Genomic DNA, 72,089 nt, shown 5'->3' with positions numbered 1-72,089 from the left:
TATTGTGAATAGTTGAACAAATATTTGTTGTTGTTGTTATCTTTAAAAAATATATATTTCACATAATAATTTTTAAATAGGAATAGCCATACCAACTCAAAAGAACTACTATTTAAGATTCTGTGAACTTGAAGTACATTATATAAATATTATCCATTGTATTGAGTGTTTAATAAATCATAGAATCATAACTTATATCATAAATACCACAGATCTGCGGTCTTACTGAACTGATGTTGTATCTTCAGTAGTTTAGGTTTTAATTTTTTAAGTGCCAATTAAATTACTTTAAGTTGCATAAAAAGATGAGTTCAAAAATAATTTAAAAAAATGACTTGGAATGCAACCATTGCTGTGCAGTACAAGCTAATAGAGTATCAATAGCAGATCTGAAACAAAGCTTAAATCAGGTTGAAGGCTCTAAGGACTAAGAATTCTGGTGCATTTTCTAAGGGAATGAAGTTTCAGTATCCAATAACAGTGGGCAAATCCCACAGAAGAACTGTATTTACATATGTATTTATAGTGTATCAATACATGTATTCATACACTTAATATGAATTTAAATGCATAGGGCAAAGTAATCCTACCTTCATCTATAAAGCAGTGGGGTATAAGCTTGAATGTGAGATTTGGGGATTTCCAAAATATTACCTCAATACTTTGCAGAAGAAGAAAAGGAACAGACAACAAAACAAAACAAACACCCAAAACCAACAAAACCTCTGACTATGAAGTTGAGAAAAGAATAGAGTATATAAAAAAAAATCATTATGCCACTGTATAAATATATGATTGTGAAAATCTTGACCAGTATGTAATTCTTCTCATTAAATATATATATATATATATAAAATAAAACTTGGAAAAAAAAATATAATGAAGAGAATGAAACTGATAAAAGCTCTACTGTAGTTTTCACACAAAAAATGATTGAATAAGCAGAGTCTTTGTCCTGTAAAGGAGACAACTTAAGGTGTTTACTTTGTGAGGAAAAAATAGGAATGGCTGTTCTTTATTTCATTCAAGTCAGGAATGGAGCCATCAAATCAAATTTAGTGTGAACAAAATCAAAACAAAAGGAAATGATTCTTCATGCAAAATAAAGAAAATCTCTGAAATATCTCCCTAAAGATGATAAGGGTGTATATATATATATATAAAAAAAATGTATTCAAAATAAAGCTTCAGAAGTTTTTAGAAGAAAGATCAGTAAAGATTATACTGTAGACAAACTACTCAGAAATGTCAACAGAGATGATCTGTTTTCCCAGAAAAATGAAAATATTTTTTACCTTAGTAAAGTAAACCTAAGAAATATATTTAGGTTTTCAGACAAATATTAACATCTTTTTGTCTTAAAATAATTTGGAGGTGTAGGCAGAGTATTTCAGATGCACAGTCACAAAGCTTTGAGAAAATTCATGATCCAGTGTTGTCTGACTCATCTGGGATATAAGCTTTTTGGCTGACCTGTCTCTTATGATCCATCACAGTACTTCTTTACGAACACGGTAATATGAGAACATAAAGACTTTCTACAAACTAGTTTTCCAGAAGGGACTGCCAAAACAAGGGACATTGATATGTATTTCTTTTTCTATAAAATATTTTATTTATGTTAATGTCAGTTTTCTGATTTTTGTGTGAAAAATTGTGATTTATGTTGTTTAAATCCTTGAAGGGAGCTAAAGAGAAACATGATCATGGCTGCCTCCTCCAGCCCCAGACCACTCTTGTCCATCTTCTGGGACCCAGCACAATGCCTGGGGTCACTGTCAAGCTGGGTCCCTGTCAGTCTGAGTCCCCTTCTACAATTGCAATTATGTCTCCAGGTATCATTATTGTAGTTGGAACCTAATTAGACTGTCTTTTTGGATATTCATTTTTCCAGTGTCCCTTCTACTTACAATAGATGTGCTGTTTTTTTTGTCAGGGAGATCCTAACATCTGATCTCTTTCCTATTCCTCAACCTCTTCCTTGTTCTGCCATCTCCCTCAAGCCTTGATCCCTAAATGGTGCTTGAGCCCTTACATAAGCAGCTGCTAATATTGTTGCATTTTGTTTCCTTGTTCTTAGTTTCTTCTGTTCATTCTCTTTCTTTACGATCTCCTCCCTGTAGTTGTATACTTTATATAAATCTCAATCAATTGAGATTGATTGTCAGGTAATCCCTGACATCCCATCTACCTTCTGGAACTTTCTTCTAATATCAGGTGCTGATTACCCCACAAATAAAGTGATAGAGGTCATGCTATTAGCCTCATCCTTTGGGTTCAGATCTGTCCATTTCGAGCCACCTAGCACGATCTTTCATAAAAAGCAGACAGATCCTCAGTTTTACCTTGCACCTCTTGGTATAACTTGGCAAGGTTCTTTGGTCGAGATATTCCATACTTAATTACATGCAAGATTAGCTGCTGATATTGCTTAATCATTAATCTCCCTGCATTTGTATTTGGGTTCCAGTTGGGTTCCTATGTTGGCATAAATTGCCCCTGACCATCTCTAGCATTCTGCTTCTTAGTCTCTTTTCCTGCTTTTTCCTTAACAGAATCACAGAATTGTCTAGGTTGGAAGAGACCTCCAAGATCACCTAGTCCAACCTCTGACCTAACACTAGCCAGTCATCCACTAAACCATATCACTAAGCTTTACATCTAAACATCTTTTAAGACCTCCAGGGATGGGAACTCAACCACTTCCATGGGCAGCCCATTCCAATGCCTAGCAATCCTTTCGGTAAAGAAGTTTTTCCTAATATCCAACCTAAATCCCCCCTGGCGCAACTTTAGCTCATTCCCCCTTGTCCTGTCAAGAAACCTGAGAAACCTTTCTCTTTTCTTCTGGAGTGAATAAATTAGCAAACAATACTTGAATATCCTGCCAATCTGGGTTATGATTTTCAATAATCATCCTAAAGGATCAATAGGATCATTTTATAAAACGAACCTAAAGGATCATTTTATCAGGATTATCTCAATAGGACCCTCCAGATTGCCTCCGGTTCATTAGGTCTGATGTTGTAAATGGTACTTTTACATATAATAGTGATCCATCTGGCCCTACTGCCAGACGAAAAGGGGCTGAGATTACAGGATGCTGTTGTGCTTGAGTCTTTCCTGACACTAGGCTAAAGGTTGCATTACCCTCGTCTAAGCCACTCGTAACACTCTCTCCATCGGGAGCCACCAGCATCCAAACATCCTTTTCTTCATCCTGTAGCTTCACACATCTTTTCCTATGCCGCATGTGGAACAACATTGTGAAGGCTTCTTTATATCATCCATCATTATCATTACATTAGAATCTGAAGTCAATAATATACATTTCTTTTGAGTCTCATGATCATTACTCAAAGTAAAGAATTCATCCACATAAGGTACCTCATCCCATTTACCTAACCTTCGACTAAATAAATAAATAAATAAATCAGCTGTATATAAATCAAAGTCTTGTTTTCAGGCTACTTTTCTTCTTTGTCCAGTTTGTACATCAGCCACCAAAGATTACAATATTCAATTATTTTTCTTTTTGTCAGGGGATCCCCTCAAAACTCATTCCAATGTTTTAAAACACAACCCAAAGGGGACTGACGGGATATTATAGATCCTTGGAAACCCCTATCTTTATTCAAAAAGAATATTTTCAACCAAAATTTCATATCATCAGAATACCTATTCCCAAAATTTACCTGTGCACGCATATATACACGTACCATATACTCCAGTTGTCACAGTCAAGTACTTATGATTACCAATTAACCAAGATAAGCAACATCTCCTACAAGCATTGCACCATTGTGTCGCTTACCCACTGTGGCTCAGAGAGAATACTCAGAGTCCCCGATCAAAAGGTCAGTGCGCACTGGAGTCTGGAGAGCAGAGTCTCCCTTCCAGCAGGTGGTAAGTTGATCCTGGTAAGGCTTTACGGCTGTCCCATCCAGGTCACCAAAATCTTATATGAAAAAGTGGATCCTTTTACCTAATGTGCAATTATCCAAAAATCCAATTCATACACTCCAGAGAGATATTGCTTTTATTGAAGCCTGGGTGCTCTGTGGATTCTCCTCAAATTGTGCTCTGTGTGTTTGGCAAATAGTACGTCTGTGCATAAATAATGTTCAGTGGACTTGGATGCACCCTATTGGACATGCTTGAGCTCCTGGTCTTGGTACAGAGAAGATCAAATAAGCACAATGGGGATCACAGTATGGTGATCCTGCCATAGTTCACAGTATGGTGAAACTGCTCCTGCATGAACCCTTGATAAAAACAGGCAAAACCAGCAGGCCTGTGATCTCCTAGAATGGATGCTCTTTAGTGGTTCCTGCATCCCTACTTTTGTGCCTCCACTTGGGTGCTGCTTTGGGCATCCCCCAGTTTATAATGAGAATGAACCTACTCTTTGCATTTTATACATTAGTCTGTGGTTGTTCCTGCCACCTACCTGTACTGACTCACACAAATACTTACCTCTAAGGAGGATCATTCCAACCTTAGAACAGATGACAGACATTTTGCAGTGTATTCCAAAGCCATATGATAATTTTCCATTAGCAATCTTTAAAGATATTAACTCATTACACCTTGACCAGATACCCTTAATGGACAGGATGCTCTCCTTCTGTGTACCTGTAGAAAATCTTTCTTAGAAAACAAGTCCTTCTCCAATAAGTTCTGTCTTATATCTTGGCAACATGTAGAAGTTAGACTAAACAAGACCTTAGAAAATCCATGTGAAATTAAAATGTTTAATTATTTAGTTATGGGAATAGTTATATTCTGTTGTAAACTGAACTGATATGACTTTTAAAGCTTTATTTTCAAACGGAAGTGAAAGTATTCAGTGATGATATTTTTCTGTTGCTGCCTTTTGTGTTTCGATGGATTTCTCTGTTGTCATTGGATGCATCCATCATTAACACACAGAAACAGAGCAAGTAAAAATTGATTTCACACTTGATATGCAACTACAAATCATCAAACTAGATTTAAATACAAGTTCCCTAATAATGTTTAAATAAGTCAAACTGAAAATTCAGTCAACAAGTATAGCCATACATTTAAGGGGAAAGAAGATTCTTTTTTTTTTTTTTTTTTTAAAAAAAAAAAAAAAAAAAGATGTGTTTCAAATCATGAACAATTAACCTTCATATAAAAAAATAAATGGTAAGCAAAAATATCCCTCACAATGCATAACTAACCCTTACTTAAGACTTGCATACAACAGCATTTCACAAATTGTAAGTCAAGCAAATGGAAGAAAACTATTGTCAAGTAAACTAGCAACGAGATGAGATGTAATATGATTTTCTGTTGACTTCAATAAATCAACAGATTTAGGTGAATTTTTACATAGACAATATTTGGAGGTAAAGGTCAGAACTTTTATATGAAATTGCTTGTCACAGAAGTGTAACAATAAATAAATAAATACAGGAGGAAAATCCATGGTGGTGTGTTTTTTTATTATTATTATTAAAAATACACTCCTTTTACTTTTTACCTCCTCTCATAGCTGTGTTCCCCACTGCCAGAAGCAGAATGGCTGACATAGCTATAATTAATAGGATTTTCTTCTGTGCTCTTGTTCTTTAGAACAAAGGAACCACAAGGAAGAAAATAGAGAAAGTAAAATAATTGACTGACCAATCTGTTGTGCCAGAAGAACCCACAGTTGAGCTCTATTACTATAAGTACATTCACTGAATACTTTTACAGTCTCTAACTGAAAATGCATAAACATGTAAATAGTGAAATGTGGCATTTGTATGATTCGTCTGAAAGATATGACATGGAAATTCATCAATAGATTAAACAAAATAGATGTAGAAGCTAATAAATAGAAATTAGCGAATGGAAGATAATTTATATCTGCCCATCACCTGAAAATGCATCATCAGCTATGTATAACTTTAATTGATTAAACCTCCACAGCTGTGATGTGATTCACCAAATAAATACCTACAGTGAAGGAAGACTCAGTGGGCATGGGAAAGGGGGATGTGAACATGAATAATCACATCACAATAACTCAGGGAGTAACTGACCACAGCTGTTGCAATGAAGCTGACTTTACCAATACAAAGGGGAGCAGAGGGGAACCTTTGTTTCAGGTGAACAGCTATGAACAATTGAAGGGATCAGCTACAGGTGTAAATGTTTCTCCTTGAGGTGGTTAGGAGAATATGAATGTCTCCCTGAGTATAGGGGCAGTAAATATGTGGCTCAGCCCAACAAACAGTATAAAAACTAAATGAAAAAAAAAGCATTCTGTGTAGGGGAGTGTAACAGCAGGCTTCAGTCCAGGGATGTATTGTTGATGATTGGAATGACTGGCATCATGATGGTGAGTATATAGAGACCAGTAACAGGAATCATATTTGTGCTAGGGTATAACTATGTATTTTGATTGCTGTATTGTGTTTGTATAGTGATTGCAGTATATTACTTTGCCACTCTCCCAAATAGGAAAAAAAATTCTTCTAAAGGGTAAACTTGGTATCACTGATTACGTTCTCTGTGAATGATATATCTGAGAGAACCTGGTTAGAGGAGATTAGACACTGACAGTTACTAGCATTTTACAATGTTCTCTGGGTTGAAAGGCTATCACTTATGGATTGAGAGATTATCGTCTATATGCTCAAAAACTATTTTAAAGACATACATGAATTCAAATAAGATAATGTTATTATGAAAAATGACTGGTATCACAGGTTATATCATCAGTTAATAGTACTTAGTTCTGGGAAATACTGAAAGTTGTATTTAAAAAGCATGTAATCAAGAATCTGATTCTGTAGTCACTGATCCTGTGTGTTAGGGTGATGCAAAACACACCATAGAACCAGACAAAGCTTTTTCTAGACTGCAATAAGGTGTTTAAGTTCTATTTGTCCTAACTGAAATCAGTGCCCCATGAGAGGGAGAGCCTATACCGTATTACACTTCTGTGCTTCCCTGGTTTAAAAACACTCTCATTGTGGATACCTTTTCTCTTAGAAAGGCAGATAGTGGAGCATGAAACACCACCTTGGACAAAGATGCCGTCCTGCACTGTGGCATTAAGTGCATAGGCTTAATGAGATGAAAGATGTTGAAGAATGGCCTCAGGAAGGGAATCTTGCTGAAGCTGCCCATGAACTTCAGTGGACACTGGCTCAGATGCTGACACATAATGTTGTGCTGCATACTCTCTCAACCAACTAAAACAGGCTACATTTTCTAATGGATCTCTTTGTCAATAGACAAAAATATTGTTTGAAAAAAATAAGGGCCTACCCTGCTTGAAAAGGATCCAGTACAGAAATAAACAGTTGTAATTACTTTCTTGGATCTTATAACTGTGGTCTGATCACACTCACTAGGCTTATTCTTTCTTCTTCCAGGAGGCTGTCAAGTATTTTATACCAGGTTCATGTGAGGGAGCACTGACTGATTAAGAACATTACATGCTCTTCTCTGTAAGTTTTGTTTGTGTTTTCCAGGGGTGAGAGGAGCCTGACCATTCATGTTTTATCATACAGCTGTGTTTTTATTGATATCCCAATATGTTTTTTATGCTTCTCTTCAAATAGGAAATTGCTTACATAAATCATTATACCTTTAGAAGGCTACTAACTGGTACCTACTCATTTGTGCACGTTGCAGCCTATTGTGTTAGTGTTTGATCTGACAAGAGAAGCTTTGAGTCTCTGAAGTAGCTGCTTGTTAGGAACAACCATAGCAATGTTATAAATGAAGTCTCAACTCAATCTGAATTTAGTAATATTTATTAAAGGTATAAAAGGCAAATAAACAGCGCTGGGTATGCGGGGAGTCTATGCTCCACCAACACGCACAAACGAACATCAAATATTCTAAATATATAGAACATTGCTTTTACATACTAAATCCAAGTATGCCTATACAATCAGAAAAGGTAACAAACAATCCTTTAAGTTCCATGACTTAACAAGTCTCCATTTTCCATTCCTTTTGAACAATATGTCTTGCTTTAAGTTGTCAAGCAACTCGGCCTTCAGGCCTTATGTATCCTGTTCTTCCTTGATCGAAGAAAAGCATATCCATCTCCTTTTCAAGGCTAATAGGGCCTGGGTCAAAAGGTACATCCAGGTCACTAGGTGGCAGCTTTACCCCCTGCCCCATGATCCCCTGCTCCTGCATGGGCTCCTCTCCATGGGCTGCAGCTCAGGCCCGGGGGCTCTCCACGGGCCGCAGCATCTTCCAGGCCATATGCACCTGCTCCACTGGGGGCTCCTCCACGGGCTGCAGCGTGGAGATCTGCTCCACGTGGGACCCATGGGCTGCAGGGGGACAGCCTGCTCCACCAGGAGCCTCTCCACAGGCCCCAGAGGAACTTCAGCTCTGTGTCTGGAGCACCTCCTGCCCTTCCTTTGCTTACCTTGGGGTCTGCAGGGCTGTTTTGAACTCCTCACTCACCCGGTTTCTGCTGAACAGCATTTTTTTCCTTTTCTTAGATATGCTCTTAGAGGTGCAAACAACATCACTTACTGGCTTGGCTCTAGGCAGCAGTGTGTCTCTTTGGAGCTGGTTAAAATTGGCCCTTATTTAACAGGGGTCAGCTTCTGAATTCTTCTCACAGAAGCCACTCCTGCAGTCCCCACACTACCAAAACTTTGCCACGTAAACCCACTACAAGCTCCCAGAAAGATGATGCCTTAAATCCTGGGGTTTAATGGAGGGGAAGTAGAGTTACTCTGGCCCCTCAGGTACTCCTGTTGGCCTGTGCACAGGGAACAGACAGAGTGAGCTCTGTAAGATTCAAGCTACCTTTTCTCTCTCCTGTCAGCTAAGGGACACTTAAAAGTGGTCCCCAAACCTGCGGCTACTTCCCAGACACCAAGTAGAGAGCAGAGCTCACTGAAGAGCTCCTGCCTGAAACATGCTCAGGCTGCTTCCCTGCATATCTCCCTGACAGGAAGAGGAGAAAAGGAGGCTTTCCCTTCCCATTCCCCAGAAAAAATGAGCCCATGGTGAGGGCTGGACTGGGCAAAGTGTTCACTGGGACCAGTGCAACCAAGCAGTGTCAGCAGCAGTGTCAACCACAGTGGGGCACTGCTCCCCACCACAGGAGCTGTTGTCTTTGTGCCCTTAGTGATCAGTGTGGCTCTTTGCTTTGTAGGGTGTTTCCTTTCATAGTTTGACCTCTGTCCTTTGAACAATTTCCTGTCTATCTTACATTTTCCTGTTGGTAGTCTACACGCAGTATGAGTATACAAAGAATTATGATATAAAATGTCATTTGGATATATAGCTTAATAATGCTAATGATCCAATTCATTTCTGTTTGTTAATAATCATCCACTGTTCATTCTAACGTGATGTGGTGTTTCTTTTATCCAGTTTTCATTAGGCTCTGACAGACTTTCTGAAGACGTGCACGTATTATCAGTCATATGTCACAAGTGCTGGTGTACTTCTGCACAGATGTGAGAGCTACAAGGAATACTTTGAGTTATAGAAAATAACATAACTGATCGGGACACACCACACCATCCTATTTTGAGTCACAGATGTAATAGCTGGAGACATTGTCCTTGACAGTTCAGGATAATTTTATACGATTTAAAAGAAGCATTCTAGTTGGAGGGATAAAATTTAGCCAACAACATTTCCTTCCTACCTTCAAATACACATAGAGGTATTTTCTGCCAATAAGTATTTGCAGTATTACATTACTACTTTTTTAGCTTCTTCACTGGAAATCAGAAATAGCTATGCTTCAATGATGGTAGATGACATGATGTTTGAGTTTTATAAGTTGCCTTGGGGTCCCGTGAATGAGAACTTTATAAAATGTCAAAAAAAAAAAAATCTCCTAGCTATTTGGGCATTTAAGAGTAATAGGACTCTATTAACATTTGTAGAATATTATTCAGTATTTTTTTAATCTTTGTTTATTCTTCAAATCAGTGGTTGTTTTTTTTGTTTGTTTTGTTTTTTAGGGTTTCTGCTATCTTTCTTCAGCCCAAAGGGCTATTAAAATTATCCATTAGTGAAACAGCAATATCCTCTGTGATCTACTACATATCAGAAGAAATGGGTGGCTGTGATTATAGTAGAAACATTACATGAAAAAATTGCCAAAAATATGTTAATGTGCTAATTCTGAATTATATTCCAGAATTCTATGAAGATAAATGTATATTTTGTGTGTGTGTGTAAGACTTTTGTCTAGACTAGAAAGAGAGGCATTAAAAAGTTGTAAGTATATTTTAATTGAGAGCTGTTTTTAAAAGTGTTAGCATCTAAATACTGAAACCTTCAAAAGCAATTTCAGTGCCTACCAAAACAGATTCTAATGTTTATATTGATTGTATTGGGATGAGAGGGGATGCTTGCAAAAGGAGATTTAATAGATCTAAGAACAATAAAGTGAAGTTTCAACATGAACAGGCAAACTAAAAGCAATGCTATTTCAACCAGTTTTTCAACAAGTGTAAATATATTTACAAACATTCAACCCTTTTGCTGTTCTATCACATTTTCTTTATTTAAAATTGTTTATAGAATTACACCATATGAATAGTTTTTATCTGCTGATTTTGGATTAATCATTTACTGAGACCATTGGAAAGCAGAGTTTGTCAATACTAACAGTGGTATTTTTATTCTCCTGAATAGATAATTGTGAATTTTAAAATCATGCTTTAAATACTTATTCCTCAGTATTTTTTCCAGTCTGGATGAAGCAGGTAGGGATAGACGTAATATAGAGATGAACAAATAATGATCATTGTGTTGTACCAAAGTAGCACTGTCACTGTGGAGTAATTTTAAGGAGTTATTTACCTTAAACAGTCATGTAAAGGAGGAAATGAGGAGATAAATCACTTAATTAAGTTTTGTGAACTATTGTGAATACAGTAGAGTTTAGACTTCATGCATGAAGATATATTCACGCATGAAATATATCCACATAGTGTTGTTATAAACACAAAGTAAAATATATTATGGTTCCTCAGGTTTAAATAAAGGCTACATTGGCATGAAGCAAATAGAATAGAATCTTATAGCAAACGTATTTTTATTATTATTTATTTATTTATTTTTGAATAAGTGAGATTTAGTGGCTGTAAAATATTATTTGTATTTGAAAGGATGCATAGGTGTGTTTCCTTATACTAAAGATGAGCTGGACTATGTGCTTTTCTTGAATTTATGGAATAAACTACAATTTTGCTGTAGTCCTCAGCTGGCTTATATTAAAATAAATATTAATAGAATAAACCTTCTGTGCACATCTGCAAAAGGCAAAGAAAAATTACTTTATTTAATATATGAGAATGATGTGATATGCCTAAAATCATAGCTTGTTGTGAATGCATAATTACCCTAAGTAAAGTACAGATGATCTATAAATTATATGTTCATGCCACAGAACAGCTTGTGGTTTTGCTGTTTAAGATGGGCGTGTGACTGTGAAAAGGGGACTGGCAGCTGTAAAACTGAACATTATTTCCCACTAAATCCATGAAGCTGGTGAGGTTCCAGTAATCTGAGAGCAAACCCAACCCACATTATTTTGTCCCTGCAAAAAGGCCTTTCTTCACAGCTGACAGCAGAACTGACACCTGTCAGATCTGCTGTGGGATCTGTGGTCTGCACCAGGTGAAGTTGCTCCTGGTACTTTATCCTCCTGTTCTTACTGACTGATGCAGATGCTTTGGCAGTTAGCCCAAGAGATGAATGCTGCAGGCCTGAAAGGGCATAAAACTTAAGAGAAGTACTGCCAACTTGCTCCTGCCTCCGTTTGTATCTTAGATTGGAGCAAAGTCTGTGCAGTCCATCTTGGTTCACTTTTCTGTGGAACCTCAAGGGTTATTACTTAGCCCCAGGGGTTGTTCTACCTAATGTTTCTTTTATTTCTAGTCTTTGCTTCTCCTCTGTTAACTACTATACTACAATCTTATTTTCCATGAACATCATAAAGCATTTGGGAGGGCAGATGATATAAAGTGCAATGAAAAAATTGTGATACAGCAGCTCCATCTGCATAGCACAGTGAAGAATAGGAACAGATGTGTAGCACAAGCACATTAATGCTGAGGACCCAGTGTCCATGCTGTGTGTGTGTCAGGGGAATTTATACTGAACTATGTCTATTCTGATCCCATGGACTGTATGTTCGTTTGTCTCACTCATCAAGGTGAGTAGAAGAAATAGGATGATGAAAAAGAAGATTCAATGGAAGAACAAAGAGCTTTCACAAGAAACAGATTATGTTGATGACATGTAGCTAAGCAAGCTAAAGATCCACGCCTCAGCTTCTGAACTCCTGCTTCCAGGCATTCACCAATCACATTTATAGTCGGGTGTCCTGTAATAGATTACTCATTTTGAAGAGTTTAATTTTTCCTTATAGTTTAATCTTCATTTCAAATATAATTTTTCTGACTACTATGTTGGTCCAGTTGCCTGAGGGGGCACTTTAATATTAATTTCCAGGAAAGTAAACTAAAGAGTCTTTCCTATTTTGGCAAAATAGTTTTACTGAATGTCTCATGTGGCGGGAGTCATCTTTAATTGCTCAACATCTCTCTTTTTCTATTGTAGTTATGTTCAAGCTTGTCCATACCTGAGTTATTGTAGAGAGAAATTTCGCAATTGTTGTTCTTTGAGAATCCTTATTGTCATAGCAATTTTGATGAGAACAAATTAAATCATGTTGGTAAAACATGTTTGGACAGTGAGAGGAAACTGCCTTGTAGCCGCAGAACAATATTCAGTAATAGTGATGATAGTAATTCCAGTGAAGTAGGAAACCTCATGAGCAGTTTTATGAAGCTCAGCTTCCTTTTTAAAACAGGTTGCATTACCAAAATAGAGACTGAAAATCAAGTCAATGTAAATCAGATATTTGTACTTCTTCTGATGGGTGTATAGGTAGAAGCAATACTTTTAAATGTATTTCTCTTCTCTTCCCTTTTTTTCAGAAATTTTCTTCAGCTAGAAATTTTAGCATTTTGAAGAAGTTGTTGAAATATGTGTTTTCTCTACTCATTCTCTCTCATAGCTTTTTTCTTTCCTGTGTTTGCCTGGAAAGGAAATGGGAGTGTCATTAAAATCTAAAAGAAAAACTAATTAGAAATACTGCTTTGAGAAATTGAGTTTTTATTTCAGAACATGAACAAGATTAAGTTCCTTCCATAAATGTGAATAATTGTAAGGATTATATATATATGTAAAGTGATATATATATGTGTGTATATATATATAAACTCAAAGATGTGGTCAGTATAATATTACTTTAAAAAAAAAAAAATTGGCTTGAAAATTGTTTACAACAACTCATATTCACATGACCATCACCTACATTTAAGCTAACCACTTTTGATAAGTGCCTTCTGCCTTGATTTAAACTGCTTTTAATATTCTCTTCATTCTTCATATGATGCTATCAGTTACTCCAGATTCTGCACCTACAATGTCATCAAAAGTTTTCTGTGCTTCCCTAGTAAGTTGTTTACCAGTTCCTGCACAGCTATAGACTGACAAGTTGATCCAGAAAAACAAACCCTGTTTTCCATGTGCATTTGAGTTTCACAGCCTGGGGTAGATATGACCTTGACTTAAATGATATCAACAATTTGTCACTTGTTTATTTTATAGTATTAAACCCATCTCCATTCTGCTTTACTGCAATGAACCTGTCTTTCTATGCAGAAGCCACAGATAAATATGGTAGCTGTTGCTGGAGGCAACTAGAAAAATATTAAATCACCATGTAGCCACTCTAAATTTAATGAAATGTGGCAAGAATCCCTTGAAGAACCAGTCTCCAGGTGGAGACCAGTGATGAGTGGCATCTGTCATCTTTGTCAGCGACATGGACTTTGAGTGCACCCTCAGCAAGTTTGCTGACAACAACAAGGTGGGTAGTGTGGTCGATGCTGCAGGGAGGGGATGCCATACAGAGGGACCTGGACAGGCTTGGGCCCCTGTGAACATCATGAAGTTCAACAAGGCCAAGTGCAAGGTCTTGCACCTCAGTAAGTGCTATTCCAAACAGAAACAGGATGAGAATGGATTGAGAGCAGCCCTGAGGAGAAGTGGGTACGATGGTTGAAAAATTGGACGTGAACTGGCGATGTACATTTGCAGCTCAGGAAGTCAATTGTATCCTAGTTAGCATCAGAAGAAGTGTGACCAGCAGGCCATGGGAGGTGATTCTCTCCCCCTACTCTGCTTTTGTGAGGCCCCATATAAAGTACTGTATTCAACTCTGGGACCCCCACCACAAGAAGGACATGAATCTTTCCATGAGTTCAGAGGAGGATCAAAGGGATGATCAGAGGGCTGGAGCACCTCTCCTATGAAGTTGGATTTGTTCAGCCTGGAGAAGAGAAGGCCCTGAGGAGACCTTAAAGCAGCCTTCTAGTACCCAATGGGGGCCTACAGGAAAGCTGAGGAGGGACTCTTTTTTAGGGAGTGTAGGGATAGGACAAGGGGAAATGGCTTTTTAAACTAGAAGAGGTTAGATTTAAATTAGATATAAGGAAGAAATTCCTTTCTATGAGGGTAGTGAAGCACTGGAACCGGTTGCTCAGAAAAGTTGTGGATGCCCCATTCCTGGAAGTGTTCAAGATCAGGTTGGATGGGGTCCTGAGCAACTTGGTCTAGTGGTAGGTGACCATGCCCATGATAGGGGGGTTGGAACTAGATGATCTTTTAGGTCCCTTCCAACCCAAAGTATTCTATGGTTCTATGATTCTGTGCAATATTCATGTAGAGATAATTTCTTGCTGTGTCAGGCAGAAGAAAATGGTTTATAGTAGATACCAGATCTTTCATTCCTTAGACAAGTTGCTGGGTCATAGAGTTCCTACATTGGGCAACAGTGGCACAGTCATAGGAGCATTATCTACGTCGACATTTTGCTCTGGAGCATTTTGAAGTGAATGTCCCAGTCATCCCCACTTACTGCATACTGATGCAGTTCTCAGACCAGTTTTGGTACCAACAGACTGGATTTGTTTAGGAGGAAACTCAATCCAAAGCCCTGCTCTCTGTGTTCATCAAACGTGCTCATCGCCCTTAATGGCGATAGGAAGCTTCAACTAGAGAGGAGCCCTTTGAATAGCAACTAATCACAGGAAAGGGTACATTCAGGTCAAGCAACCAGGCTAAATCTTTACTGAGGTCACCTGAAACCACCCTGACCATCTTCAATGTATAAGCAGAAGCCTCAGTACCAAGTGCTTTAACCTGCTGAATCAGTATTAGTGTGCGATGTTATTTGATAACATAGATGTAGCCTGAGATTCCTACAGACCCTTCTGGATTAGTCTTCTGGGCTCTGGTCTCCTTGTTGTGGAGCGAACAAGGAGATACTTGAAAATGCACCTTATGCTAGCAATTTCCAGTGCTGTCTTGCAATGGCCTAGCTGCTGGATTATAAATGAGATTTACAAAAGGGAGGGATTGTTTGTAACCAAACAGATTTATGCAGAAGAAAAATAATTTCCATACTCTACTTCTACATCACTTCAGCTTTGTCCTGCAATAATTAACTTGTTCCACATTTTACTTGTGCAAAAAGTTTTTTCTTTTTTCTCGTTATGATGCTTATTTATCAGTGTTCTCTCTGACTCATTCTCTTTAAATCAAATTGTATGGAAATGCTTGTTAAGGCATAAATGTAGAATGATTTGCCTATTTATGTTGCAATGTTCATCACAGTACAGGGCACAGACAGAAAATAAATATTCTATATTTTCCAAGATGGATGTGTTGACAATCAGTTGTTATTCCAGTACTGAAAAGAGTCAATTAATATGTTTATCTTTTATCTAAATTTCAGTGCAGCATAACACATTGATACACTGTGATTTGATCAATGTCTAAGCAATGTTGTTTCTTTTCTTTAAGACTGGCTTTTACAGTGTTTCTATTCTAATCATGTTCCTACCATTAATGAAACCAGCTGGCAGTTGTAGCTGTGGTCCTTGTAAACAATAGCAGTGCTTCACTAATGGTTTCATGCACAAATCGCAGGGCGGAGAGTTTTCAGTCAATCAAGTCTCTGTACCCACAGATCTTTATGTACATAAATGCGTGTGAAACTGATAGTCACTGCCTGACACCTTGTTACGAGGCTACAGTGGGAAACAACCACTGCTTCCAGGATCAGCTGTTTAGACAGATTATGTCTTTAAATCAAATTGTGCTTTTCCACCACAATAACAACTGCTCAAATTGTAGTTTATTTTGTTACAATGCCTACCCTGCTTTCTTTCTAACACAAGCAAATGCCTCAGAACTACTCAGCTTGACAAATATTTGCAGGGAGGTACATCCTCCCTGCTAAACTCACATCAAGCAGGTTTCATCCTGTCTATCTATTTTCTTCCTCTTTTGCATAGGTATTAAGATGTGTGTGTATATATATCTCTCCCCCCTTCCCCCCCCCCCCCCCCCCCCCCCCCCCCCAAAAAAAAAATAGGAAGGCATAGAAAACACATTCCAAAATTTGTGTTTGTCAGAAGAATAGAATTGTGGTTTACTCCAACAAACTGTCAAAGGAGACTTTAGTGTCAAATGACATTCAGAAGTGAGTTCCAGCCTTGCTGTAACTTTACCGAATTTCAGAAAATATAGTGCTGCATTTCTGGCAGGTATGCAATGCATTGCTGGCTGGCCATGCTCTTCCTTGGGCAGCATTGCTTTTCTCTGAAAACCTATTTCCAGAAACACAATGCAGGCCTGGCATGTTCTCCTGGACTTTGCACCTCCTGCTGTAGCTCAGCAACCAGGGATAGCTTGCCAGGACACCGAGCTGAGAATGGTGTGGAGATGCACACCCTTGCTGCAGGGAAGGATGCCAGAAATGAGCCAGATATTGCTGCTAGAAACTCTCATTCCTGCCAACAGGTCATACTTGAATGAGAGTTTCAATTGGCCTGTTCTCTCACACACTTCCTATCTGAATAAATGAGTACTATCAAAGGAGTAGTTAGGAGCACTTTTGTAAGCGTTTGATTGGATACTTAGAAAGAAATGCATGTTTCTCCAAAAGTGATGGCTCAGAGATCTTTCGTGTTGTTTTTATACTTTATTCTGATACAGGAAAATAAAATAACAAACAAAGGGCATCAATCCAAGCAGAAATCAAAATAAACTTTGGCAAAATGATATAATTTCAAGGAGAATGGTTAGGCAACTCTCAGTGTTTACACCTGACCATTCAATTATGGGCAAGACTTATAAATGAACAAATACACATCTATTTGTAACATCATCTGGTCACCATTTTTTCTGGTAAGAAAACCAGTCTTTCTTTTTTCCTGATAATCACCTTACAGACTGGTGTGATCCATGCTATACAGTCATCAGTACACAAAAAAAATAAGATTGAATATAGCTGTCTTAAGAAACAATATCATTAGGTAGAAGAACATAATTAGATAGAAAAATAGTTGTCTTTTTTGTACTGAATCTATACTGCACACAAAGCTTCATCTTTATCAATATGTATCTTTCTCCCATATAATTTCTTTAGGATAGATAAAAACAATAATACTAACACTGCAGAGTGAATAGCTGTCTCATTATGTTACCTCACATAATGTTATGATCTTCAAATTTTCATTTTGATATTTCTATTTCCTTCATCATTTTTAAAGTGTAAAAGATTGTGTTGTATAAATGCTTCCTGGCTTTTTGAAGCACTGTGACTCTGTAGTTGTCGCTGTCATCAGGTTATTTCAAGTTGTGAAGAAACAACTAAAAAATTACTTTCAGTGACATATACAGCCACTGATCATCAGCAAAGGCCCTTTTGTGTTACTAGAGAATTTAATAGTGGCATGGGAAAATTGTGTATCCTTTGTTTATCATCTAAAGGCTTTCTGTGTTTGCTGCATGTTAGTGTTGTATGTTTTTTTCCCCTTTTTTGTTGCTGATGTAGTGACGGATTGAGCTGTGCACAAAACAAAACCGAAGTTATATCACAAAAACCATGTGTTAGGGTGGCAAGGAAAAGTTGCCAGCTGCTTTTGTGTTCCAGCGCAGAGGTGGAGCATAAAACTTCATCACATACTCCTTGATTTAGTAAAATTATAGCCTCTTTAAAGTGGGAAGAAAGACTTTGGTCTTTATGGATCTATTTGATCTGTTAAAACATTTATGTGATAAGTTTGTAGTGGCTTGGGTGTAGTTATTTGAAATGGCTTAATTACAGGGTTATCCAGCAAAGCTACCTGTACTTAAAGAATTGCACAATGCTTCCTTGTTTGCCCAAGAATGCTTTCAGCCACTGAAGCAGATGAAGATTGTGTGCCTTGAAAATGTAAATTGTTGGGTTCAGATGGAAGTTTTTTTTGTTGTTGTTGTTGTTTGTTTGTTTGTTTTTCCGTAAGAGCCTAATTACTTTTAGTTCAAAAATATAATGCTTTCTTAGAAAGTGATAATTAAAAATAAATAAATAAATAAAAACTGTTTCCTCACACACACACAGTCAACCTGCTCAAAAGTTCTGATATCTGTAGTTTTTTAAATAAAATCTTGCTTATCTACTAGGGATTAATTTGCTAAGAGTTGTGTGTTTGGATATTGGATAAAACATGGTCATATCTGTCATATTTGATCAAATAGTGTCTGATTTCCATTCTGCAGATAACTTGTTCATTTTCTGATGGGTAGTATGTAAGGGATGATTTGTGAAGCATATGTCATGTAATAGTCCTGGAGGTTGACCAGGGCTTTTTCCTTTCAATTGTCACTGTAACCATGGGCCTTATAACTGAAGTTAGATACACAGGTGAGATTCATCCAACCAATGAGAAGCCTTTGTCTCTAGTTTAAATGAATCAAGGCCAAAACTCTCTTAGTAGTCTAAATCTCTGCTAACTATACATTCACTGCAGGATAATTACTTCATTTGCTTATGCTAAATTACTTGTTGTTTGCTTGAAGTCCCTGCACTGCCTTTCCTGGTGTGCAGGTAGCCCACACAAATGCAGATAGCACAGGATCTGAACTGGAATACAAGTAGAAGAAGAGAGGGTAAACTGCAACAGAAATGTTTAGCATATGAAAAGGACAAGCCTTTTGGGAGATAAGAGATTATACTAATATATACAGAGAGGCATGTCCCCAGGTGAGAGCTGAGAACAAAGAAAGCAAGGGGGAAGAGAGAAATAGGGTAAGAAGGGAATCTAGAGGCTAAAGCTAAAGAGGAGAAGTCCTAAATTAGCATGAGGAGTCTGTGTTCAGAGAACAGAACAAATTATTCAGGGAGTTGTTTGAAGCTAGTACTTTGGGATTGCAGACTTCTTTAAGGCACTTGCTGATGGAAAGCCATTGTGTACAGAGTTTTCAGTGTATTCCGGCTAATAGAAGACCAGCAGATGTTTGAAAACTGTACAAAACAACATATTGCTTCTGTACATCTCCTTGCTTAGTTTTGCTCACCATCAATATTATATGGGCAGATTTTAATCTGGAAAATCTGATTTATACATATAAACTTTGTGTGTGTGTGTCTGTGTTTGGTATTTAATGCCACAAATTTGTCTGAAGACATTACAGATTTCAGAGGTTTAAGTGAATATTCATGTTGTTCCACTTGAAGTGCCGCATGATTTATAGTCCAATAGATATACTGAAGGATAATAGTTAATGAATATTTGGGTGGAAATCAACAATACTTCATGGGAAATCACAAACTCTCCTCTAAGAAAGAATATCTATTAGTATTGTAAAAGAAAGCAAAACCCATGACACAAGATGGATTTCATGGTAGCCTTTTTTCAGTGTAAGTCTTAAGTGCATTAGACAGGTTGGTCCCCTTCTCATATCAGGTACTTCACTGTTCTAGTACCACAGTGTTTTGAATAAAAATAAAAATAAAAAGTAAAGAACCAACCCTTGCCTTGCATGCATTCAAAGGACACTGAATAGGATTAAAAGAGCAAGAACAACACCTTCTTTAATAGCCTTCTGATAAAATAAATATTTGCCCCTTCCCCTCCAAGGAAAATCATTAAATAAAGGGGAGAAAAAAAAAAAAAAAAAAAAAAAAAAGATGCAGCTATCTGTAGGATACACCATTTACATTGTGGTGCTTAGGTGTAGCATCAATTTAAATAACCCAGATCAGTTTCAGGCCTTTCTTCTCTCATCTTCCTCCAGTTTTTCCCCAGCTTAATTGTACTAGCAGTCAACACCATGGATGTACCAACTGTCCATCACACAGATGTGGCCAGCATACAAATGCTGAGCTCAGTGCTCTGACCACTGCTGCTCAGTGATGTATCACGGAGTGCCAGCACGTAAAGACCCACTGCAGACTGTCTGTGTACCCACACTCCCCGTCCCCTTACAGGTATTGCCTGCAGTGACCATGAGATGGTGGACTTTAGCAGCCTAACAGTAGGGTAGAAGGCAAGAACATAACCCTGCACTTCAAGAGAGTAGACTTTGGCTTGTTCAACAATCTACTTGGTAGAGTCCCATGAATGGGATAAGGCCCTGGAGGGAAGAGGGGTTCAGGAAAGCTGGATTCATATTCAAAGATTACCCATCCAAGTCCATTCCGGTGAGTAGGAAGGCAGGCAAAGACAACCGGAGGCCTGTATGGATAAACAAGGAGCTTCTAGGAAAAAAAAAAAAAAAAAAAAAAAGAAAAAAAAATACAAAAAGGAAGCATACAGAGAGTGGAAGCAAGGACAGTTAACCTGGGATGAATACAAAGACACTGACTGAGCATGCAGACATGTAGTTAGGAAAGTCAAAGCCCTAATGGAATTGAATCTGGCAGGTGACATCAAAGACAACAAAAAAGGTCTTCTTTAAGTCCAGAAATGACAAAAGGAAAAATAGGGAAAATGTGGACCATTTGCTGAATGAGTCAGAGGCCCTGGTGACACAGGACATGCAAAAGGCTGAGGTACAGTATCCCTCCTTTGCCTCAGTCTTTACTAGCAAGGCTGGTGTTCAGGAATCCCAGGTCCCAGAGGGAAATCTGGAGTGAGAAAGATGTACCCTTTATGACAGAGGATGACATTAGGAAACACTTCAGCAAGCACAAGACACACAAGTCCTGGGACCCTGACAATATGCGTTCAGGAGTGCTGAGGGAGCTGACATGTCATTGAAAGGCTATTCTCAGTATCCATTGACTGATTGTGATGACTAGAAGTGCCTGAGCACTGGAAGAAAGCAAATGTAACTCCTATCTTAAGAAAAGAGCAAGAACAACCCAGGGAACTACCAGTCGATCAGCCTCACCTTGAACCTTGTGAAGGTGATGGAGCACCTAATCCTGGAAACCATCTCTAGGCACACAAAAAACAAGTTACCAGAAGCAGTCAGTATAGATTCACCAAGGGGAACTCATGCTTGACCAATTTGATGAACTTCTACTATTAAATGATTGGCTTGATAGAGGAGGGGGCAGCAGCAGATATTGTCTGTGTTGTCTTTGGTAAGACTTTTGATACTGTCTCCCTTAAGACCCTCAAGGAGAATCTGATGATGCTCATGAAGTATGGACTGGATGAGCAGATATTGAGGTGGATTGAAAACTGGCTGGACTACTGGGTCCAGAGGACAGTGATCAGTGGTTCAAAGTCTAGTTGAAGTCCAGTAACTAGCAGCATACCCCAGGGATCAATACTGGTTCCAGTCCTGTTCAGCATCTTCATTAAAGATCTGAATGATGGGACAGAGCATACCCTTAGCAAGTTTGCTAATGACACAAAACTGCAAGGAGTGAGTGGTGCATGAGAAAGTTGTGCTGCCATTAAGAGGGGCCTGGAGAGACTGGAGAAATGGGTTGAGAGGAACCTTATAAAATTTATTAAGGAGAAGTACAGAATCCTGCAACAGGGGAGAAACAGTGCCAGGCACCACCACACACTGGGGCCCAACCAGCTAGAAATCAACTTTGCAGAAAAATAGCTGGGTGTTCTGGTGGACACCCAGTTTGAACATGAGACAGCAATGTGCCCTTTCCACAAAGAAGGTTCATAGTATGCTGGGCAGCATTAAAAGAGTATTGCTAACAGGTCGAGGGAGGTGATCATTCCCTTCTACTCAGCACTGGTGAGGCCCCACCTGTGGTGCCAGGTCCCGTTCCAGGCTCCCCATTACAGCATATACATGGACATCTTGGAGAGTCCAACATAGGGTCATAGAGATGATGAAGGGACTGGAGTACCTTTCCTGTGAGGAAAGGCTGAGAGAGATGGGACTATTTAGCCTAAAAAGAAAAGTATTGGGGGGATCTTACCAATAGACATAAATACCTGAAGGGAGTGTGCAAAGAAGTCAAGCTCTTTTCAGTGGTGTTCAGTAACAAAGACAGGAGGCAATGGCCCAAACTGAAATACCAGAGGCTCCCTCTGAACATCAGCAGACACTCTTGTGATCGAGCACTAGCCCAGGTTACTCAGGGATTTTGTGGAGTCTCCATCACTGCAGATACTCAGAAGCCATCTGGACATGGTCCTGGGCAAGCAGCTCTATGTGGTGCTGTTTGAGCAGGAAGAATTGGACCAGGTGACCTCCAGAGTCCCCTTCTAACCTATACCATGCTGGGAATCCTTTCCCCTGAATCCAGGTAACAAAAGCTGACTGACCACTGGTCTGACAAAACCTACAATATTAATACCCTATACCTTTAGAACGGCTGAATCTTAAAGTATGGGTTATCTGCTGCCATTAGATTATCTGAAGAGGTTTTGAAAACAGGCACTATGTATTTTTGCAATTCATCAGTGAGATGACAACACTAACACTTCATGATCTTGAATTCACCCTGTGTTCCGTGATTTTATAAGCATTAAGAAAGCCCCCCAAAACAACTGGACAGCTGAAATTCACTACTACTCATGCTGCAAGGACAAATACTCCTAGTGTTACAGTAGTATAACATCATAAAAACACATGAAAATTTAAAAATCCAATCTACTGCAGAAAGCTGCATGTTTATCTTCATAGACTAATTCACGTACAAGAAATGAACAGTTTTTGTAGAAGTTCCTTTTATTTTGAAAAAATTATTAATCACTGTTGTACAAAATATTCCTAGAACATGATGTTAAGATATTGTTTACACAACTAGATGATTTGGATGTGATCTAGTTGAAGAGAACAAATTTTCACAATTTTTAAGGTGATTCAAGACAACAAACAGTGAATCATACAAGTGAAATATTTCAAAATGTAAGTTTTATACAAATCTTATTTGGTACTTAGGATTTATAAACTGTAATGCTTTATGCCAAGTTCCCATTCACATGATTAGAAGATAACACAGAAAACAGTATTTTTACAGCTCACTTTTTAAAGCATCTCAATTACCTTTCTACTCTTAGTTTTACAAAAATAGGTAATTAATTTTTAAGACAGACAAGTGGGTTATTCCAACTTTGTGCTTTGTTTAAAAATAGACAAAAAATTAATATAACTAATTATGATTGTTGAAATGTAAAAGAAAAAAAAAGAAAATATATCTAATGTAAATTTGAGTAGAAAACATTATTTTGCTTTCAATAAATTACTGCAACTCCAGAGCTGGACAGCTGGCAATCATCTACTTAAAATAGCCCATTAAAGCTCAAATCAATGTAGTCTATTCCTTTCAAATAGCACTACTAGTATAAGGAAAGAAACCATATTTCTAGAGGTTTCTCTATACCACCCTCAAGTAATTTTCAAAAGGAGTGCATTTCTGTTATTTATCTTAGGTCCTTCTGAATTACACGATGTTTATAACTAAAAAAATAATAATAATAAAAAGGGAGGAAAAAGGATATTAACATTACCTTAAAAAGTGTATAGCCAATAACTGAAGATATAAGACAAGAAAGAATTAAGGAAATCAGTAGGGGACAGATCTTCACCCAGAATGAATCAGCACAGCTCCACTGACATCAGCAAGGCCATCCTGACTTGCACCAGCCACAGGTCTGCCTAAACATACAGCAAAACTCATTTATGTTAGTGATAAAGAAGAACAGTGTCCATGGAAATAGTGTTAACATGTTTTTTTCAGAATATAAGCTAGAACACCTTGTTTCTCATCTATAATTTTGCTCTTGGTGACCATCACTCTTACCACTCGCTGGCAGTGAAAGTAGTTCATTTCCAGTTTCAAAAAATAAAATACATTTAATGTTAATAACCACGATTTATCTTACCATAAATAGTCTGAAGCCCATTTACAGTGTAAGGAAGAAGGTTTTAATATAACTAATTTTTTATACTGTTACGGGTTTTCACTGACCATAATCTGGAATGAACTTGAATCACTGGAAGTCAGCAACAGCTGTGCACTGAACTTGAGGGTAGCGAGACTCTTTGTTGTTACAAAATAATTCGTCTTACACAGAATAAGCTACAGTAAATTTTTAAGAGCATCTCCCAAAGGCTTACGTTTACAAAGCAAATCCTAAAAGCAGAAATACAGATACAGAAATAAGTGATTGCACAAGTTTGTCTTTCTCATAGGCAGGAAGACGTTCTTTTAAGGCACAAGAGAATTCCCAGAGTGCAGAGGATGGAGTACTTAACCAGGAGTGCAAATATTAAAAACATACAAAACTTGGGAAGCAGAGGCTGAATTCCAGAAATAGCTTATGACAATAATCAGCTCACACTACTGTCATATGCAATACATATTACAGAGTTTTGTATATATATATAGTGTATATGTATGCTTGATCTAGTAAAACAACAAATGGGATTCAGATGATTTCTGCCAGAGATCTGTGAAAATGCATACCTCTACAACCACCACATAATATGCTTTAAAGAGACGTTTTATCCTGGTGTTATTTATGTGTCTCAAATAGAGCTATCTTTGAAACATGTTATTATGCAGTACATGCTCAATGCATTTGGGCTCTATCTTCTGTCAGTTCTACTTATGGAAAGAAAGTCTCATGACATCCGCAGCTAAAGAAGTAAAAAAGGTAGTGGTAGCTATGCTGGACAAAACTCTTGGCAATGTTCATTTCTGTAATGATACCATGTTAAAACTCACAAGAAACTGAGGTACAAACTTATGTCAAGTAAACATGAGACTTGTCTTGTATTCATGTAAAGTACAATAGTTACCCCCGTTTCTTGATTTTTTTCATCTCTCATTTCCTTATAAGAAAAATATATACTCGCATACAATGCTGATATCCTATGTGTTGATGCCATAAATCCCTTAGGATAGCAAGTTTGATGGGTAGCAACCCATTAGGAGAAAAATATATTTTTGAATAATATTTTACATATATACAATATATATATATATTTAATTTTCAATCAAAATATAAAATTTTATAATGTAATCATTGGTTATTTTTTGTGTGAAAAATGAGAAATATCTCATATATATTTCATTCATCTATGTTGAAAATTAACAAGGTATTTGATATCCACCAGTAATATTTTTGGTTTTATTTCTACAGAATTAAAAGAAAACAAAGAAACAGTGAGTGAAAAAAGCTTTCCTTCTCCAAAGCTAAATACAATAAAATTTTGAGGCTGAATCAATCATAAACAGCACTAAGTTCTGCATTTTAAGCAATCACAAAGAATAGGAAATGTAATCTAAAAAGAAACTAGCATTACTATATGAACATAGTCTAAAGAAAAAATGGTTTGAATCCCTTACTTTTGATGGAATGTGTCTAGTAGAGACTAAAAAAATCTACTATACATTTAACGTAAGAGTTACTTACACTCTCACCACTCTAAATTAGTTTTGATAAACCTCTCCCCCAGAAAACAAGCAGTGGAAGAATCTGTTGCATTCAATTCCAAAATACCCAGTATCACAAAAGTAGGACTTATTTACAGGTTTTTTTTTCATCACTGTGAAAGGCACATTTATCTTTTAACACATGTTTCTGCCAATGTCCTAAACTTAGGTTCCAGCTGATCTAAGAAGTCAAGTGCCTCTTCTTCATGCTGATCACTGCAGCAGCCTACAGAACCAGCCAAGGATCCTTTTCCTTCATAGTTATATGTAAGGAGATAATCTTCAGAATGCTTCTGTTCTTCATCCTGTCTGCATAGGTGCACCTTCTGCATAGGAAGAGAACACAGCTTATTATTTTCTTAAATTGTTATCCTAAACATATTGCATAAAAATAATTTCTTTTGATTTACCTTTCATTGATTAATTTTTAATCAGAGTGTGTCCTCTAATGGATTCCTATATATAAAAAATGCACATGATTGGTCTATATCATTAAGACTATAGAATATAAATATTTAATAAAGAAATCATTTCTACTAATCACATATGTAACAACAATAGAGGAAGAACCTGTTTAAATAGCCTGTCAAACAACTAAAATCCACTCAAAATTGAATGACTGGCTTACATTAACTAGTTAGGCAAGTAGAGTTTCTGATCTCCAAATCATGGGGTAACTACATTTCTAATGCTGTACATACATTCCTACATCACTAAGATAAATATAAGGTCTTAAATTAGTACAGAGCAAGGAGTTAGAATAAAAGCAAACTAAACTCACAAAAACTTGAGTAAGGCTAATATTATTAATGAAAGTAAATACTCTAGTGTAATACTCTAGTGTAAATACTCTAGTGTAATAGCACACTGCTTATAGTTTAAGCCAAGAGAAAGTCGTTTATGCTTAAGTCTCAAAATATTTAAAGGATGACTTTTTGAAAGTCATATTCCAAAATGAGAGGTAGAGAATAAAAAGAAAAGAACAGCAAACAACACACACACACAAAAAAAAAACCCTTTCTAGCCCAAAAACATGTCTTCCTTGAGAAGTCTGCATACACTGATCATAACCTACACTCCAAAAAACTTAGAGAGTCAGAATACTTACTTCACCTAAACGAGGGTGTGTGAAATTATGCCATTCTGAGTAAGAGTATCTACATGTGTCCATCACAGGCTGTCCTCCTCCTCCTTCTTTGACTGATCCCAGAGTCTGATGTCCACCTCCCCTGACTGATTCCAGGGTATGACCTCTTCCTTTTACCATTTCAAATGTTTGTTGATCTCCTGTTTTTATTCCACATCCTACTTGATCAGCTGTATTTTGTAGAGGAATTATATTGTGATCCTAAAAAAAAAATAAAGTAAAATAAAATAAAAAGAGTGATAGTGGAGAAACCTTTCATTTGTTTTTATTTCTATTGCATTTGTAAAATTCAGCAATTGGGAACTGTCAATACTGAAAACTCAAGTTTTTAGTTTTGCACAGTGACATTTTGAACAAAAAGCCATCCTTACCACTTTATACATAAAAATCAATGGGTAGTCTTTGGAGAGGGACATTAGGACAAGTAGAAAACAATAATCTGCAATTAGATATGATACGAGATCCAACAACTGAATCTTTATCCTGACAAAAGACGCACTATAATCCATATATGTTAGTTTCTCAAAATATCACAAAATAACACTTGGTTTCTAAAGTCAACAACCTGTGACCCATTAAACCAGATATATAGTCATATTCATAAATTTCATTCTATTTTATTCTACATTAAGTCTGCATACCAGATGAAAAATTGAAAAACTAGTATGGGATCATATAAATTAAAGATTATGCATCAATTTATAACAGCACTACATTTTATGCTTCATAGGCAATAATAAATTTGACATTTGTCATAATTACGATAGTTTGTCTTGGTTTCTAATGTAAGCTAACTCAATGTTTCTTAAAGTAACCTTTTTCTGAGGAAGCAAAAGCCAAGGAGTGAGGGACAGAGAAGGGAAAAATTATGAAGAGGTAAGTCCTTGTATATGAATGCAGACCTGGGCTGGACTATGTTCATGACAGACTGAATCTTGAAACAGTTTAGTCACCAAAAGCAAGAACATATTTTGTGGATGTGGACTGTTCAATACTTTTGCCACTGACTCAAAAATCAACTATACTTGGGTTCATTTTTGGGGGGAAAAGTAGAAATTGTACTTGTGAGACCTAAAGTAATTATTGGCTAAATTAAAAATTTCTTCTCCAAGGAACAGCAACAATGTTTTGTTATGAGCACATATTCAACATGGGCCAAAGAGTAAACTTCCATCTCATTGTTGAAAACTACAAGACCAATTAAAATATCCACCTGAAACTTCCAACCAATCGGTTAAAGTTCAGAAGAATTATTAACAGCTGAGGGTCCTGGAATAACAACCACAGGATATCTTTAAATATATATATGGTACAAACGATTGCCTAAAGTAAGAGCTTTCAGAGTCTGGTAAAATAGCAAAGCACATCAATGATTCTTGTGTTCATTCCATATTTCCTTTACTAAATCATATATTTGCAAACCAAGAATCTTCATTATATCTTTCTACATCGAAAGAAACAGACAACTTACCATCACCTCTTCTCCTGGAGCTTCTGTATTTGAAATGATTAAGTTGTGATTGGCACAATCGTCAGTCACATGCCTGCGCATTACCCCAGAGCCACAACAACCACAGATTGTAATCAGGATTACTGGAGAGGAAATAAGGGAGGAAGATACTCTGAACTTTACCTCAAAATGGTATCTAATTTTGTTTGAAAACTAATTTTGTTATATTAATCTTTTTAAATGCTTAAGCATGAAGTATCTTTAAAAAAGACAATCTATAATACTTCACTCAAGAGGGTGGTGAGGCACTGAACTGGCTCTCCAGAGAAGCTGTGGATGTGATCCCTGGAGGTGTTCAGAGCCAGGTTGGATGGGGCCCTGGTCAGCCCACCACCCAATGCCACCCAGTGGGTGGCATCCCTGCCCATGGCAGAGGGTTAGAACTAGGTGATCGTTAAGGTTCTTTCTAACCTAAGCCATTCTATGATTATATGAATCAAGTTTGAGTTGGGCATCCTCAGGTAATTGTAAAAATGAAGTGTTTTGCACTCAACATTAAAATAAGAAGTATACTTACACAGCAAGAGTAATGATCCTAAGATCATAGCAAGGATGGCCCATACACCAAGAGTAACACTGCTGGAGCGAAAAGGCATCCTTTCACATTCACTTGGAACAACACAGTTACAGTAGTTAACTCTTATTTGGGTGACTCCTTGCTTTCCTGATCTATCAGACACAGTTACAGGAATAGTGTATATTCCAAATGGAATATCACCTCTTGGTGAAAGATACACAGACTTTTCTGTAAAAAAGACAAAAATAATTATACTGTTAACAATGCCTGACACTCCAATTACATTTACTAAAAAAGACTGTCAACGCCATTTATTAGAAGCACTTCCAGTAGTGTGATTGGAACAATGCATATCCCCTTCCATTCTTTATCTCTGTTGCTATATCCAATGGGAATAACTATATTCAGTGGGAAGTGAAATCCATTTAGTGTGCTGCTCTTCTTAGTAAAATACCTGGTCACTAGTCATTGTTAAAGGGGAAAATATAATTTGTAAAAATACATACATCAATTATTATGTACAATGATCTTGTACATAATGGTTATTTTATGATGAGTTACATGAAATTGTACATCCCTTTTAATTTCTCTCTTTTTTTTTTTTTTTTTTTTTTTTTTAATTTGCCTAGTATAAACCTTGAAACTTTCAGATGTCTTCAGTCTCAGACTTCGCTGTCTTTTGCCTTTCACTAGTGCATGTTTGTCTAGACACTTCAGAATTGGATCCTTTTCAGGCTAATTATCTACATATGACAACATGGTAGCAAATATATATGCTGCTCTTGATGCTCATCTAGCACCCACCAGGAAACCACTACCAGCTATAACTGTTTGTATCAGTGAATTTTAGGGAACAGTTAATTCTTTTCTAGCAAATCCTTCATCTATTTCTATGAAAATACTTAAAATTAATATAAGCATATTAAGAGAGATAGTAATGTTTGGGGGTTGTTGTTGTGTTGTATTTTTGTTGTTTGTTTGTTTTTTAATCCATCTCTGTTTCACCTAAAACGTGCTGGCTGTCAGCAGTAGTGAGGAAAAAAAATGGCTCTAATCAATTTGAGGTAAAGTTTCCATTTCCCAGTCCTTCACTGTAACAGCAGCCTCAAAAAAGCTGTACTTTTATTTGGAGTATTGGCTATTTCATTGTTAAATTCTGTACAAGTTATGAAAGTATGAATGTATACTTTCTATTCCAGAGGTGTTTATCTAATTTAATACACTGATTTTTGTTCTCACACACAATCTTTTTACATCACAATGTCAGACAGCAGCTGATTTCTGACCCAGGTAAGCTGAGGGGGATCTCACAGTCCACCCAAGGCAGATGTCCCACAGCTGCCTCTGGCAACCTACAGCTAACTAAGGAGGAAGTCTCATACCGTTGTGTCGTGTTATCTTCCACGAGGAAGCCAAGTTACGGTCAGTCACGCGGTATACAAAAGGCATGCTGTAAGAAGCAATATCACCATCCTCTGCAGTGAGGCAGATAGGTTTTCTGTCTCTGCACATTATATAATCAGTTTTAATTATTCGTGGAAAATTCCTGTTGCAAGGCTGGATGACAACTTGCAGAGTTCCCGTGCCTGTTTTGCCATCTATAAAATAAACGAATTAAATGGTAAAAATAGTCAAACATTCATTCTTTTATTTATTTCTAGTCCCAATTTTCATGACTATCATCAACTGTAATATCCAGGTTAAGAACTAAGGTGGAAAGAAACTACTGATTTAGCCAAAAGCAGATAGGAACTTCTCATAGCTTTCTTTTGGCTGCTTCTGCAGAGTTCTTGTATTTGTTTAGGAAGGAACTCATCTTTTCAGGTGACAGGGAAGAAAGTGCTGCAGCCTGTTTCCTCCTATTCATGTGTTGTCCTCAAGTAAAACTCTGCAACAATGAGTAAAGGAAGGAAAAGAAACAGAAAAGACAAAGCAGCTAAAAGAAAGTCTGCAGCTGCACGTTCATGAAGTGTGCACTTTTATGCAGTTCAGGATCCCAAACTGAAACTCCTTGACTAGCTTTGAAAATCATTTACTTTCAGCAGTGTAATATGGTCACAGTTAAATGCACCAATGTGTATTGGTACAAAGAGAAAGAGCTATACAGAAGGAAAAGGTTCCAAAGCTCCACATCTTGTGTACGTGGACAGAACATACTTTATTGTTCTTACATATCTATGTGGGCACGCATACTGTCTAAAAGGAGTCTCATCCTCCTTTAGGACAAGGACCCTAAAAATACAGGGTCAAGGAGGCTAAGCCAAACTGAGAGTCAACAGCTTATAATGAGAGTAATTTGTAAGAGCTCTGCACCTCAGCAATATATAATGTGAACAGTGTTACAGAACATAGACCTACTGAGGAAAAGAGCACAGTACCACATAGCAGCGAATACAACTTTTCTTAGTTTCTTTTAATTTAAGGTTTCCAGAAAGAAGACACCAAGAAGAGGAGAAAACAGAGTTTCAAGGACAACTTATTTTTGAAAAATTCTCTCTACTTTCTCTGTTGTCAACTTTATGGCTATCACATGCCATCAGTTAAAACAAAAATTTAGTCACGAAACGAAAGGAATACAATCGTGTTACTAAAACCCCTCTTTAAGTAGGAGCAGATAACTCGAAAATACTGAGAATTTGCCCTGTTTTCTTATATGTATGACCTGCTGTATAATATTCTCTAAGCATTTGATAGTCATCCCAAAGGCAAGACAATGCACTGGATGCACCTCTCACCTGAACCAGTATAGTTGCCCCTAAGTTAAAATTGCACATAAACATCTTTTACAGGCTAAATATAACAGTGACAACATTTAGTACTCACTTCTGTCTATTGCGAGGACTGTGATATTGCATTGACCTCGTTTCATTTCTCCTAGATCTCGGTCCAAGGCTTTAATGGTTCTGACTTCACCTGATTTTTCATCTATGTTGATCCAATTACACTGTCCAGGTGCTATCTTGTAGCTGTTAAGAGTATTTTTTTGTGTGTTTAGGTAAGAATCTCAAATACTTACACATGCATATATTTATACCTATATACACATACATACATAGATACAGGTATTTATGTTCACACACACATGGCATCAACATTCCCACTTCTTGTATCCCTCCATGCTTTACTCCAAATAAACTAGAGATAACATTGTTTCATACCAGATGCCTTCACTATTTCCAGTTTCTGGATCTTCTGCTAGGTATTTCCCAATACTTGTCCCAACCTCATCACATTCGCTAGCGTCCATGCGGAAGAAACAGGGTTTAAACACGGGCCCCTCATCCACATCTAAGACATTCACTACAACAGTGCTGGTGCTCTGGACAACTTGTTGTGAATGTGGTGCCAGCATGTAGGGTGCCTCATTGTTGACCGCAATCACAAGGATCCTTTGCTTGGCGCCTTCATAGTCCAGACCCTGAAACACAGGTTTTTTGTGTGTGTTTTTCCTTCTTTCAAGCTAATACTAAGATGGGCAGTGTTTCCACAGAACAGTTATTAAATAGGTAAAACTGTATGACATTCATTTACAAAAGACAACAGCTTCTGGAACATCCAGCTTGAGACACAGTAAAGAGATAAGATTTAAACAAGCAAAGAAACCCCAAAGTTCTAAATTAGTCAAAGAAAAGGACCTGAGGAACTATCCGTAATAAGGTAAGCAGCATCACTATATATTTTTCAGATGAATACTCTGCTAGTGAATCACAAATAGAATTTACATAAAAATTAAGTGTGGCCTGAGACTTTTTCCTCCCATACCTAACTGACCATTATTTTAGGCTATGAATATCTTCTTTCCAGCACAAGTCACCACTTTTCTTGTTAGTACCTACATTTATTTCCTAATAAGAGTTCACCCACTTGAAATGTGTCTTAACTTGTGGGGCTCATCAGTCGGTATCTACATATGTAATTCTCCAGACACTACCTCCAAGGACATCTTATGCCAGTAAACCTATTTATAGCCTGAAGTTACAATACTCTCTGGTCTACTACAGAGTTACACTAAATACATGAAATTTCAACTGGATTATTATATTAGTCGTAGTAATAGTAGCAGTAGTATATTAGCAGTAATAATAGTAGTATATTAGTAGCTTAGCCTTCTGACTTACATGTTCAAATGTTAATATTAATTTTCTCTGCTCCTTAGAAGATACCTGCTATTGCACAGTTTTAACAGGTAATGAAAAAGAGGCACTAAAAGACAAAAAGTATGTGCTGGATTCCAGGTAGAGTGGTCCTTCTATCTTACATCTGCAAAGTACCAGGTATAAGAGTAACTTCTTACACGTACATGGACTCCTTTGCAACCCAGAAAAGCAAACCTAAACTCACTACCTAAACTCATGCAAAATAAAGCATGGATAGTTTTAAGCCAAGGTAATAAGTTTAATCAACTCCCAGAAAGAACAAGGCTGGAGGAGGTGCTCCTCACTCCCCTCTTCAGCCATGCTCCCTCTTCTGTTAAAATCTCACCTGTGAAAAATTTTTCAGTTACATCCCTAAGTCTCAACAATTCAAACTGCAGAATCAGGAAAAAGCACCAAGCTCAGCTGGATGATAAAGCAAAGGGAGACTTTTGATTTCTGAACACAAAGAGGAATAGTCTGGAAGATGAGCTATGCAAATTCTGTCAGTTATGTATTACACATGAGCCTCATTTGCAGTGTGTTCGTCTGCTTAGAATAGAGTTCAGAATAGGAGTAAAGCATGATATGCCTGATAGAGATATTTTTTGAATAAAAATTAGTTCTAGGTTATTGGTTTTAAAAAGTAACACCTGAAGACACAAATTTTGCTCTAGCAGTCCCATTTTCACTTACCTTAACAACACAGAGTATTCCTTCATTTGTGTTTCTGTCTGTTGTAATTTCAAAGGAACGATCATCATTTCCTCTTATAATTTCATATACAGCTGTGGAGCCAGGTGCACCAAGTTCATCAAGATCAAGAACAGAAACTCTCAGTATTTCTACATTCACTTTGTTTTCCTCCACTTGTGTTTCATACTTGGAAGTATCAAAAGAACGAAAAATCAACTTAAATCAGAAAATGCCATTCTACAATTCAAGAGTGAAGACAACTGTATTTAAACCTTTAGACCACAATCCTGCAGTTAAACCTAAGGAGCCAATTTACCAAGCTAGCATGTTGACTTTGTACATTTCAATGTATTACTGTATTTCCCCCATACTTCCCTTATACCCTGACTGAAACAGGAACTCTATCCAGGCAACATAGCTCTCTTTTACTTCCCAGCTATCAATGACATAATGAAGCCTGGAATTCTCCTTCCAGGAATGGTAAATTAGCACAGCTCACTTGTTTAAAATCAGCTGCAGATGCTAATTTGCGTACAACGTCATCAAGGCACAGCATTAAGAAGAGGCCATGGGTTATGGTTCATACCAGCGTCCCACAGCACTTTAGCTGTGTATATGCTTATTGAGATATAATCTGTCCTAAAAAGGGAAATTAACCTAGCAATTAGGCCCTTAACCTAGGCCCTTGTTTCCTCGGGGACAGAAAAAATAAAAAATAAAAAAAGAGCTAGCAATTTTTAAGTTAAAATGTGAACGAAGGGAAGATAATTTAGATGGCTGCAGTAAGCAAAGACACAAGGCTGATTTATAGCTATTGTTGAAAAAGAAGTGGTTCAAATACTATTCATGTATAGAAAAAGAGTTAGAATAACAAAGAAATTCTCAGTGAAATCCTTGCATCTACTTCACTGACACTAACAACACACAATTAGCCAAAAGCTGGTCAAAGATAACTGGCTCATGGAATGCTTCAGAGTGAATCTGTCCCCTTCCCAGAATGGTTAAGTTACAGGATTTCTAAGATAACATATTGCAGAAGCAAATTAATTAATAATGTTTGTTTTCTCCCAATAAGGCCGTTGACTCACAACAACTAATATAGCAATAGGTCTAACTACCAAATAACACAACAACCATGTTCACAAAGTTCTGTGTTGGCATGAACTGTCTAGGGGCACTAGGCATCATACTTGAGGGAGTGCCCATGGGGATATTAGAAAGGTGGTATGTTTTTATATATTTTACTCTTTACATGCACTTAATTTATGAAAACTTACTTGTATCTGTTTAAAAGTTGGTGCATTGTCATTTGTATCTTCAATTTTAATGACAACTGTTCCTGTAGTGCACAAACCAAAAGGTTGACCTCCCATATCTCTCACTTCAACAAATAAAGTGTATGTGGACACCAGCTGAAAAGAATAAAAGCATAGAGAAGTTTGACACGTTTTTTTTTTAAATCAGTTGCACACAGCAATAAATGTTTTATTCCTGTTCCCCAACTCTGCTCCAAACTCATCACTGTCCCCTACAAAATATGAGTTTGCTTTGGAGCTATTTTCCTATACTTCCAAAAGGAAAAAAAGTAAAATATTTTTCAGTGGCTAAGCAGCACTGAGTTCGGCACCTGTCACTAACTTGTAAGCTATACCCAGTATCAAAGCTCCCCACAATGGCCACAGACACCTTTGTTTTCCAGTATCTGATGTTTTGGAAGACACAGATGATGTGCTTTCATCCCCTAATCCATCCTCCCAATCCCTCTTCTCTCACCCTCCCCATTGGTATGGCAGTTTTCTCTTGGATTTCCAACTTATAAAGTGCTTCAGTCCATGACTGCTTTTCATTAAGCTTCGTCACCCTGTTATTTCAATGAACATTCCTGCAACCAGCCCGTTTGGGATATATTATGTAGAGGGAGGGTGCCCTCAGCAGTTCCTACAGGACCACTAATAAGCAGCCCACTCAAATCAGTGACTAGAATGGCAACAGCAGAATGATTTTCCTTAGCCTTACAAATACCTGAACAACCTAGGGAAGCTGGAGCTGGACACAAAAGAGGGAGTTTGAAAGTCAAGAGAGTAAATCCAGTTCTGAATAACTGGAAGTAGCATTAGGTTTCCTGGGTGGAGAAAAGAAAGCTCCTGTTCCACTTCATAAGTTTATCTTTAAAAGACAGGTAGTGGACTCATTTTTGAAGTTTTCTTTCCCTCAGTAGTCTCTGTGACCCTAGCAGTCATGGTGATATTCATTCATGGCATTTTTCTCTTGCTGAAGAAGCTTAGTGATGTACCCCTGAGCATACAATTTTGCAACTCACCATTAAGGCGAATTTTCGGCCATGAAATGACTAAGCGTTCCAGAATACAATTATTTTTATCCTAAAAAAATATATGCCTGCACCCATTTTCTACTATGTCTTATCCAAGAAATATTGTTTTGAATTACATGTGCCTGTCAGTTTTTCTAATGTAAACACTCACATGACCTTTTATCCACAAAACATTGAACATGATAAAAACTAAAATCTCCTCTATCTTCTTACTTGAAAGTTATCTGATAACAATAAATGGTTTGTGCATATGTTTTGAGAAACACTGTATTATTGTTCAGGTTTTATACATCAGAGATATTTCTATTGAGTGCAGAATGACAGACTACTTCCAGAAAAGATGGATCATCTACCCTGTAAATAACCAAGGAACACCTCAAGTGGATATTGACTGGGAGGAAACATCAGCCATGGGATTCATGAACAGAGAAAGAGCAGGAATCCAGAGACAGATGCTTGGTGTCAAACAGGATTAGCAGACAGTCCCCTTGCCAAGTTTAGCTAGAAAACAGTAGAAATGCAGAAAGATTTTGGACCAGCTCTGTTGTAAGCTTTGGAAGCTCCTCAGAGAGAGAAACACAAACGGTAACAGAAATGTTTTATCTGATGATTCCCATGACAGGAATTCAGTTTGAAGTTATCTGTGTGCACTAGTGTTCACAGCTAAATAAGCTTCAAGAAAAATCACCTCCCGATCCAGCTGTGGTGATAGTACAGTAATGACACCTGTTTCACCATGTAATGAAAATGCTGGGATTATTGGTGGGTTTTGTGACACAATGCGGTATCTCAACAGAGTATGCAGAGTTGAAGGCTCATCTCTGTCTTCTGCAGTCACCGTTCCAACAATTACACCTGTGAATACAACATAGCAATTTTAAATTCCAGAAAAATCTATAAATAGGCAAAAATTATTTGAACAGATAATTATGTCTAAATAGTATCGCATCTGTCAAATGAACAGAAAGAATAATCAAGAGAAATATTAGAAGCCTTGATTTCAGCTAGAGTTTCTGTCAATGACTTCTAACTGAACATCCCAAATACGGATGAAGAGGAGCTGCCAGGGAAGGTGACGAGGAAGTTCAGTGATCTCTGACACAGTCCAAACTGCAGCACCGCCCCTTGGGGCTTGCTGCTCTCCTGCATCCCCAGCCCGAGTGGTTCTAGACTTCATTTTGAAACCGTAACTCACTCAATCAAAAGTGGAGGAGCTCAGAGAAAGAAAAGCAACTGGTGCTTTGGGCGTGAATGTGAAGGCAGTTTGCCTCCTCTGTAAAGCAAGTTAGACCCCTCTTCACTCTGCACCCCTAGTCTAAGAGATGGTGAGGAATGGTAAAACACTGTTTTTCCATTACTTGTTCTCTATACCTCACCTGTCTCACCAACTTTTCTCCTCTGTTAAACTGACATGTGAAGTCAGCAACAGGCAAATCCCTACCTGTCCATGGGTACGGGCAGAAACAAGCCTTTCATGTGTTATCTTTCCCTCCCTAACCAGGAAACATCCTACCTTAATTCAACACATTGGATACACACTGTAGGCTTATTCAAAAGTGTTTTAGACCTTAGAATACTGCCAACATAGTTTTTAACAGATAAGTTTCCTGAAAACTGTTTTGTTCTTTGTGATCTAAACATTTAATGCAGAGCAGCAATTCTGGATAAAATGAAATGTTTTGAATTTCTTAACCTGCTTTAAGAATACCGAATCATCTCCGTTTTAAAGCATTTGTTTTACACATTATTTTTCACTATTATTGAGATGACATTCTGAAATCTCTAATAGTTAAGAAATCGTGGGCTGCCCTTTGAAAATTCAGCCTCCACTGTAAAGAAACACTACTCAGGAAATCCCACTGAAAAATGTCAGTATCACATTGGTACTTAACTGAGCTGAGTAACAGTGAATGTGTTCACCGGTTTGAAACAATTCTTACCAGGCTTGGAGTTCTCAGGGACACAAAACTCAAAGACGTCCTGTGTAAAATATGGAGCATTATCATTGTCATCCTCTATCCTGATTGTATGCACAAGTGGTACCTCTGGTGAATAACCATCTGGAGTGCTTGCAAAGCAAATGATCTGTAAAACAGAAATTCAGTAGTTCACTTCATACTTGAACACCATTTGGTATTATTATACTTTCAGTTTGGTGGAGGAGTCAACAAAATGACACAGTGTCATGCACACAATTCTCAAGACGAGACTCTTCAGCCACATGGAAGGGGAAGTGACCAGTATGTAATGATGACAGCTGCACAAAAACTATAACTGCTTCCCAATCTTTCACCTTACTAGAAGTATTTGAATCACTTTCCCTTTCCCCCCCCAACTTTGTCAAACATCTTTTCCAAGTCTCCTGAACACAATTTTTTGAGGTGTCTATGAAACAACATCAGCGTTACCAAAAATTTAGATGCAATTACTACTATTTTGAATAAAATCAAGAATAGTAATAAATCGCCATACTCTGATGAAATGCAATAACAGGTATTGCAAGTTACCTCACTATTGAGAAGCTGTTTATTTTTACTAACTGCCTTCTTACACTTCTCAGCCAGTAGAGAGAGCAGTGTACCTTGTTAATAAAATACAAAGACAGCAGCTTGAGAAAAACAGGCTCGAAAAATATAGCTGGCTGGAGTTTGTGATCTGCTTCTTATGCAGACCTTTTCTGCCCTCCCTGAAAAACTCTGGGATAACTTCAAATTCTTCCCAGAAGTGATGTAAATGCAGTAGCTCACTGTCATTACTGTTGTAATTAGAGTTTAAGCAGTGAAAAACAGAACTCCTCTCAAGATCTACATAACCAGATATTTGTCACTGGTTTCCTCTCTCAAAGACCAGAGATACTACTCTAAACAGACAGCTAACTATAGATCTAGTCTGGTTTCTTTCTCCTCCATATTCCAACTTTCAAACATGTGCATGACAGGAAAAAAAAATTATACTTAACACAATTTAAGCCTATACCTGGAAGCTTGGATACTGTTCGCGGTCTACTGCACGAGTAGCAAAGATATTTCCAGTTTCTCTTTCTATGTAAAACAAACCCTTTGGATCTTGATCAATTCCCGGTCCACTTGCAGAATAATAAATGGTGTAGTTCTGAGCAGTGTCTGACTGGACCTACGAAGGATGAATTTTTAAGTGGAAAGGAAAATGTCAGCATCATTCTCATACATTATTCCGCCTTTTCATGATCACACATAGCAGAAGCATGAACTTTTCAAAAACAAAAAATAAAACTTAATTTACTTCTACTTCTTTATCATCTTAAGCTTCACAGAATAGAACAGCTCGCCTTGTGACTGCATTCCTTTATAATGCGGGTGCATGAGAAGGGATAATTAATTCAAATTTAGAAATTGTTCAGCATTATTGAACAATTAAAGAAACAAGAGTGTGCACAGAAAAATCTAATTTTAAAATCTACTTTCTCTAGAATGCTGCATGTACAAGGCACATTCAGATACAGACAGCTTCTTATTTTGTCTCTGTTCAAAAGATGTTGGTTTCAGTGCACTCACTGAGAATATGGCTTATAATTACTGAAGAAAAACTAAGGAAGAAATAAAGAAAAGGAAAACAACCTATAGCACGGTCCAGGGACATGCCAATTCAGATAACCTCTTTGCATCTCGTTACAGGCACTGAGGAGGTAACATCAGCAGTTATCTACTTGTAAACAACCCCCTCCCCAAATACTTTCCTTACCTACCAAATGCCAGAAGTTAGGAAGATAAGATTAGTAGAATGATTGCTCTGTACAGACTCTGTTATTACACTTGTCTCTACACATCTGCTACCAGCCACTCTGTAATCTAGTGAAGGCTAGATGCATCCATGATAACTGTAGTTCTTGCATTTCTCTTTCACGCCTACTTGTTTTCTTACTGTAAGAATTTTTCCTATATAGCATAGGCCATACTAAGTCTTAAATTCTACAGGTATACATTACAAATGCCAAAAAAGGATATAGACAAGTAGGTAAAATTTTACCCCCCATGTCTATGCAATCTTTTTCTAAGCACTGTTTTGGGATTTTTTTTCTTTAAATTACACACTTCATTGACCTCCATGCATAATAGCTCTCTTCTCATAGTATGCCTCCTCCTTGTTACAACTTTTACACATTTCCAGTTCATCCCAACTACTACGATCACAAGTTATTTAATGTATGAGATCAGAAGATATATAATGGACAGAACAAGATGGGTGTAATAGCAAGAATGGCATCAGTGGAGAATAGAAGAGAGCTCACTTCATTCTTCATATATCATAACAGTCACATAGAAAAGTAGCTTGTGCCATAGAAGTAGGATCCATCTAAAATATACCTGTTGAATTTGTAGTGGGAAAGGTCCAAGTGAGTTCTCCATCATAACAGATGGAATAGGGCCCCACCTTCTTTTGGTTCGCTTTAGAACTGTATCTCTAGCCTGCCTGGTCTTCTGTGCCTGGTTCTAGAAGATAAAGATATATGAATATACTCAACTGTGTACATTTTTGCCCAACTCTTGTCCTTGCTTTTTCCATCTCCCCACCATTTTTCCCCACTGACCATTTGTTTTTCCAAGATCTTCATTCCTCCTGTAGCATTCTAAGAGGATTTTCATTCATTGTAATAATTTGCACAAATAAAATCTGCTTGGATGCCTCAAATATGGCTTTTAAAATTCTTGGCATTCCAGATTAAGCTCCTTGATAGCATCTCCCATTTCAGAATGGAAGTCTGTTGATTTAACCCACACTGTAATCACAACTGCTACAAAAAAAAATTTAAAAAAAAAAAAAAAAAAAAAAAAACACAGAAGAGTACTCTGCCTGAATTCTAAAAATTCATCTACAGCTACCCAACGTCAAATTGTACTCTGTAAAACTGCACCCAAATAAAGAAGGGACCTTGGAATTAGAAGCCCACCTTTTTTTCATCCGTCACCAAATTGACATGTATTTTCTTTTCTATGTGTTTTTGAATATCTTCAAGTAATATAGTAAAAGTCCTTTTCTCATCAGAGAAAGAAACAGCAGATGTGGTATATACAGAGCCATCTTCCAGAACTTTGAAGTTCCCATCACTGGAACTGATACGTTCTGCAGACTGAAGGCACTCGTTCAAATTAACTGTAAGAAAAGAGACGTAAACAATAAATGAAATGATAACATACCTCTCGAAGTGAAAAATCATTCACTAATTAAAACTTAAAATGATATTTACTGGCATTTGGAGCTTTTTTAAATTAGGTCATTCGTTAAGTAAGCACCACAAATATAGATTCTTGCACCCAATTATGCACTCAGACTTGACCAAGTTTACTTGAATTTCCACTATTGCATTCATAAAAGTATCTCCTAAAGGACATGGATGCTTCATGCCTATCTTTCAAAAAGACACCATTTCACTGGTGGAATTCTTGAAGCATCAGAAATAAACTTATACGTTTAAATGCAGTAAGCACTGCAGACACGCTCATTAGTGGATCAGTAGGTATTATATTTGTCTTGTGCTCCATGCCCCACAAAATCAGTGAGGATGATTAATTAATGCAAGTTCCCAATGGAGCTATTACTTCTTGGAAGCTCTGCCCTCAGGAGGAAAGCACTGACTGGTTCTATGTGATTTAGAAGTCTTGGGAGGACAAAGGCCTTTAAATTATGAGGCAGACTGATCAGAGAGATAAGGACTAACTCTAGAACAAATGATTGACATTTTTAAAATATATGCATGACAGAGTCCCACAGGGTTGACAGGAAGTACCAAGTAAGGTCAGCATGCTTCCTTTTTTTTTTTTTCTTCAGTATTTTTATTGCATTTGCTATAAACTTGTGGCTTGAATAAATTTTAATACACTTCTCACTGGTTTGACTGAAGAGTGTAATTCTTCACTACAGTTTGAGGGGAAGGAGAGGGGGGGGCAAAATCAGGATAATCATAATGAACTGCAACAGCACCGTCACACTATTGCACTAAGTAATAATTATTTGGCACCCTAAAAAAGATGCAGGCCAGAGGTCCAAACTATACACAAATCACCCTTGCAGAGTACATGGAGGTGTTAGTGTCATGTTTTCCAAGTCAAATATCTTTTTCCTTCTCTTAATAAATTCCAAAGTGCTCTGTGCGTGTGTGTATGTACAAAACCAAAAGGCTTTAAAATAAAGAGAACTATGTACTAGATACTTCAATACTTCTTCAGTGGTATCATGGTATACTGGGTCTTGTTACAAAAAAAAAAAAAAAAAAATTGGGCACAAAAGCCAAGTGATTCCAGGTTAGATTCAAAATTTCACCCTATGTATGCAGATGATATTTTTAATAAAAGAAATTTCATTTATCTTTCAACAATGCAAAGACTGATGGAAAGTATAATTTTAAATATGGCTTTTTTTTTTCTCCTTTCTCCCTCTTCTTAAGCCCTTCTTTTAACTGCAATACTTCCTATAGTATTGCAGCAGTGACTCCTCTCCCTTGCCAATCTGTGAAAAAAAAAATAATAATTTAGTATTGCACAGAATTATCACCCCCTCACTTTAAGGTGCATATTATAGCACTGCTGCACATTAGAGCACTGTATTTCCAAAAATACCAGAATGGAGATTTTGTTTGCGATCATTATGTGAGTCAACATTATGCTCAGTATGTCATACCTTTGTGGGATCTTTTTCTTTACAGTCTCTTGTCTATATCGCATAAGTCAGAAACATATAAAATCTCTTAACAACAAGAAAAATCATGACTCATTTCGTTGTCATGCTGTGATCCCTGATATCAATGCAAAATGTATTACCCTTTCTTAATAAATGTTTAGGGAATGCCATTCAAGCTATATAGCCTTCATTAAATATTTGGAAAGTTTAAGTTCAGTGTTACACAATTTCTTTCATAACACTGTAATAAGAAGTTTTACTTAAAATTTTCATTTATTTAAACAGAGAAATATTGAGAATATGCAAAAACTTAAACATCTGTGACCTTTAAAGTTTAACAGGAAGGTCAACGAGCTTTCAATTTTAGAGCTAAATTTTCTAACCACTTGTATTATGAATAACTACAAATGTACTGGTTTTGTTCTTTCTGTAGGAATTTGCGGCATGCACTTCTGCTCTCCTGAGACTGACACAGGGCACCTCCGCAGCCTCAAATTCAGTCTCAGACAGCACAGGACATAACAGCTCCCCCACCTTGACTTTAAAAGCTGCCTTTCAAAGACCGGAAAAAAAAATGAGATTGGGTGTTTTTTGGTGTCCCCTTTGCCTCTCTATCAACTTCACTTTGACAGACCAACCCAGCCAGCCAGGAGCACTCTCCCAGACTGGTGTGCATGCAGGATACCTTTCCAGCTCGTCTCCTCGTGTGCCCTGAGCACCCCACCACAGCTAAGAAGTCACAGCCGTATTTCACACTGGTAACACAGCAGCAGCTTCTGGGTGCTTTGGTTGTGTGGGTTGTCTTATTTTTTCCTTTCCCATTATACAAATGACTTATTGACTTCTTCATATGACTCTGTGGTTTATAGGTACGCTTTGGAATATTAAGCCATGTATTTAAATACTAAGCTTAAGAACTCCAAACTTTGAGAACATTAAACTCTCTCATTCTAGTTTTAAAGCACATACTGCAAGCTGACGATAGCTGTTTACACAAAAGTCAAATGGATGCCAAGAGTCAGTGTTCAAACCCGTAACAAATACAGGGCGTATCCTTCATAAAAAGGCTGATCCAGCTATTTAACTGCCTGTCCAGTCATCCATTCATTCCATTAAACAAGAAAGAAAAAAAGAAAAAAAAAAAAAACTCTTCTACTGTGAACAGCCTCTCCAGAAAAGGTACAATCCTTTATTGTTACGATGGGCATCCTGCAGTTTCTCACCTCTGCCAACTAATGTGCCAGCCTCTAATGCAGAAGGAACATGAAAAATGACTTTCTTGCAAGCATCACAGCATAAACTCAATACCTAGAAAACAAATAACAAAGTTAGGAAAAAGAAATAATTACATGATATTTTGACTAATAACTACTGTTACTGAAGCTGCCTTTGTTTTGTTTGTTGTTGTTTTGTTGTTGTTTGTTTTTTTGAAAGAGGAGCTAGAGAAAAGATCCAGAAAGCACCTTTCAGCCAAAAAGACAGGTACCATGCAACACAATGGTGTTTTTTTCTAAAATCACGGCAGCACTGACAGCAGCGAGACTTTTCTTAGACAAGATGTCGCCTACTTTCCTGTAAACATAAAGTACAACTCCACAGTGTGCTTCCTCCAATAGCACTCCTGGTCAATTTAGGTCCAAAGCCCCGGAGCGTTAAGGTTCAACCCATCTAATTCCATCTGGAAAAACCTTGCTGATGCCTAACATTAAAGGGACAAGTGTCTTATTAAGACCACATGACGACACTTGCACTTACATATCGCTTTGCATCTTCAAAGTACATTCTAAACTGGTTAAATCTAGCTTCAGCAATTAGATATGACATAAATAAAACACTGTGCATGACAGCAGTCCACTCCCATAAAACCAGTTACAAAACGGGGTCCTCCTCAAAATTCAAATGATGCATTATCCAGATAACCAGAACTTCTTATAAGAATCATAGAAGTACAAAGATACTCCTCAGCACAGACTAATTTAGTCCTGACCTCAGATTCCGCATGTGTGGATATACACCTTCTGTCTAGTTTTTATCCATATGTTTAAATTTTTAATCCAAAAATCACACAGCCAATTAAACAAATAAAAAGAAAATGTAAATAAATATATTCATCCTTTTAAGCACATTTATTCTTTCAGGATGAAAGTCTAGCAAAAAGGAAATTCAACTTTATTTTGCACATCTTTTTAGGATTAAAGGTATAAAGAAGTAAATAGCTAATGGAAATTCTGAAAATGACTTATTAATACTTAAATAAAAAGATCTTTAAGGGCATTAGCAATCTTTACAAAAACTAAGATCAGGTAAAAGATTGAGTTTAAATGTGGAGTGTAATGATTGCATTAAAGCAATTTAAATGCTGTGTCTGCATAATAAAAGCAGTTTATACTGTTTCTTACATATATATACACAGAGATAAAAACATGTATACACACAACACTTTAAACATCCTTGCTTATGTCTTCGAAGGCATTTTCCTTATTGAAAGATACTTAATAAAACCTTCTCTCCTGATAGCTACTGTTTAAATCTATAAACTATTAAAGTCATACAACTTCACTACATTGTTCTAAGATATTTCCTGAATCAGTAATGCCAAGGTAGTCTGATGTCAGTATGAGGAGCTGCTGGAGTTAAACAAACTTAAGTAGTGGGTATTTGCAAATATCAAGATATAAGGAGATGCAAGGTAAAAAAAAAAAGTTGCGATGTCCATTCACTTTATATTAAGACGACACCTTAGGTTTTTTTTAGGTTTGGGTGTGTGCAGGCTTTTTTCCCCCCTACTTGACAGGGGAATTTCGTCTTCTTTTTAATTAGATGAATGAATAAACTCATTTGGGTTTCTTTGGGTTTTATTATGAATAACTTAGCAAGGCAAGAACGCATACCACATCTGGAATAGTAACACTCATTAAAATGTACATATCTAATGACACAAAAATAATAAAATCAGTGATTCGATGCTACTGATTTATTTTTTTTCCTGAGCTCAAAGTACTCTCTGCCTTCGTTCTAAGAACGCAGCGATAATAAAGGGGAAGGGGGGGGGGGGGGGGGAATAAAAATTACTTCCACTCATCCATAAAAGAAAGACAGTCATAAAAACGAAATAAAAATTAACTCCGCCGCTCTCTCTCCGGCATCAGCCTGTCGGCAGCCGGTTCCTGCACACCAACCCACGCAGAGCAGGGGGAAGGCAGGCAGGGGAAGGTGCCGGCGGGGCGCTGGGGGTCCCGGAGGAGGCGGGGGGGGGACGGACACTCGAACCAAACCGAGCCGTGCTCAGCTTTCCCCCCCCACGAACCGACCGCACCAGTGCCTGCAACCGCAGCCCGGTTCCATCGCACTACACCGCGGCCCCAGCACCTCCCCCCTTCCGACAGGAACCCCAGCCCCATCCCAAGCCTGCAAGGGGCTTTCAGAGCCGGAACCGTCGCAAAGCCCCGTGCCAGCCCCTGACCCACTCACCAGGAGGCCGAGGACGAGGCTGGGGACGGCGGGGGCCATGCTGGGCTGCGCTGCGCTGCGCGGCGGGGCGAGGAGTGCTCGGCGGCGGCGGTGTGTCTGCGCAGAAAGCCGTCTCCCTCGGTCCCCTCCCGTCTGGCAGAGGAGCCGGCCGGTGGGGAGGGTGGGACCGCGCGCGGCAGCGGCGACTTTAATTACCTTTTTTTTTTTTTGTATCCCTCCCTCCTTCTCTTTGGGTAATGCCCGTCCCGGGCACGGCGCTGGGACACCCCGCCCGGCCCCGCCCGCCTACCTGCGCGGCGTTACGCGGCTTTGTCCGCGCCCCTTCCCTTCCCTTCCCTTCCCTTCCCTTCCCTTCCATTCCTTTCTTCCCTCCGCGCTCGGCCCCGCCTGGCCGCGGAGCAGCGCGGAGACGCGCCTCGGGGAAACTCGGGTTGCAAGTTGTGCGCAGATTGCGCGCGAGTGGCTCCCGGCAGGGCTGCTTGAGGATTGCTAGGCGGTTAACTTTTTTCTTTCCGGACGGATTTGGCTTTCGTCTCTCTCCCTCTCTCCTTTTATTATTTTTTTTTTCCTATCTCTTTCAAACCAGATGAGCTCACCTGTTGCAGGCGTCTTTTCCGAGCGGCAGTTTCACAGAATGGCCGAGGTTGGAAGGGACCTCTGAAAATCATCTAGCCCAACCCCCCTGCCGAGCAGGATCACCTATTTTCACCATTTTTTTCACCTAGTTTCAGATGAATGAAAGAAATTTGGTTGCACACTGCTTTCCAAGCAGTATGGATTTGAAGACTTGTCAGCCTGAGCAGGAAGTTGTGTTTCTTTTTGTTATTATTATTAATCTACCAATTAATCTACCAGCAATAAAGCACTTCAAGAAGGAGATTAGGTGGATCAATAGAAATGTATGAATACTTTTTTTTTTTTTTTTTACATTCAAATGCACAATTGAGAATAAAAAAAAAAAAAAATCTTTATACAGCCTTTGCACCATACAGTTTCTCACTGATTCAAGCTAAATGAGGGGGGTCGATGACCTGATAGAGTCAGGAAGTGTAAGAGACCACTGATAACGTGGCAAGAAGGTATGGAGGGACATAACCTTCAGGAGGTTGAGAAGTGCTGGAATGGCTGAAACAGCAGTATTGTTCCCCTTTAGTCGTGTGGGTAATCCATAGGGTACATGCCTATGGATTGGTTACAAACAAGTGTATCCCAGGTGTGAGGTGGATTACAACAGTTCCGTGGGTGTGGGGTGCTGTGATAGCCAATGCATGATGCTAACAACTTTGTGCTGCAGTATCCCATGGCATGGCACGTTGACGTTGCAGCTTGGCCTTGCAGATGGTTGCACTATAAACACACAGCATTGCACCAGGCTCCATCATACAGTCTCAGAGGAAGCAGGGGAAAAAATGTCTGTGATGTTTTCATTTATTCATTTATTTTAATTTTGTGTGTGAGAACTGGTAATGCCTGATCTCTCTTTAGAATCAACCTTGTGTCCCTGGCCTTCGGTTAGCTTCACCTGGTGCATCCCCACCCCAGGCACTCCTATAAGCACACAATAAGAGCTGGCAGCCCCCTGGAATCCAGAGCACTGCACACAGCCATTCACTTTTCCATGGCGGGTTTTGCAGCTAGGTGGGAAGTGCTAGGCTGTGAAGATTGCTAAACATTTTAATTTATTATGCTCCATTCACGTAATTGTGGACATAGAAAGGGAATGAATGTGTCTGGACCTGCAATTATTTCCAAACATAGTAATTGGAATACTAGCCTTGTGGTCAGAAATTAGTTTCTTGAGCTTTCAATTCTTTCTTTAGTGTCAGTGTGGGACAAACCCACATCTATCAGAGTAAGTACCCGGAGTTGGATGACCCAGACTGTCTTTTCCAAAGCTCTAATTAACAGCCTTAAAACTCTGGCCTGGCTTCATAGCACTCTTGTTTTCACACTGCCGTATACAGTTCTGCCCTTGCAGTAACACACTGGACATACAGCTCCTGCTGTGGTTGTCAGATGTTTGCTGGAGTTCAAGGGAAGAGCAAACAAATACTGGCAGGAGAGATACTAGCAGAACTAGCAATGAGGTGGATCATGGTAACCTTAGCTCAAAGCTGTTGGAAATGTCATATATGACTGCCTCCTTACTCTTCTTCAGCATCATTTTACAGCCACTGCTGGAGAAAGCACAGCTGGGCTGGGTAGGACTTTGGGCCTGTCACAACATGGCCATTCATGTGCTCCTGTAATTCTGAGAGCTTCTCCCTGAAAATCAGGAGCCTTTCTCTGTGTCGGTAATGTCAAAGTTGCTCTGCTGTTCAAAAATCCAGTTGGAAAATCCACCCAAGGGAGTAAATGTCTTTTTGTCACAGCATTTGCAGAGTCATTCATTCCTTCTTCATCTCCAGGAAGCATTTGTGCAGTAGAAAGGTTATATGAAAATGGGCTGACCTGCCCATCAGAAGAACTGTATTGCGTAACTGCAGTAAATCCTTACCCCATTTGCTAAGTGTCTGTGAGTTTATGGACACATTTCAAGGCTTTGGTTTGAACGTGAGGAATCCAGCATTCAGCTGGAGTGCTGAATTACCTTTCTTCCTCTGCAGAGCTTTTGACCATGGATATGCATGGACGTGCTTGTATTTAAAGCTCCCTGAGTGCATTCTTAGGGCTAGAGTCAAAGAACAAGAACACGAGGGGAAAGGTGATCCTTATTTCAAGCTACTTTGGACACAGAGGCCCCACAGATACAGATGTCTGCAAACAATCACATTACTTCAGGATGACTCCTCTGACAGTGAAGTCGAACTTTAGCACTTTAATAGCATTATGAGTCATAGATTTGGAGAAAAAAAAAAAAAAAAAAAAAAGGAGGGGAAAAAAGATATAATGTAATTTGAATTGCTTGGAGCTCCTCTTGCTGCTTGGGGAATACTTATTAAAAGGTAGACTCAGTAGTCACATGGATATATACAAAATAGGGGAGAGTAATCAGAAAGACTTTTGTAGAGGAAAGACATATCTCACAAGTAAAACAGAATTTAATACCAGTAAGTGGATTGCTAAGTTTTACCTAATTAGCACTGGAGGGTTCAAAAAGTTTGATAAAACCCATCACTAAACATGCAAGTGAAAATTGCAATAAGAGGAAAAGTCTTCCTACGAATAGTAGTTGGTTTAAAATGGAGAAAAGAAGAATTAGGTTCAGGCAGTAGGAAAACATTGTCAGGTGGAACCTGAGCTTTTCTACATATTCATAAACAATGTGGAAAAGGAAATTAATGGTAACACAGTAGCAGTAGAAAATTAACCATATTAATGACTGCCTAATACCAGGCTGACTACACAAAGTTATGGAAGAATATTACCGTACTGAATGAACAGGCGATAAATTGATAACTGAAATTTCAAATTCGCTAAGAATATATTTTGGGTAGTTCTCTGGAAATACCCTGAGCTCAATGACCAATGTCAATCAAAAGGAAATAAAACAGAAGGAATTATTTGGAAAGACACAAGATAAATGTTTATGTTCTTTTATGTATTCTCTGTGACCACAGGTACATTTATATACTGAAAATAGTTTGCAATTCTAGTTATCCATTTCATAAAAAGAGTACTAGAACCTGAAAAGGTATAAACAAGAAAACAACAAGAAAATATTGCAGTTATAAAGACTAAGTAGAACAGTATTCTTTATCTCAGAAGTGAATATGATGTTGTATACAACTGGTAAAGATACAGGGAAGATAAGTTTGGAAGGACTGCTTACTGTTTCTCACAGTCCAAGTACAAAATTAATTGGACCATGGGTATTAAAAGCAGTGCCGCCTTTGGTTCAGAAAGTCATGATTGTTGGAATCTAGATGGGTATGTATCATGTGAGAAACATTCAATATGCTCTGCTTTCTAATCTTTTGCCAAATACCAGCTACTTTCTGCTGCTGAAGGCCGCAGACCATTGGGCCAGACGAGCAAGCTGGTCCTCATTAATTCCTAATGTAGTTTAGAATAGTTTCATGGCTGACTGTGGTCAACTTTCAGTGCTTGGAGAAACAAAGTACTGGGAGAGCATAGAGGTCACTTTACCCTTTGCAGCGACACAGTGAAATTGGCTAGCCGCATAAGCTAGGACCTGCAGTCAGATGTTCATGTTGGAAGCATTCTTGAGTGTGAAATTTGCCTCTGCTGTGGAACACCACAGGAGAGAGAGGTCCAGTATATTTCAGTCGGGGGGGTGGTGGTGGTCGTGGTGGTGGTATTTGTTATTGTACATAGTCAACAAAATGTACTAAGTGTTCTTAATTTAGGTCAGGCATGCTAATTACCCTAAAGGTGTCTGAACAATAAACAACAATGACCCTAACTAAGAAACTAATTAGCTTTGAAAATTTGGCTTTCTTAATCATCAAAGAAGATTGGACAGAGCTCATCCTTAATTTAGAGAATAATTACTATCAGTGCTCTGAAGCTTTACACATTAGTCATTCTCACAGAAGATTGAATGGGTTGAAGGGAGTCACTCTCTGGAGCCTACAGTCCCATGCTTTTACACTCATCTTTTTCTTCTAATAAAATGCAAACCCTATGAAAGTTTACATAAAATCTATTTTGAAATTGCTAAAAGTTTGTCTAAATTTTAAGTTATATCAGCTTTACATCTCAGAATAATATAATTCAGCTTCTGTGCTTAAACTAGCTTTTCTTGTTTGCACTTCTCATTATAATTCTTACACAAAAAACACTATTTGCCTAACAAAAGGTGTACTTTTTATGATCTTGAGTATACCCATTGTCACAGCAGATCTTGATTTTCACCTGCATTTTTTTGGAACTGGGAAGTAATCATATATTTCATTGTGATTTTTCAAACAAAAGCTACATAATTTATTTACCATTTAAATACCTCTTCTTCCAGATATATAAGTAAAAAATATTTTTAGAAATTTATACATTTCTAAATTAAATAGTTTTTGTTTTAATAAAGTAAGCTTAAATAAAGATAACACATGATTAATTTACTTAAAATTGCATGGACCTATCTAATACTTGGATAAAAAACTTCAAGTGAAATTCCAGAAGAATAGTGTCTCCCATGTTTTGAAGCTCAGTTCAGTTGGAAGTGAGAAATACTTCCAATTCCTCCAATCTACCTCCAAGTGACAATAAAAGGAATAATCAAGGTGGCTGGGAGTTGTTTTTTTTTGGTTTGTTTGTTTGTTTGTTTGTTTTTCCCTCATGTTCAGGCCAAAACCAAGAAGAAAAGGAAACAAAGAATTAATGTTGCAAGTAGCTTCTTCTAAATTATATCAGAACATTGGTCCACATCAAATTAATTTAGATGGTATGATCTAGACAGTCAAAGACAAATAGTAGCTATCAGAAGAACTAATGTTATTTATAACAAAATAATCTTCACTATTATCAAAGTATTTGTTTTCCAGAAGTGTACACACTCTGTCCCAAACTGCAGGAAAAAGCCTAAATAGCTTTCAGCACAGAAATGCCTCACTGTGAAACTTACTGTTGTTTCTCAGAAAATCTTAAACTATTATTCAGGGGCATTTGAAAAATGAGTGGAATCTTAAAAAAATTATTGGGAAAGGAAGAAAGAACTCAAAATAGAAATCACAGTATGTCACTGCATAAATACATGGATTTACACTTTGAATACTCTATACTCTTCTAGACATCTCAAAAAGCAGCTACTAGAGGCAGAAAAAATACCAAGAATGGAAATAAAAATGATTTATTTTCATGTACTGAAACTAAAAGTAGTATCAGCTGTGGGAGGCAGTGGGTGGAAGAGGAGACAGATCTGCAGTTTCACAAATGACATATAGAGAAAAAAAGGGAAGGATTAGTCACAGTTTCTTACAAGCTGAAAATTTGGAAGGTATTGAATGAAATGATCAGGCGATTGAAATAAAACAAATGAAAGCAGGCACTGTTTGCACAGCAAATAATCAAATGGTGTCATTCAGAGCTGTGTCATATTATGGAGGACAAAACCATATATATATCAGGAAAAGAATAAGAAAAAATAACATGGAACATTGGTGGTTGCTAGAGACACTGACTTTGAAATACTGCTTGGCAGAGATGGAGAGCGTACAAGGAAAAGACCACACTACACATGCTTTACTTCTTATACTATCTCCCTAAATATCAGTTACATTCTGCTGCTGGAGATAGGATGAATTTTATGGACTTTCAATGGGATGTGGTAGAGCAGTTTAATTTTCTCTCTTCTCATGAAATATGTCTGCTGAACTTTCCTAGAGATTTCACAAAGATGAGGGTGTTAAGACACAAAGGGGATTTCTTACTTTTTGAGACTCCTAAGACATATACAAAGTATGGATTTAGTTGTGTATCATGCTTACTTCTCTATTTGCCTAGTTACATGCTAAGAAAATTATTTAAGGAAGTAGTATATCTAAGTAGAAAAAAAAAATTGAAGCATAGCAGAATGAAAACAGGTCATCAAACATTTTTTTTTTTTTTTAAATAGGAATTATTTGTTCTGCATGGCTTTATTTAGACTTACATCAAAGATGTGTAATAAAACTGCATAGGAGGGGCTGATGGGAGTTGCTTGAGTATTATTCATCACACATTTTTTTAATGTACTGTGTTTACTAATCCTATGATTCCTTTTTACTCATGTCAGGTATCAAAACTGAAATTTTCTGTATCCATATTCACTGCATGTAAGAGAATTATTAGGTAGGAAACACTCAGAGAAGAGATTATTTTATAAGAATAAGAACATTCCTTAATGCAACAGAGAGTTTTTATAATATCCTATTCCAATTTGAGTATGGGTAGAAACCTCTGTGGAACTATAAAAAAAAAATACATACTAGTCTGAGTTACAGGAAATTTTAATCATCCTGGATACAGTTCTGAGCCCAAATGCTAACAGATTACAGTAGTAAGCAATAATACTATGATAGCAGGTCACATATTGTTAGGAAATACCAAACAGATTTCATTACTAAAGTATCAATGAACTGTAAATACCGCCAGGCTATGTTTACTTTAAAAGTTGTGAATCTTAATATTAGATCAGGGAGTAAGCAGGGAGAAAAACTGTTTGAGAAAGGAGTCTTGGTCTGAGTGATCACAGATAGGTTCAAAACTGCCACAACGGTTTCAAGTGCAGGGTAGGCAAACAGGTGGATAAATAAAGCTTCAGTTTTCAGAAGACCAAACTTCGACACTGCAAAGCAACTAAGAGGCATCCATGGATTGAAATGTGAGAGTATCACATATAAAGAAAATTCCGATAGCCTGGGCTTGAGTGGCAATTTCTTGTTACTTACAAGACACTATAAGAAATCAGGGTATTTACAGAAATGAGAAGGTTATGGTCTTCAGCTAGAAAGTGCACAAATATAAAAGTACAGTGAGAATAGTAAAATGTCTGTCTGGAAGACGTATTCTGAAGACACTGATGGAAATAATAAGGTTTCTTAGCATGATACTATTCACACAAGCAGGGCCATATCCTGAGGATCAAGTGGAGATTATGGGATAGTATACACCACAGATCACAATACTTTGCTCCAGTTTTAATAGGAGAAATTATATGTAGGATTAAGGAAAGATTATGCAACAAAGATAGGAAACAGAAATTGTCACATGCATACTGGGTACAAAAATAAGCATGTGTTTTGTGAAATCTGAACATCCTGGACAATGTCCAGTAGCAGTGATTTTAAAAGAACCTACAGCCTGAGGAGTGATACTTTACTTATTCCCATTAAGAACAGTAGGTATGATAGACATATCTGAAAAGAAAAAGTGGGCTATCGGAAGAGTAGTCAAGAACGTGGAGATTAAATAATGTAAATTCAAAGTGATTTTGGTAAAAGTAAATTATGACATGTAATAATATATCTTTCTTTGATGTCATTTAGATGGGGTCAGCACAGTGGATTTAGTAACCTAGATTTAAGCAAAACATTGATTCAAAGTAATTAAAATTAATATCAAAGGAAGAAAAATTAAAGGGGAAATTAAAATGAGGAATATTTAATGATTAACATGATAGCTAAAGGGAAGACTATGATGAGATACACTGAAAAGAGAGTTGTCCAGATGAACAGAGGAGAGCAATGATATTTTCCAAGAACCAGTTTTGCTTAATATTTTTATTCATAACATTGCTTTAAAATAATGATGATGATGATAATAATAAAATTAGATTGTTTGCATTAATAATCTATGGTATGTATGATGCAACACTTGAAAAATCCTGCCAGTGATGATAGGAACAGGTGGTTCACACATTGTAAACTGGAATTACAGAAGAAGGATAAAAATGACATAATAGAAAGCAATGCACATAGAAACTAAATACAGAAGTTTTATTCTAAATTGAAGGCTTATCAACCAAAGTTGGCACTTCAAGAGTGGGCACTAGATTTACTGGCAGGTCTCAGGAGGACTATTTTATCTAGAATATCAGGAGGTCATTTTAGGATGAACTATTTCCAGTAAAAACCAGGGAATTATAGTATTATGGTACGTAATGTTATCAAGACGTTCTTTAAAAATGTCATGTTAAGTTCTTACATCTATGCTCATAGAATAATATAAATTTGAATTGAATTTGAAAGGCTAATATAAAATAGGATAAGGTGTTTCAGAAGGTTCAAAGTCTATTTATGTTATCAAAGTGGAAGTTTTAGAGGTGTTAAGATTTCTTTTAAAATTTCATCTGGATAAACATTGGAGCTGGAGAGAAATGTTTACCCATAATAAACTTATGAAAGGCATTGGTTGTACAAGGTCTGTAACTTAAAGACGTTTTTCAATGACTGAAACTTAAGATGTTTTTCAAATGAAGTAAAGCAGGCAAGAAACCTTAATAGGTTAAGTATGATGATTGTGAAGTTTATGAAGTGTTTTACGGATGGTTACTTGCTTTTAATATTCTGGCAGTATTTTTTGCACTTGATTTTATTATTATTCCCAATTAATCCCATGGATCTTGTATTCGCTTCGTTTTTGCATGAGACAGGAAGAAACTTTTACAAATTTTGATGCACAACTTTGACTCCAGAGGATTTATAATTCCCTTCCTTTGTAGACTGGAATGTATTAAAGATTAGCAACAGGCAGGAATAAGATATCATCAGGCATTGGATTTAGAAGCAGAAATCAATTTTCCCTCAGATTCCAGTATCATAAAGCCTTGTTTTGGAATTCTTCCTTTATTTTTTGCTTTTTTTTTTTTTTTTTAATAATGCGTGATATTTTATTTCTATGGATCATTTAAGATTATTTCATGCTCTCAATCTTTATGGTGTCAGAGGCCAAAACAACATTTTCTCTCTCCCTTAATACAGAGAATATGCCCTGAGACATGGCTTTATGCTAAAAATCTAAATTTTTTATAACAAATTTCAGGAATTTTCTGATGTCCTTCAGTGGAAAAGCAAGGAAGGTTAGATGAAATACAGTTTCTAATAGATTATTCTGCAACTAATATTGTAACTACAGACTGTAATGGTGTTTTTCACTGTGATGACGGTTAGCTAATTAGAGTTTACAATACAAATGGGTCTCTGCAATGCTCTACTGCATTTTGAGGCAAACACAGCTTTGCTTTGAACACCAAAGACAGACTTTGCATAGTTTTGATTATTTTTATATAATTTTGACCAAATATATATTATGTATGTCAGATAATAATATTTTATCCATTTCACATCTGATATTGATATTTTTCATCTTTAATATGCAGATACCTCTTTCTACTTAATGCTGAAGTTTTGGATCACTACTAATCCTGTCTTACATATATGACACTACATTGTTTCATTAATGTAATTATTAACAAATACTTTGTTGCCAGTTTTGTGCAGAGAGATAAGTTTACAAATTGCTGTTTTCATGACTGGCTCCTGAGAAAAGCAGTACTCTTCTTTATGTTACTTCGGAAGGTTTTTTGCAGTCCTGACCTGGGATGCTCAGGGTGCCAAACCTAAATGTGATGGTGGGCTGTGCTGCAAGACCAGCCCTGAGGGTGACCAAGGTGGCTGGGAGTACCTGGTTGCCTTCTGCAGTACGCCCTTTGTTGCTGGCCTTTGTTTTGATCTCCTGCCCTTCGTTGCTGCCTTTTTTTTTCTGATCTCCTGTCCCTTGTTGTTACCCTCAGAGGAACTATTATTTATTTGCTTCCTAGCTAGCTAGGAGCTGCTGAAGCAGGCAGCAGGCTAGAAGTGGAGAGCTGCTGTAGTGGTGTGGGCTTGTTCCACAGCTGTGGTTTTAGGGAAGACAAGGGGATGGCTGCCTAAGCTCTCTGCTCTTTGAAGTCTGGCTGTGCAGGTCTCGATGGTTAGGACTCTGCATGGCTTCAGGTATGAAAACCTGTCCCTGCAGCAGTCACTGGCAAAAGCCCAGGAGTTTACACCTGGACTTCAACTGTAGCATTCATTTGGTGAAACACAGTGATATGATAGAGCAACTCAGAGTTTTCTTAGCTCCCAAAGCCACAGAAAGTCAAGCCTAACAGGACAGATTAAGCAGGCAACCAAAACAGGGGAATGGGATTTTGTGAATGTGATATTACAGCCATAATACAAATATTGCTATGCTGTTCTGTAAAATGATACTGCTCATTTTCCTTTAATATTCTTTACTGACTAAATCATACTCTTACCTCCTGATTGTTCTTTCCCTTTGTCTCCCACACCTTCCCTTTTACCTTCACCTTCTTTCTGATTTGCTGGTGATACCACATCAGGCAGGGTATGTCCTTAACCCAATAGTAAGCCATGTTTTGCTGACATTTTTACAACCAGAATATGGGAACCATAGTTCATGGCTCTATATGTTTTCTGGACATTGCTTAAAAATTTATTAGATGCCTTAGAATAATAATAATGATAAATAAATAGATAGATAGATAGATAGATAGATAGATAGATAGATAGATAGATAAATTAAGGACATAAGCCATCTGTCTTTTAGTCTGGTGCAATTTCATAGAATCATAGAATGGGTTGGGTTGGAAGGGACCTCAAAGATCATCCAGTTCCAAGCCCCCTGCCATGGACAAAGACACCTCCCACCAGACCAGGTTGCACAAAAACCAATCCAGCTTGACCTTGAACACCTCCAGGGATGGTGCATCCACAGCTTCTCTGGGCATTCTGTGCCAGTGCCTCACCACTCTCTGAATGAAGAATTTCTTCCTTATATCTGATCTAAATCTACCCTCTTTTAGTGTTAAGCCATTCCCCCTTGTTCTAGTACTTCACTCCCAGACAGAGTCCCTCCTCAGCTTTCCTGTAGGTCCCCTTTGGGCACTGGAAGGCTGCTATAGGGCCTTCTCTTCTCCAGGCTGAACACCCCCAGCTCTCTCAGCCTGTCTTCGTAAAAGAGGTGCTCCAGCCCCTTGATGATGTTCATGGCCCTCCTTTGGACTCACTCAAATATGTCCAATACATATTTGTATTGTGCATCTATATATACATGAGATATATACATTTATAGATAATACATTCATTTAAGTGGATGCTTATTTGGACATACAATGTAGAATTAATAATGTATTGTTAAGGGAGCTTTTAGAATGTGGATAATTGTAGAATAATTTCCAGCTGAAACATTACAGTGAATATTAAGGCATTATTTTTAACAGGTAAATCATTTAACCTACAAAATTTCTCTTATAATATTTTTTGTTTTCAATACACTCAGTATAGCAACATGGTAACTAATATGGTACATCAATAAAATAGAAAAATATACAAAGAAGGTAATAGAATAGCAAAATTATGATGTGGGCAGGGAAGGCTAAGAAAATTTAATATCATAGACCTAAACCAAAAAATGTATTTTAACAATACAGAGTTTAGATCAAAATATATCAGACAGGTAAAACAAAAGAACACTGTTGAAATACAACAAAAGGCTAAAATGACGGTTTGACATTGAAACCTTGCCAAAACAACTATTGTTTAACTCCACTTAATGAATCAAATACAATTTGTTCAAGCAAATTAGGGACTCTGGTTCAAAGTTGCATGCTATTATTTTTCTGGTAAAAGATTTGGCTATGTTCCTACTACATTAGTCTATCTTTCAGACTGGTTTGTGGGGAAGACAGAACTATAATCTATGCGCATATCATTGAACTGTAGACATGATCTCCAGTTCTCTTTCCTGCATCATCAGGTCAAAACTTTTCCTTTAAGGTAAAGTTTCCTAGAAAGTGAGCTCTCTAAGAGAAATTTCAGTATTTTTTTACATGTTGGTAATATCAAAAACAAAACAAAGCACACAAACAAAAAAAAACTTAGCAATTACAAATGAAAGCCAAAATGAAAATGAGAGAAAAACATTTGGAATTCTCTCTGGAAACAGAATTGCCCAAGAATGTTTTGGTTTGTTCTCCTTTCCATTTCTGTGTGAATTGATTATATTATACAATTATTTGGACAAAATTACAGAATTAGTTTTACAAATGAATCTTAAAATGCAAGCATGTGTTCAAATCTTATATATATATATATATATTATTATTATCTTAATACTATCAAAACATAATCATTTGGAGGCATTTATATACATGCCAGAAAAATAAACAAATATTTCAGACACAGGGAAGAAAGCAGAATGACTAACGAGATTTTGAAAATATTACTATATCTAGTACTAGTTTTGTAGCTATATTGTTTTGTAATTCTATTACTACATCTAGTACTACTCCATTTAATACTGCAACATCTGGTCTGTTTCTGTGCTCTGCCAGATACAAATATTCTAGGGAAGGGTATCTATAGATGTATTAAAGAGAGATGTGCAAATAGTATATAGAAAATAAAATAAGTGTAGAAGTGTAGTGCTGTTGTAGAAGTGTAATCATAGAATCATAGAATGGCTAGGGTTGGAAGGGACCTCAAAGGTCATCTAGTTCCAATCCCCCTGCCATAGGCAGGGATGCCATCAGGTTGCCCAGGGCCTCGTCTAATGTGGTCTTGAACACCTCCAGGGGTGGGGCATCCACAGCCTCTTTGGGTATCCTGTTCCAGTGCCTCACCACCCTCTCAGTGAAAAATTTCCTTTTACCCCTAATCTAAATCTCCCCTTTTTTAGTTTAAAATAATTTCCCCTTGTCCCGTCCATATCTGATTGAGCAAAGAGTGGCTCTCCATCATTTTTATAAGCCCCCTTCAAGTACTGAAAAGTTGCAATGAGAACACATGACATCCATTAAACAAGCCCCAAGTCTAAAAATAGTCATTTGCATTCCTTACTTAAAAAGGCCTTTCCTTCAGCAACTGTGCCTTGACATTTTCATTCTATGAAATTCATATATTTTGGAGTCTTTTTTTCTCATTGGTGAAGGTAGCAAATTGAGAGGTCGGCAGTCCTGCTTTTGAAGTGCATTATATTACAGCTTTTATCTTTGGTTAAGAAACAATTCATGATGTTCCTGTGGCTGATGCTGGGAAATCTGTGCAACAATGACATGCTTCTTAATTTTGTTCTCAGATAAATATTAGGATTTAATCAGTTTACAAGGACATTCTCTAAAATGTCCTTGAATATGCCCTCCAGTTGAGAACAACATAAATGCATAAATGCCAAGGGCTTACTTCCTGCCTCCTCCCTGCTGCCCCCGCAAAAAAAAAAAAAAAAAAAAAAAAAAAAAAAAAAAAAAAAAGTTAAAATATGCAGACACGTACAAAGGATTTCTGAGAAATATAAAATCTGGAAAAGTCTCTGTGCGGGGGACCAGGAGTTTTGAAGGGGCAAGGAAATGAGGGTAAGTAAACAGATCACTGTTTAGCTCAAGGAGAAGAATGAGGGAACAGAGAGTTTTGAGACAAAAATTCTGATGTCCTGCTGAAACTGTGCAGGATGGTTTTCTATTTCATGTATTCTGTAACAGAAGGTTGCATACACTCCTAAACTGGTAATTTTGTGATTTACTGGTGGTGTGAAAGATCCGAAATAGACACACCTTTCATTTTACAAGTACAGTTTTGACTTCTTACAAAATGTTCCTTGCTTTCTAACTTTTTTTTTTTTTACTCTTAGCTTGTATGGACTTCCATAAATATGTTAATATTACTGTCATTAGGTCGATCCAATTAGTGTAAATAGGACGTAGTGTAACAGGAATAGGAAATAGTGTAAATAGGAATAGTGTAAACAGGCAAAGTGCCTGTGCCCAATGTGTTTTGATCAAATGCCATTTAGAGTTGCTGTAAGTACAATTTAACAAAATAATGGTACCAATGCAGATGACAGCTTGAAATACATGTACCACCAGTACTTTACTTCTCTTGGTACTACTCTTCTGTGGGCATCTAGAATTGTTACAATGTCACCTAAGTATTCAGAGTCAATCAGGTGGAGTCTTGAGACCTACATGCATTCTTAGTGATGTACATAAAGATGTATTGTATTACACTGCATAGCTTGCAGGGAATGCCATGTAATGTTCTGGCATCCATGCAGTCATATGGGTGACTTCACTGGTGTTTAGGACATCTTAATCTCTTACCATTTTTTTTACACACAAGAGTAAATGTATGATAATTTTTATCCAATGGTTGTTTTTTGTTTTTTTTTTTTTAGTTGCATATGTTTCTAAGTTTTGCAAGTACTTACTAGGCAGTTGGCTTTAAGAAAGAGCAAAATAAGCAGGTGTTTATGGTGAAAAACTTCTGGGACAGTGTAAAACAGACTTTGTAAGGAGCAGAGGAAATGAGTGACTGTACTACACTGCATACCTGTCCCTCCCTCTATAACTCCATATGGGAGGATATGGGAAAGGGCGTTCCGGATTTTTAATCCAATCATCTGATGAATGAGGAATTTTCAATGAAAAAAAAAAAAAAAATGGAAAAGAAAAAGAAGGTTCTGGGCCTCTCTGACACTTTCTACAGCTTCCTGAATCTTCCACATCCTGTCCCAAGCCTCTCCCCATCTTCATAGCCTGGACAGTCACTGAGCTATTCCAGACCCAGAATCCATGCAGGCCTTTCCTCTTCCCTTTGACACAGCTCCCTGAGTAACTCATGTATCTCAACCCTATCTCATCACACACAGGTGATGAAGCCCTCAGCCTTCCTACCCTGTCAGATCCCCCATGCCCCACCAAACTCCCATTTTCCCCTATCGTATTCCACTTGCATGTGACATGCCCTATGCCACCACTAGGTTTTGCTTCCATTGCTGAGGTGCCCCAGGCCAGTTCTATAATTAGTTTTGAGATATATGTGCCCAGATATTTGTTAATATCCAGTCCTTACACTGCTGTAAGGAAGATGATTTATTATCTCAAAACAGCATTCATGAATGTTTTGTGGTTTTTTGTTTGTTTGTTTGTTGTTGTTTTTTGTTTTGTTTTTTATTTTTTTTTAAGTTACCTGACAGTTATGAAAAGCTTTTAATTCTGCTGTGTGTTGATTTGAAAGACTGCCCAAGAGTCTTCTACACTATAGATACTGAGGTCTCATTAAGACCTGAACACGATATCACAAGTTTCTTCCTGCAGAAGGGTTTAGTGGTGAGGGGATTCACCTTTGTGGGATGCATTTCTTTGCTCCCAATTACTACTAGCCTTTCCTAGCAGTCTCAGCTTATTTTCCTAAATTAGATAGGATGAAAACAGGTCATTATGTCTCCTGCTTTGAAAAAAAAAAAAAAAAAAAAAAAAAAAAAAGAAAGAAAAGATACTTTTACTTTAGTAACATCACTTTTACTCTTCCTGTCACTTTAAATGGAATTATATTGTATCCAGCTTTGAAGCTCTTTTAATCTTCTACTTCATCATTGTATTTGTTGCTGTCCTGTTATTTACTCTGACCCTAATGTGGTCTAATATTTACATTTTTGCACTACTCCATGCATTTCCGTGACAATTTCATGTGGGGCTGGAACACCATCTTCAAATTAGTAGAAAACAGCCTTTTCTGTTGTGAAGGGAATTGCTGGTTAGAAAGGGTCAGGTAAGCAACTTTTCTCTCTTCTCTCTGGTAACAGCAACAGGACCTGAGGGAACGGCATGGAGCTGGGACAGGGGAGGGTCAGACTTGGTGTTAGGAAAAGGTTCTGCACCCGGAGGGTGGTCAAGCACTGGGACAGGCTTCCCAATGCAGTGGTCATGGGCAGAGCCTGACAGAATTCAAGAAGCATTTGGACAACACTCCCAGACATGTCATCTGATTTTTGGGTGGTCCTGTGTGGAGTCAGGAGTTGGACTCAATGGTCCTTGTTGGTCCCTTCCAACTCAGGATATTCTATGGTTCTACAACTCTAGGTAAATTACCCCTGAAGACTTAAAGTTTTCTTTAACGTGGACCATATCAAAACCGTATGTGAAGGAGAACATAAATTACATAAAAATAGAAGGTGCCCATTTGTTGAAAAAATATGATTCAACTACACTTGTAGTGTCATACTATTTCCTGTCAAGTAATGATTTACAGAAAAAAATCACAGAATGGCTGAAGTTGAAAGGCACCTCTAGGGATCATCTGATCCAACCCCTGTATTCTGAGTTTTCAGTTTATATTCAGAGTATTCATACCTAGAGCAGGTTTCTTAGGACTGTGTCCAGTTGGATTTGAATATCCCCTAGGATGGAGTTTCCACAACCCTTCTGGACAACCTGTTCCAGTGTTTGACTACCCCCAGAGCAAAAAAATATTCTTCTTAAGTTTAAGTGAGAAACTCATGTGTTTCAATTTCTGTTCATTGTGTTTTATCCTGTAAGTGGACATCACAGAGATAGCTTGGCCTAGCTTCACTGTCTTTCTTCCTGCAATCAGTTATTTACACACGTTAATAAGATCCCACCTGGGAATACTTCACGCTGAAGTCACAGATTTCTCAGCCTCTGATTGCATGTCAGATGCTCCTAGCCCTTAATCAACTTTGTGGCCCTTTTCTGGACTCTTTGACCTTTGGCCCATTTCTCCAGCCTGTCCATGCCCCTCTAAGGACAGCAGGACCCTCTAGGAGTGCATCAATCACTCCTACCAGCTTTGTGTCATCTGCAAAATTGTGGCAGGTATGCTTTATCCCATCAACCAGGTAAGTGATGAAGATGCTAAAGAGCATCAGACGCAATGTAGTCAGCTGAGGTACTCCCCTAGATACTGGACTTTGTGCAGCTGGTTGCAACCCTTTAAGCCTAACTGTTCAGGTAGTTTTCAGTCCACCTCGCTGCCCACTTAGCTAGTGCATACTTCCTCATTTTGTCTGAGGACATTGTGGGAAACAGTGTCAAAAGCCTTACTAAAGTCAAAGCAAACAATATCTTTTTTTTTTTTTTTTTTTTCTTTTTTTTTCTTTTTTTGTGTGTGTGTGTGTGTGTGTGTTGGTTGGTTGATTTTTCCTTCCTTGTCCAATGAGCTGGTCACATCATCATAGTTGTTTACCAGGTTGGTCAGGCAGGATTTCTCTTTCATGAATCCATGCTGACTACTCCCAGTTACCTTCTTGTCCTTAATATATTTGGATATGGCTTCCAGGATTATATGATCAGTCACCCTCCCAGGCATCAAGGTTAGTCTGACCAGCTTCTAGTTCGTTGGATCCTCCTTCTTGCCCTTCCTGAAGATAGCAGTAACAGTTGCTTTCTTCCAGGCCTCAGGAACCTCCCACAATAGCCACAATTTTTCAAAGATAATCAAGTGTGCCTTCACAGTGACATCAACCAGCTCCCTCAGCACTTGATCCCATGTTCAGTTTAAATATTTAAATGTTCCATAACCTGCTACTCTTCCACTGAGGGTAAGCCTTCCTGGCTTCAGACTCCCTCTGGTCTCAGGGATGTATGATTCCTGAATGCAGAACCAAAGAAAGAAAGGAAAGAATAGGAAAGAAACTATTGAGTTTCTTTGAGGTATTGAGTACCTTGGCCTTTTTCATGTCCTGGTGTAGGAATTACACTAGAAGAAGCAAGTGAACAGAATTTTCCAATGCAACATAGCAGAGTTAATTTGAACCTCAGACAGACAGAAACTGTGAAGAAAACATAGTCAATTAAATATATATATATATTTACTTTTGTAAGCAATAGTAATGCATTAGAACAAAGTGCTTGAATCTTATGGTCACATTTTGGACACACTTTAAAAGCTCCAATAATTATTTGAGAACTGGCAGATATTCTGCATTATGAAAGATTTTTAAATATCAGCATATTAAAAAATAAAAATAAAAATGTTTGAAGACTCAGGCTCCTAAATAAAGACCATAGACTTTTCAAAGTATATTTAAGCATTAATTAAACACAAATTACTGGGCTTACTGATAGTCAGTAGAAGACACAAACTATGATATAAAAAGGTCAAAAGAACAGATGATGTAGCAGTTATTTCTGGCATTAAGTTCTCTCAATACTGAATGGAGATTGGCTGTTCCTTTCTGTGTATGATTATAAAAAAGAAACCAACCTTACGAACCTTGAATGAAATTTTTAGTGAAAATTGAAGAAGAAACATTATTATGCTTGGCATAATTTCAGTAATATTTAACAGCACATCCTCCTTATTTTTGAATAAAATTTGTGCAATTCTGCAGGCATTGGTAATGTTTAACGCTGCATTTAATCAGTGAGTTTGAGTGTCCACAGTAATTCCTGCACTTTTGGCCTGTTGCTTGTCCAAACAGAAAAATATGTAGCATAAGGACATACAAAGGGCTGCCACATACACAGGTTCTCTTCCAGTCAAAGTCAGGACACAGAGGAAAAGGGATATTAGGGTGATTTTGATTTTCATCAGGACATGCTTGAGGTTTTCTCTTTGATGTGGTAGCTCTCCAGAGTCTCACAATATGTGCTAGAATGTACATAGAGTTGTCATACTACTTAAAACTGTTTTCAAATTGCAATATAAGTATTCACCTAGTAATAGGGAGTAGGAGATTTTAAATAAGCTCACATATTTTACTTTGCCTATTATCTCCAGACTGTTTACATTTGATCATTTTTTTCCTATATTTACGTTATAATGCTCAAAAAAACCCCACAAATCTGCAAATATGTGCTTGAAGAACAATAAATAAATAAATAAAGCCTTGCCTAGGGAAACGCTTTGAACTTGGAATCTCAGTTCCTGGCTTTTAGGAATCTCAGTTCCTAATTTTACAGGTGGTGAAGACCACATGTACTAAGTTCCTGCTGAGATAAATTTCCAGTTCCGCAGAAGTTTCCACAAAAGACCTTGTAATTTCTAAAATGTGTTGTGTACCATTTAGGTAAAATTATAACCCCATAAGGATTTTTTCTTGTAAAATCTGAAGGATATAGGTTGCATTCACAAGAAATGTCAAAACTCTTACAATAACAAAGTGATTAACAGATGAAGTGCTTATTTAATCACTGCGTTGATCAAATCTTAGTCTGTAACAGGGAGAGGAAGCTGACCAGGTCCACCTCATCCACGCTGTGTTGGTGATACATTAATTTAATATCACCACCTTAAGTAGCTTATACACACGCACAAACAATTTTCTTTCACTCAGTGCTGCTCTTTAATGTTACTCAGTTTTACATGCTTTAAATGAATAGGTGTGGTTGTTTCTTTCATTTTTGCTAATTCCCTTGCCATGTTCTGTTTAAATTATTCCATTTGTAAGCATAGACAAGTTCATACACGCATGTTAGTTTCAGCACACATTTAATATTTATTAGTTTAGATGGAAGATGTCCGCAAGCTGAAATATGTTTCAGTGTAATTAATTCATACCCTTTCTTATAATCAGTTTGATTTTATGTATTTTTATCCTTTCTCTCATTTGATCTCTACTTTTTTTCTGATATTCAATAAAAAGAACATCTTACTTAAAAAAATAAAATATTTTTATTTTTCTTCTTGTGTTACTATATATAAATGGTATTAAGAATCTTATCTTTTATCTTTGTTGTATTATTGAATTGTCTACACAGAATAAAAGTGTTAGCTCATTATGTGTAAGTTAAGCAGACCTGAGTTCCCATTATATCAGAATATCATATACTATCTGTAATATTGCCAGCATAGTATGACCTATACTATATATTAGTGTGTGTGTATATATATATATATATATATATATACATGTACACTAACGCCAGTATAGCATTGATCTATGCATACAGAGACCAGCATTATGAGAGCACACAACTGTATTAATGACATGTGTTCTCTATGGCAAGACAAACCTTCCTGGGTTCTTGAACCTTGAAGCTTTTTCTCGAGTTCTTGTGTGGAGAATTAAACTGTACAATACACCAAACAGTTGTTTCTTCACATTTCAAACTATAACATAAGCCATCATTTTCAGTTCAACTCAGAAATGGAAACAAATATTTAAACGAATAACAGTCCTACTTACATGGCCAACTCTACTCCTTGGAACTTCTAATAGAAATTTAAATATTTGTAAATGAAATGCAAAGCTGCCTATGATCTTGTTTTGTGTCTTTGTGCTCACTTTTTAGAAGTGTAAATAAAAACACAAAGACCATTGCAAAAGAGTACAATCCTGCCATGAGTGTTTCTTTCTCATTATATAATCAATAACATCTTACGGGGAGACATTTTTCATAATTTTCCATTTTAAGGAGCAGTAATGAAAGTATGCTAATCAGAATGCATGGAGGGAAAAAGGAAATAAAAAGTGAGTAACTGATAACATGGTGCTGGATTTATAGAACTACACAAACAACTGGCATTAGAATATGAAAAAAAAGGAAGAAAGACAAATACAAAAGTCAAATTCATTACACATGTTGTAGCATTCAGGTGTACAAGTAGACATCCCCAAAGTGACTTACCAGCATTACTGCTATACTTTTACACAACATATAGGAAACACATTTCCTCACTCACCCACCTACAATAAGTAAGCCTATATCTGTAGCCAATAAGTTTATAACACTTTAATTTAACACTTAAGAAGTCCTTTTTCAGTTAAGCTTACATGAACTGTGCATCTAATATACATGTTTTTATTGTCTATTGCATACTGATATGGGTATTCTGCGTGAAAACAGCCTCAATATAATCTGAGGCACCTGTACTGAAACTGAAATTGAAATTCAGTTGTTAGTACCTTTAGAAAGATTAGTAATTCTTTCTAATTTCTCAGTAAAATTAATTCATGAATAATTTGAAATGTCATTAAATATATTGAAACTGGTATTTATTATAGAATTCATAGCATTGGACTTATTCAGACACACACAAACAGAACAATGGACTCCACCAGCCTCACCAGCTGATGGTCAACGGAGGCCAAAACATTTATAATATCAACTTATTCAATTGTTGATATTCATGGTGCTTGAATTCCTCACTTTTATCTACGTTCATCTTTACTCTCCAGCCCTCCAGTCTTTCCACATCCTTTGTGCTCCACCCAATGGCTTTGGGGAAGTCCTCTTTCATGTTTTCATTCTTCAGGGAACCACCATCCCTCTGAGGCTCTCATTATCATAGGAGAAGAGGTTGCTACTCAGTATGGCGTACAGTGAGTCAGTTAAACTGTGTTTACGGACTTTGCAAAGATAGCATTTTTTTATTTTTTTATTTTTTTTAACCTGTAGGACAACAGTGTGTTTAAGTCAGCCTCCTTCCTCATTTTCTCCCCTCCCAGTCCTCTCCCTTCCCATCCCCAGGGCTTAAAAGGCTGACCAAGCTTTACAGGACACTGCCAGAAATTTATGTAGAAAATACCTAAGGAATTAGAGTAGGGATAACAAGTGTAAAAGAGGAACAGGAGGGTAGAATTGAACTGACAAATGGGAAAGAAATTCAGAGAGGAGAGAAGAGGAGTAAATGCAAAGAGGAAAGAAGATGATAAGATTGGGCAAGATGAAGTAAAAAAAAAATAATGAAAAAATAATGAAAGAAGACTGAAAAGGATATGAAAATATTAAAATAACTAGGAAGCAGGAAAAAGGAACCATAGAAAAATAAATCTACATTTTCAAGTCAGTTTGTAAAAAAAAAAAATGTTTTCAATGCTGGAAAATAAATAAGTATTACTTTCAGAAACATCCTTTGACATAAGCTAGGGGGCATGATTCACATAACCAGAGATACAAAATCAACAAGGAAAGATGTAAAAGGCACCCCCCCCCCCCAAAAAAAAAAAAAAAAAGTTAAATAAAATGGAAAATAGAGGAGGAGTAGCATAGGCCTTTCTAATGTTTGTTCTCATCTCCTTTCCCTACTAATGAGCAGTCGCTCCCTGAGCAGGGAGTGTTTGGCTAATGGCGTCTGAGCCCCAGGGCAGACAGGAGTGCCTCACCTCACCCAGTAGCCAACACCTCTCCCCATTTCGGGAGTGGTATTCACAAGCTAGAAACAGGCTTCAGGAGAATACCAGTGCACTTCCAGAAAGAACGGGTGGACAATTCCATACCAAAAGTTGTGTTGCTTTCCTCTTCCAGATGAGGAGAGGGAAAAAAAAAGTGGCTGCAGTGTCAGTGATACAGATCAAAAAAAAAAAAAAATCTAAGCACTCCTTTCCAGTGTGTGTTTAGTGTGTTTAATAAGCACCCTTCTGGAGCTTTCATGCAACTGATGTGGAGAAGCCCTTTTTGCTCATCAGCTGTGCTGTTCTCAACTGGTGTAAAGCTACTGAGCTTAAGGCAGTGACTGCATTTTTGGCTCATTGGAAATCACAAGCAAATGGAATTCTTCTGCTGGCTAACAGGGCAACACAGAATTAGGCCAAAACAATGGTTCTGTGCTATTCAGCAATCTCACTGATTTAGACCTAACTAGTCTTCATTTACAGTCTGTAATTAGGTAAGTAGACATTGAGGAAAACAAAGTTCAGACTAGAGACTTTTTGGCTCATTTGCATAGAAGGCAAATTCAAGTGCCTGTACCCTGATCTGGTACATGCAGAGTTTCTTATTAATGTGGCTAGGCAAAAAAATAAATAAAACAAACACCCCCCACCCTCCCCAATATTGTACCAGATGGGTTTTCTCACATCATTGCTTGATCTTCTTGTGAACATAGTCACATGACAAAGTCAAAATCAATGTGTACCTCAGGTATATATGGATGTGAGTGAATCAGTTATCTCAGCACTGTGCAGATATATATTGGTGGTTCACACAAACTTTTAGTTTTTTGAATAAGCTATACCAGTTCCAAATACTCAGTTCTTTAACAGCAGAACACCTTGACAAAACTTTGTAAGTGTATGATATTGTTTATTCAAATGAATTCTAAAATACGTCATTTTAAAACAATAGGATGTATTGTGTACAAATGCATTCGATTGACAGAGAGATGTTTTGAACCAATTTAAGAGAGTTGCAGCAAGTGATATTCTTTCTGATGAGTTCAGCAATGCAAGCTCAGTCATGCCAGTTTGGTGAGAAAGCTGAACCTCACCCAGCTGTGAGATTTTTCACTGGAACCTCAAAGCATCATGAGCAATTACATCTGAATGTGGGCAACAATTATAGCTAAAACAGCAAAATACTTGGTATGGGTGAAAAGCAATCAACATAGAGTTAGCTTAACTGTTGTGCTGTTTGTATTTCCTCACCCCCCCCCCCAAAAAAAAAAAAAAAAAAAAAAAGTAATTTGTGTGTATGTGAAATATGCCCAGCCTTTGCATGGGATTGCTCCCCCATGTCAGAGCCACCCTGGCTTCCCCTTGCAGGTGAGGCAGAGGAGGGCCAGCACAGCTTGTGGTAATGGAGGCAAACACACCTCTGGTGCAAGAACAGCTGACTCCTTAAAAGAGATCCTGCTTGCATGTAAACAGTCTGCTCCACTAACATTTTCAAGAGCTAAACTTCTGAAAAACAGCAAGAAGACAGAGTTGCCAAGTTTTCCTGTTTCTGAGGCTTATTGTGATGTGATCCAGTGGTAGAGTCTTCCTCCAGGGAAAAATAAATAAACAAATAAATGAAAATTCTAGTTATGCTTTTTTACGACACTTAAAAGAGACTTCCTGCAAATGCTGAGTAATGTGACTCAAGCAGATCTTTGAGGGCTGCCACATTTCCAGTGATTAATGATTTCAATAGAGTGATTACCTACTGTGACCAGTTAAGTCCTTTCTTCGAGGTGCAGCTAGGATATTTGTGGGAAATTCCCAAACACCTGTAATACACTTGGCTGTCTGCCAGGGGAATCGTGTAGATACATAAAACAAATGCTTACAGGTCAGCATCACCAAAGTAACCAAGACATGTTAATGAGAAGAATAAGAGCAAAGCAGTTATGATTTTGACTATTTAAAAAGCATGGACAGAATTAAAGAAGCTGACTCAGTGTCTATTTCATTTACAAGAGTCTTCCAACTTTCACTTCGTTGGATCATCTTTCACATCTTTGAATACATCAAGTTTTCTTTTTTTGTTTTCTGTGTAAATACATAGTGTCATGCATACTTGTCTGACAATAAACTCAGTGTATTTGTAATAAGAATGATTCATTTGTAATATATATATATGTTCATAATAAGCATTAAGTTATATTCCTTTGAAATTTGGAACTGTTCAGTGTACATTCACTTGAATGACTTACAAATGTGAGTAGTATACTATTATCAAAATCTCCAGATAAAGTCAAAACTGGTAGACTCCAGTTTTACATAAAAATCTCAAATGTCACTTCAAAATCAGAGGGTATTTCCTGTTGTTTAGTTGCAGGAAGAAAGTGAACAAAAATGATTAAAGATTAGAATTATAACAAAAAGCTTTATTTAAAAAGACTTCATTTTTTTTTTCATGATTTTTATTATTGTTGGTTACTACTGCCATTATTTTAAAGTGCTGTTGTTATGCAGCATTACTTGATAGCAATAAGCTTCAGTGCAAAAATAGACTTCTCAGTACATATTTTCGGAAGATATCTTCTATGTCATATGTTCAGGTAGGTATCATTATAGTATTCGTGCATCATTTGACACTTATTAGTCATTTGACACATCACTTATAGACTTTAAAATAGATGGTTTCTCCTTTAATTCTAAATTATCTTTTAATGAAAGAAAAAAATGCATATCCAATTTATGGTATGTATAGAAAAAGAATAGTTAAAATCTGATACTGAATGCAAAAAAATATTCTGATTATATATTCACATCAGATACACCACAACCACTTGCCTTTCAACCATCTCATCAACTTCCATCCCTGTCAACTTTTTATGAGTGAATATCTTTCCATTCTTTTTTTTTTCTCCTAACTGACAAAATGAATAAGCTTTATTCCCCCATCAATAAAAACCAACATAATAGTTATATAATATATATATGTATTATAGTAGTCATTCAAATGTGTTTATACTTATACTGTAGACTTTAACAAAAGAGAGATGCAGATTAAATATCTGGCAAGTCTTTTCCTTAAAAAAAAAAAAAAAAAAAAAAAAAAAAAAAAAAAAGGAAAAGTCTGTATTATTATTATTACTTATTTTGGTACCTACAACATTATTTATGTTATAATGATGATAATAAGCATTTTACCTTCACAGAAATCTGTCTGCTATAGTTCAAGATCAAAGGAATGATAAGAAAATGTGCATGAATTTATATTATTTCAACACATAATGCAAAATTATATTTTTTATTAATTGGTTAATCACTATCTGCTTTCTCCAACTACCTATTGTTTATGCTTGTAAATTAAGTAACTTGTCTTTAGTGCTCTGAAAATGTTAGTGGCTTGAAAATAATTTATGAGGACTAAATCATTACTTTTGCATGCCCTAAGGAGAGTTTTCTGTTTATAAATGATGAAGCTCAAATAAATAAATAAATAAACAAGCAAACAAATAAATAAATAAATAAATAAAGTTAAATATTAAATTTCTTATATTCGGTATTTTCTGAAAACAAAATGATGAATTATTATTATTTGACACCCAATGACCAATTCAAAGCACTCATA

General features: G+C 37.2%; 1 protein-coding gene across 2 annotated transcripts; it reads right to left on the bottom strand.

Moving 5' to 3' along the window:
- Nucleotides 1–22,996: 22,996 nt before the first annotated feature.
- Nucleotides 22,997–46,609, bottom strand: LOC309874522 (desmocollin-1-like). Of its 2 annotated transcripts, XM_082752755.1 has the most exons (17): nt 46,193–46,609; nt 43,945–44,029; nt 40,995–41,197; nt 40,411–40,536; nt 39,044–39,199; nt 38,008–38,152; nt 36,756–36,922; nt 35,013–35,147; nt 33,736–33,921; nt 32,065–32,324; nt 31,730–31,872; nt 30,289–30,504; nt 28,907–29,134; nt 28,351–28,472; nt 26,841–27,080; nt 26,143–26,188; nt 25,965–26,058 (listed from the first exon to the last, which is right to left on the bottom strand). In XM_082752755.1, exons 1-16 carry the CDS (start codon nt 46,229–46,231, stop codon nt 26,153–26,155), a joined length of 2,487 nt encoding a protein of 828 aa, XP_082608881.1. In that variant the 5' UTR covers nt 46,232–46,609; the 3' UTR covers nt 25,965–26,058; nt 26,143–26,152. The 2 variants fall into 2 exon arrangements, with proteins under 2 accessions (XP_082608880.1, XP_082608881.1); XM_082752754.1 differs by lacking the exon at nt 26,143–26,188 and having other exon boundaries at nt 22,997–26,058; nt 46,193–46,608.
- Between the last annotated feature and the right edge of the window lie 25,480 nt (nt 46,610–72,089).

This window comes from Aythya marila (assembly GCF_965140915.1).
Source record: "Aythya marila genome assembly, chromosome: 2".
In the NCBI taxonomy this organism is placed as follows: Eukaryota; Metazoa; Chordata; class Aves; order Anseriformes; family Anatidae; genus Aythya; species Aythya marila.
The sequence above is the reverse complement of the archived record's forward strand: the minus strand, read 5'-3'. Positions and strand labels throughout refer to the sequence as shown.

Coding starts and splice junctions, on each gene's coding strand:
- LOC309874522 (XM_082752754.1), bottom strand. CDS start 46,231: ATGGCCCCCGCCGTCCCCAGCCTCGTCCTCGGCCTCCTG. Junction 36,923..38,007: donor CCCTGAGAACTCCAAGCCTG/GTAAGAATTGTT, acceptor TTGTATTCACAG/GTGTAATTGTTGGAACGGTG. Junction 29,135..30,288: donor GAAGATAACACGACACAACG/GTATGAGACTTC, acceptor TCTTTTTTACAG/AAAAGTCTGTGTATCTTTCA.